This window comes from Vulpes lagopus, chromosome 21 (assembly GCF_018345385.1).
Source record: "Vulpes lagopus strain Blue_001 chromosome 21, ASM1834538v1, whole genome shotgun sequence".
Lineage (NCBI taxonomy): Eukaryota > Metazoa > Chordata > Mammalia > Carnivora > Canidae > Vulpes > Vulpes lagopus.
This window is the reverse complement of record NC_054844.1, coordinates 9,534,079-9,606,167: the sequence shown is the minus strand read 5'-3', so window position 1 is coordinate 9,606,167 and position 72,089 is coordinate 9,534,079. Positions and strand designations below refer to the sequence as shown.

General features: G+C 35.2%; 1 protein-coding gene across 3 annotated transcripts; it reads left to right on the top strand.

Moving 5' to 3' along the window:
- Window positions 1–12,770: 12,770 nt before the first annotated feature.
- LOC121480055 (ovostatin homolog 2-like) lies at window positions 12,771–64,947 on the top strand. Of its 3 annotated transcripts, none has more exons than XM_041736329.1 (36): window positions 12,771–12,912; window positions 13,231–13,414; window positions 13,931–14,087; window positions 14,860–14,912; window positions 15,349–15,369; window positions 17,116–17,284; window positions 17,747–17,831; window positions 21,820–21,937; window positions 23,821–23,932; window positions 25,235–25,344; window positions 25,673–25,831; window positions 26,700–26,927; window positions 27,727–27,781; window positions 28,212–28,357; window positions 28,745–28,894; window positions 35,160–35,330; window positions 36,129–36,276; window positions 38,785–38,890; window positions 39,308–39,536; window positions 39,901–40,030; window positions 42,328–42,446; window positions 43,125–43,176; window positions 43,940–44,023; window positions 45,037–45,213; window positions 46,344–46,425; window positions 47,236–47,392; window positions 49,575–49,649; window positions 50,493–50,658; window positions 51,468–51,679; window positions 52,711–52,920; window positions 53,366–53,490; window positions 54,915–55,005; window positions 55,376–55,444; window positions 56,426–56,528; window positions 57,211–57,286; window positions 64,433–64,947. In XM_041736329.1, exons 1-35 carry the CDS (start codon window positions 12,848–12,850, stop codon window positions 57,261–57,263), a joined length of 4,371 nt encoding a protein of 1,456 aa, XP_041592263.1. In that variant the 5' UTR covers window positions 12,771–12,847; the 3' UTR covers window positions 57,264–57,286; window positions 64,433–64,947. The 3 variants fall into 3 exon arrangements, with proteins under 3 accessions (XP_041592263.1, XP_041592261.1, XP_041592262.1); XM_041736327.1 differs by having other exon boundaries at window positions 42,283–42,446; XM_041736328.1 differs by lacking the exon at window positions 64,433–64,947 and adding an exon at window positions 63,858–64,036 and having other exon boundaries at window positions 42,283–42,446.
- The last annotated feature ends 7,142 nt before the right edge of the window (window positions 64,948–72,089 follow it).

Here is a 72,089-nt window from a genome sequence, read left to right as displayed (position 1 = left end):
TATTTAAATTGAAATGACATTAATTGTGATGTAGAAATTCCACCTCTGGAAAATTTTTCCTACAGATAACACTTGTCCAGGTATAAAAAAAATTATATCAGATTTTATTGTAGCACTGCTTCTAAGAGCAAAAGATTAGAATTAGGGACACCTGGGTGGCTCAGTGGTTGAGCATCTGCCTTTGGCTCAGGTTCTGATCATAAGTCCTGGGATTGAGTCCCACATTGGGCTCCCCACAGGGAGCCTGCTTCTCCTTCTGCTTATGTCTCTGACTCTCTGTGTCTCTCATGAATAAATAAATAAATAATTTTTTTAAAAGATTAGAATTAATCTAAGGGTCCTCATATATCAATAATGATTCATTCCATATAATGATATGGAAGGATTTCTAAAACCGTGAAAAAAGAAAGAAGCAAAATAATGCATATGATACATAAATATTATTGGTAGACAATTCTTCACAGGCCTCTGCGCACATTTTGGGAATAGAGACACTAATAATTTTTTCTTCTAGACTATTTTTTCAAGGACCTTATACAGTGAACAGCCTTAGATAATGCAGACCGTGTCTCCCTCCCAAGCAGAAGGCAGATTTGCTCTCCAATATAAGTAATGTCTCTTTTACTTTTAAAATAATTTATTTCATCTATTTTTAGTGTTTAAAAAAAATAACCTTTGCCTGAAGCAAAGATCAGATAGGTTTGTTTGCAGCCTACTGTAAAAGATCAAGTTTTCTCAAGGTTGGGGCTACTAATCTGTGACTCCCACCCACTATTCATGTAGCATTTGTCTGGTTCATTGCATGTTGCTCCTGTGGAACTGGGAGGGACCATGGAAACCAAAGTGAACGTGTGATTTATACTGGTTACTGTGAATAATAAAGTTGCTTTGTTTCTGCTCCAGGAGTCTAGTATCCTCTGCTGACTTTCATGAAATAAATGGCTAACTTGTTAGCTTGAAAATAGGATAAAACCTCATATTGTTTACAGTTTCTTGATACTTTTGGAAAATGAAAATGGGTTACTGACAGAAGCATGCACTTCTAGAAGAGAAAGGACAAGAGTTCTGTGGGTGGAGCTAGGGAATATTAGAAAACTTCCTAGGATCTGCTGATGAATGCTCTCACTCAAGTGCTAGGTGAGTAGAGAGGAGGAAGGTACTCCAACCTCCTACCTGTTAGTACATGCTTAAAGGTTGAGTGGGTAAAAGGTAGAATTAAAACAAATTGCCTGAATGGTAGCTTAATTGCTTACTCTTCTACAAGCAGGAGAAGGAAAGGATATATATTAGCCAGAGTTTTTGAAAGAAAAAGAAACAATGGGATGATAGATGATTCATAGATAGATAGACAGAGGAACTCCTGGGTGGCTCAGCGGTTGAGCTCAGGTCATGATCATGGAATCCAGGATCAAGTCCTACATCAGGGCCGCCCGCAAGGAGCCTCCTTCTCCTTCTGCCTATGTCTCTGCCTCCCTCTCTCATTCTGGGTCTCTCATGAATAAATAAACAAATCTTTAAAAAAGATAGATGATAGATGATTAGATAGATGATAGATGATAGATAGATGGATAGATAGATAGATAGATAGATAGATAGATAGAGTAGAGATTTATTATGGGAATTGATTAATTTGCTTATGGAGGCTAAGATATGCCACAATATGTTGGCTCCAACTGGAGAACTAGGAAAGCCAATAGTATAATTCATTCTGATCCAAAGGCCTAAGAACCCAGAGATCTGATGTCAGAGAACAGAATATGGATGCTCCAGCTCAAGAAGAGAGAGAATTTGCCCTTACTCTGCCTTTTTGTTCTGTTCTGGCCTTCAGTGGATTAGATGATGCCTATCCACTTTGGTCAAGGCAGATCTTCTTTACTCAGTCTACTGATTCAAATGCTAATGGCTTCCAGACACACCTAAAAATAATGTTTACTGCCTATACCCTAGTTCAGTCAAGTTGATACGTCAATGTAACTGTCAAGGATGTTACTATGAACATAAAGCCTCAAGTCCTGTGACCCAAGCCAAAATCCAATGTGGGTATAGCTGCTAAATCAGAGTCCTTAAAGTTTAAACAAATGATGTCAGCAATAAATATGTCCAGCTTTTGGTGGGTAGAAGTTCACTGCAACTTTATTTGGTTGATCCATTTGCATTCACCATCCTCTCAGAACTGAAAATAAGTGTGACTTCCTTACTGATGCAGTTTATTTCCTTCCATGCTCCCTGAGCCCTCCCATCCCTTTACCCTGACTCAGCTGCTCTAAAGCAAAAAGGGACTGAAGATGGTACAGAGATCTCTCTGACCCCAAGGAGGACCAAAGACCATATGCATCAGTCTGGGTATGCTAGAGAACTCTGGATAGGGGAAAGACTCAAACTTTTTTTGACTGCACACCTGAAACAAGGCAGATCTCCAGACCATCAGCCTATCCAATCCTATGATGGGGTACAGACATCCAAATTCAACAGACAAGGTTTGAGCCTAGGAAATTCAAACTCGACTATGCTTCAGCCATGTGACTGTCTTGTTGGAGTGACACGGTTCCAGATTGCAAGAATAATGATCACTTGGTTGAATACACTGCTTGCTGAATTCTCCTGGAGTGGTCCATGTGGGCCACAGTAGAGCACATTATAGGTCTCTGTAAATTTTATTTTTAAAATGCTCTTATTTCTCTTGTACCTGACATTTTTGAACAAAAGATCAGGGTGCAAGTAAGGGATGACTGGAAAAAAATGAAGTTATAGCTACTGAAATGAGACACACTGGCTTTTTGGATGTGGAAATAGAGTATCAATTCTAACACCTGGGGAGAAAATATCTTAGACCCCAGGAGGTATGGAGAAAAAGGAATATTGGTGATAGTTGTCTTTCAAAACCATACCTAGTTGCTTTCTCATGAAGGACTATGCCTTGGGTGCAGCTTTATCAAACTGTTTCAAGTGACTTAATTTTGTATCAGCATTAGGTCTACCATCTTCCACCAAACAGTTCCAATCACTTTTTTTTATTGCTCTTCCCATTAACATTTCCAGGAAGTCTATTAGAAATAGGGAGGGATAGCTACAGCTCTTGCATCTCCCATGCAAAACTTCTGCCACACCTTCAGTGTATTCCCCATTCCTGTTCATTGCCTTAGTGGGTTCCATATATGACACCCAGCTGTTGGCTTGGACAAAGGGAAAGTTGGACTGACTTTCCTCACGCAGTCTCTCAAAAAAGAAAGACTCGGGGCACCTCGGTGGCTTAATGGATGAGTTTCTGCCTTTGGCTCAGGTCATGAAACTGGGGTCCTGGGATTGAGTCCTGCATCAGGCTCCCCATGGAAAGCCTGCTTCTCCCTCTGCCTATATCTCTACCTCTCTCAGTGTGTCTCCCATAAATAAATAAGTAAAATCTAGAAAGAAGAAAGAAGAGGAAAGAGAGAAAGAAAAGAGAGAAAAAGAAAGAAAGAAAGAAAGAAAGAAAGAAAGAAAGAAAGAAAGAAAAGAAAAGAAAAGAAAGGAAAGAAAGGAAAGAAAGGAAAGAAAGAAAGAAAGGAAAGAAAGGAAAGAAAGGAAAGAAAGGAAAGAAAGGAAAGAAGGGAAAGGAAAGAAAGGAAAGAAAGGAAAGAAAGGAAAAAGAAAGAAAGAAAGAAAGAAAGAAAGAAAGAAAGAAAGAAAGAAAGAAAGAAAAGAATTAGCCTGAATTATTAGAACTGAACTGGGACTCTTAAGGGATATCAGCCAGCTGGGAGGCTATGCCAGTCTATACCTTAACACTGATGACTTATAGAAGTCCCACTTGAGATCTCCAAAAACTGTAAATAATATTGTGTTCTTAAGCACATCCTTGGAATTATACGCCTTGTGTGGAAATCGGCCATTAATTTGCCTTACTCCCCAATACACAGTGACTACTTTACGGGTAGTTAGGAGACTGAGGTGTGTGGGGTTGTAAGGCAAACTTTGCTATTTCCAGGTTAGTTAGAATTAGCCCAGATATTTTCTTCCCAGATGTTATAAGAATATTTCTGTTTTAATGACATGGTCATTAAATTTCCTCTATAGAAGAGGATATTTTGGATTTCATAGATCAATAAAACAAGTTAAAAAATTAGGAAATTTTTTTTTGATTTTTTTTAAGGTGGCTGTTTTTTTAAGATTCTGCTGTGTAAAGGATTACAAATTAAAAAGTACCATCATTGGGGCACCTGCGTGGTTCAGTCAGTTAAGCAACAGACTCCTGGTGGCAGCTCAGGTCCTGGCATCAGGGTCCGAGGCATAGAGGCAGGGTCCGTGGCAGCTCCCACTATCAGCGGGGATTCTGTCCTCCCCTGCTGCCCCCTCCCCAGCCTGCTCACATGCTCTTTCTCTAAAATAAATAAATATTTTGTTAATGTACAGTCATTTATTTTTACCATTACTCTATAAAAGAAAGGACATTTGATGCCAAGCATGTAGGAAAAATATAACTTCAGAACAAAGAACTTAATATGCTGTCAGGTTTCCTTATATCCCCAGGGATTAATGCAAACTTTGTCCTCAAAACCAGTATCTTATTCTCAGGTTTTCTTGCATTATTGATTGGCAGGCATTGTTCTTGTGTTTCTTTTCTTTAAAAAATATATATTTTTTTTAATTCATGAGAGACACAGAGAGAGAGGGAGAGAGAGACAGGCAGAGGGAGAAGCAGACTCCATGCAGGGAGCCTGATGTGGGACTCGATCCTCGGTCTCCAGGATCACGCCCTGGGCCAAAGGCAGACACTCAACTGCTGAGCCACCCAGGCATCCCTGTTCTGGGGTTTTCAACTGAGGAAAATGTGGCCCCCAGAGGATGTTTGGCGATGTCTGGAGACATTTTTGGTGGTCACAACATACTAACATCTAGTGAATAGAGATCAGGGATTCTGCTGAACATTTTACAAGGCACAGGACAATCCCCACAACAAAGAATTATCCAGTCCAAGATGTCATAGGGCCAAGACTGGAAAACCCTTAAAAAAAACAAACCCTTTTTATTTATTTTTTTTTTAAGGATTTTATTTATTTATCCTTGAGAGACACACAGAGAAAGGCAGAGACATAGGTAGAGGGAGAAGCAGTCTCCATGCAGGGAGCCCCATACAGATCTCAATCCCAGGACCCCAGGACCATGCCCTGGACTGAAGGCAGGGGCTAAACCACTGAGCCACCTAGGCATCCCTGGACAACACTTTTTAGAAAGGAATATCAGTGTCTTGTTTCCTGGGATTTTATGACTCCAGTTAGGGAATTCAACTTATATCTGAAGCCTGTGGGTCAGAATTAGTTGTCATTTAATCCAATGCATTTCTCATTACTCTCTTTTTCCTAAGCTAAATTTACTGGAGAAAGTGTCAAGAAACTATCAAGCACAGTGTCTAGTATATAATAAAGGTTGAATAAATGTTGCTTTCTTTATTTTTTTCTAAATAATTGCTGTAATAAACCTTTTTTCCTTGTGTAAATCCATTACTGAACTTATTAACATATATGAAACAGCTCACCAAACATTCCCTCAAGAAGGAAAAATGATAATCTCACATGCTGGAAAGATGACTGGTGGATTGATTGATGTAAAAGACTGAGTTTATCTGAAATGTTCTGAATATTATAATTAGCAAATTTGAATGACACCAGTCTTAGAACTTCCCTGAACCCAGTTTCCAATACAAGCAACTATTTCTGTCAGTGCCACATATAAGACACTTCAATTTGAACAAAATAAAAACAAAATGACCTCATGATTCGGCACCTCACGTTGCACTATATCCTATTCTCTCTTTCTGTATTCAAGTTATTCTGGTTACTCTGAAGCCTTGTACTTGATAGACATTCCCTTACTTTTAAGTTGTGGCACATTTTTTCCTTCATTTGAGTCCTATTACTTACCCCAACAACAGACATATTTTTCCATTACAAACATGTACCTGTCTTTTACCTGCAGTATCACACTTTTAAGGAGGTAGACTTCCCTGCTGCCCTGGCCACCTCTCTTACTTACTCCTTGTTCACCTTGCACTACTCTTATCAAGGGGCTTGTCATACTGTTTTATAACTACTTTCTAAAATGTATCTTCCAGGGGATCCCTGGGTGGCTCAGCGGTTTAGCGCCGCCTTCAGCCCAGGGCGTGATCCTGGGGACCCGGGGTCAAGTCCCAGGTCGGGCTCCCTGCATGGAGCCTGCTTCTCCCTCTGCCTGTGTCTCTGTTTCTGTCTCTGTCTCTCTCTCTCTCTCTCTCTCTGTCTCTATCATGAATAAATAAATAAAATCTTTTAAATAAAATGAAATAAAATTAAATTAAATTAAATAATAATAAAATATAAAAAAAATTTAAAAAAATAAATAATAATAAAATAAAATGTATCTTCCAGGGGTGCCTGGGAAGCTCAGTCAGTTAAGTGTCTGCCTTTGGCTCAGATTATGGTCCCAGGGTCCTGGGATAGAGCCCTGAGTTGGACTCCCTGCTCAGTGAGAAGTCTGCTTATTCCTCTCCCTATGCCACTCCCACCTGTGTCTCTGAAATAAGTAAAATCTTAAAAATAAATAAACAAAATATAATGTCTACCCGTTAGGTTGTAAAGCCTTTTAGAGTGGGAGTCACTCATACCTTGTTAACTGCTGAATTCCCAATACATTTTTCAAGGTTTAGCAGATAATAGATATCCAGCAATTATTTGTTAAATAAATGACAAATTCTTTTAAATGAACCCCATTTTTTATATTTTTTATATCCTTACCTAGATAATTAGCTGTAGGTCTTTTCAAGCAACACTTAGTTCATAGGCATTGACAAGAATCCAAAGACAAGAGGGAAATGACAAATTCCCATGTGCTACATGGAATTTGGCAATCATGCCCCAGGGGTATCCCTGAAAGATGATGATCAACTAACTATGAATGGATTGGTTGAAGAATGGCATTTGAGCCAAATTACTGAATTATGTCTTCTCTTGTCAATGAGTGTCAGAGTAACAATTCAGCTTACTGTGCTTGAGATTTACCATCTGAAAAACAATGTCAGAAAGAAATGTGGACTGGCCTAAGGCAAAATAGGCAGTGAGAAAATACGTTTGAAACTATAACTCAGACCATACCAATACAGATTACCATTACATATATCATCCCTGTATTATTGTCCTATGAGAAAGTAGTAGAAAGACTAATGCATAAAATTATATGAAATAATGTGGCAAGAATCATATATAAACATATTCTTTTAAACATCACCATAGTCATTGCTTCTCAGCCTTTTGGCTAAGATCACGTATAAATATCACCATAGTCATCACTATGAGCTAGGTATCCAGACCAGAAGGGTTACTCAAGGTAGTTTGCCCAGATAATCACAACATAGTAGATCAGATCCACTCAGCTTAGGTTATTTCTCTTTATAACTCTTCATTTTGGAAGCTAAGGAAAACATATACAAGAAAATAAGGACACAGTGTCCCATTTCATCTTCATCTTCAAAAAAGTGCCATCTAAATTGGTTTTATTAATCTAGTTGATTATAGAAGGAAAAAGAACTCTACCAATTCAGAGGAATTCAGAAACCTGGGTTAGCTAACCTTTATCTCCCTTTATTCTGGGGAAGAAAGAATCATACCTTATTTCTCATGCCTAATATCCAGGTTCCTAGAATTTCTTCTTAATCTAATGTCTTTCAAGTTCCATTTATTGAGGTACTATTCAGCCTACTCAAGTTAAAGTATAACAGTAGTTCTGGATAGGGAGTACATCTAACTGAAGCTTCTGATTTTTAGATAAAATAAAATTGAAAACCTGAAGATCTTTAAATGACATCTTTTTGGTGGGATCTTCCCTCATCTCATCCACACTTCACCTCAAACTTTTTCTCTATTAAAGAAAAGAATTGTAGTACTGAACATGTCTGAACCACTATATGGCTGGTAGCATTTGGTAATGACTCCATTTGACATTTCTCTGTTAATTTATTTGTCTGTTTGGGTGGAGTGATATTATTTAGGATTGGTAGTGGATGCTGAAGCAAATAGAAGGATAAACTGGCCACAGTTTACCTTGGAAAATTGTACCTTTGACCCTGTTGAATTTTGTTTGCAGAGTTGAAAAATATGGTTTTGTAAACCTTGTCACATCAGAAGTATTCAGGTGGCCATTCATCATCCATCTGGTTTTCCCCATTACTTTTATTTTAATCACTCATCCACAGGTGGGTATTGTGTGATTAGAAATTTCTTGGCAACCTTATCAACCAATCAGTGATGCAGAAAATAAACATCTGAGAACAAGAAGGGTAATTTTACTTGTCAAGCAGGTTGTTTTAGGCGAAAAGGTGACTTCCTTTTCAATGGATTGCAACATCAGGAACTGAATAGTTTTATTTTAAAACATAATTAAGTGCCTATAAATTACTGGTCTTGAGAAATACTCTTATTTGTAATGTTGACTTAAACATTTCATAAAGGTGAGCTAGAAGTTCAAGATTTTCTCAGGAACTCTGAAATAGATTTTAAATTTCTGACACTTAAAATGGACTATTATTAATTATGTAGCTAAACTCAAGAAAATGTTTTCTTGCTGTTTAAAGAATTTATAAAACATAAAATGTCAAAACATTTTAAGGTATTGCCTCAGATTAATCTCAATGGTGCTAGGGAAATAAACCAGTATTGCCCCATACCTGATGAGTATCACCTAACTGAAGTAGCAGAGAAGCTACATCTTCATCAGACTTTCTGGTAGCATTGGCTACCTTCTTACCTTTGTTTAATGATTTTCGTCTATAATTTTAGCAACCTATGATATTAAACATCATATATATGATGTAATGATTTCCAAATCTATATTCACTGATCCAACTTTTTAAAAAGCACCAAATTTATTATTTAACCTGTCTACTGGGTATTCCATCTTTGCTGCACTGCAGTTCCTCATATTTAGTATATACCAAACTTAAATCATCACTTCATCTATATATTTGTTTTGTCATCCCTATTTTGTCAATTTTGCTCAACTGGAGTATACAAAATGTTTCTTGAGGAGATACTCCTATTGTTCAGTCCCTTACCTTTGTAACTTAGAATAGTCTTTGAGCTGGCTTACATATACTTCTCTTGCCACTATTTTACTTCTTTCTATTTTCTATGGAGTACAGAGTCATTATCTCCATTACCCTTCAAAATAACATTCAGTCTTCTTAGCATAAGAAAAAGACTTCTCACAAGCCAACCACAACCTTTGTCAATCTCCTTATTGAATGTCATTCCATACCACACTGTTTTCTCCGATACTATTATTTTTTAAATACACATAATATTTGGTTATAATTTTCTTCAAAAAGCTATTATTTCAGAAACAACAAATGTTGGTGAAGTTTTGAAAAGGAACTCTGATACACTGTTGGTGGGAATGCAAGCTGGAGCAACCAAGTGGAAAACAGTATGGAGGCTCCTCAAAAAATTTAAAATGGAATTACTGTATGATCCAGAAATTCCACTACTGGGTGTTTACCCAAAGAAAACAAAAATTAATTCAAAAGATATATGTACCCCTATAATTCTTGCAGCCTTATTGACAATAGCCAAGATATGGAAGCAATCCAAGTGTTTAGCCATAGATGAATGGGTACAGAAACTGTGGTATACATATATACGATGGAATATTACTCAGCCATAAAGGAGAATGAAATCTTGCCATTTGCAACAACATGAATGGATCTAGAGGATATAATGCTAAGTAAAACCAGTCAGAGAAAGACAAATACCATATTATTTCACTCATATGTGGAATTTAAGAAACAAAACAAATGAACAAAGGAAAAAAAGACACAAACCAAAAGCCAGAATCTTAAATAAAACAGGTGCTTGCCAGAGAGGAGGTAGGTGAGGGAATGGGTTAAATAGGTGGAGAATTAAGAGTACACTTATCATGACGAGTACTAAGTAAAGGACAGAATTGTTGAATCATTATATTGTACACCTTAAACTAATATAACACTACCTAATAATTATACTTGATTTTTTAAAATTTTAAGCTGTCACATCAGTATCAGTTTCCTCAATTTCTACTATACCTGGAAAATTCATAATCATGTTAATATTTCCAACTCAAAGCCTTCTTGTTAAATTCTTTCCCAACTTTCCAATTTATTGTTTTAATGTGAGTCCACTGAGCATTGTTCATAGTTCCAATATAAGATAGTCTTTGTATCACGTGGCCTTGCAATTTGCATTTACACATCCTACAAAGTTGACAGAGAACTATTCTGGGAAAAGAAATAGCCTTACACATTTGTTTATCAACAGGATCCAGTTTATTTTCTTTTCAGGACCTGGTTTAATACTAAGTACTCCCCAACATACATTCCCACGGTGCCCTGTAGTTGTTTCTCTTCTGTGATACTTACCATGATTGTAAGGAATTATTAGTTATTGAGCCTCTGCCCTTCCTATAGAATAACTCTAAAACTTATATTCACCTCTTCATTCCTACCATCTACCACAATTCTGGCAGATAATAGGCACTTAATAAATATGTACCAAATGAATGAGTGAATAGAGGTATTCCTATAGCAGTAAATACCAATAACTTAAATAGTATTGAATCTGTCAAATGTTGATGTAATATCTTTTTTTCCATTGCATATGCCTTTGCTCAGCAAAAACCAACTGAGTACTTAGAACAGAGTATATTAATCCATGTCCTTTCATATTCTTGCACATGAACATACCCTTCCATCTCATTCAACTTATGATTGTTAAAAAGAAATTCTTCCAAGACTTGCTGTCTTAGAGGCCCCATGAAAATTAATGACTTTTTTTGATACTGTATTTTCTTATCTGTAAGATGAGAATAAGTAATATATTTAAAATTGTATTTTGGGAGGATTCAATGAGATACTGTCAATAACAGCACCTCGTACACTGCCTGCTAGATATCAAGTACTTAGGAAATGCCTTTTCTTGCCTATAGTTCCTCTCTTCCTTCATCTTCTCCTTCCCTTCTTCCATATCCTTCCCTCTTCTCTTTTGTCCCTTCCCTTTCTTTTCTTTCTTCCTTCGCTCCACCTTCCTTCCCTTCATCCCTTCCTTTATTCCCTTCTCTACTAGAAGATAAACTACCTTAGAGAATTGAGTCTTACTCATCTTTTGATTTATAGAACCTAGTACTATGGCCAATACATCACAAGTACTCAATAGGTAACATTGGAGTCATGCCTGAAGTCTCTGGGATAAAAGCCCATTAACCTGAAGACCATGTTAATCAGATAAAATTATATTTAAAGAAAAAGATATCGTAAAAGCATGCTAGTCCAGAAGATGAATTAAAACAACTGGGTAAAACATACAATTTTGTTAATAGTAAATTGCCTTGATTAAAGTTAAAATAAACAGAATTATTTAAACAGCCTAAAAGTTTTATATTTGGAAAAATGAACTATTGTAGAGAAATTTCAATTCTTTGGATTTATCAGCCTTGGGAATAAAGAATTAGTTGCTTTGATCTGTGATCAATCTGCCTTGTGGTACTGTTTGTCTTGAATACTGGTGTGTGAAAGCTGGTGAGCTTCAATTGTTTGAGAAGCTAGTGATTTAATGTATCTTATGAGTCTGGGGAGCGGAGTGGACAGAGTGGTTCTGATAATGAGCCTAACTGGCTATCAAAGCTTAGGGTATTGGTCAAAAAACAAAGATGAACAGTTTGAGGTTCCAGTGGAAAGAAATTAAATCTTAAAACTGTTAGGACAGGTTAACAATTGAGGATTAGTACTGAAACAGAGATTTCAAGAGAACTAACCCTTCCTATGCAGGATTAGAAAAAAGGCAGACAAAAATAAAAGTCCTACATAAAAATAAGGAAGTTGAGCAGTGTCTCACATGTACTGAGAGAGCAACATGATCAGTCAGAGCTTTCGTGAACACAATCTTGCATTAGGATACAAAGTGCAGTCAACAAGCAGCCTTGCTCTCACATTCCGGAGAATGTGTACAGTTGCTCATCTGTATAATTGTTATTGTTTTTCCTTTTGTATGTGTGATGCCCTGCCAGCCTATTTCTTTTAGGAATAAAGACTGAAACCAGTTCCCCCTTCGTGGCATAATATGATATTCTTTAAGGCAGATATACTAACTCTATCAAAACTTGAAATAGAAAATACTGTCTAAAAAAATGGGAAAATCAACACACCAGAGACATTGTCAAGAGGTCTTTAGTTTCTTTGGATTTATAAAAAAAATAACAACCATCCCAATTATCTGTAAAACAAGCCTATCTTGAGATATCTATTTGCATCTGTGTTTTGAAAACATCAGATATACTATACTACTTTCCTCAGCAGCCTGAAAAATTTACCATTTGGCAATTGCGTTGATAACAGCTCTTTGGAGAGGTATTTTTCTTCCAAGTGCAAATTCCTATCTATTAATGCTTTTGATACTGTGGTCAGCCCTGTGGGGGGAAGTGCTAAACCAAACTAATATACTCCTAAGTGTCACACAACAGCTTTCTTTGTTTTCTCTTTCTTCCTGTCCAACCTGTACTGCTGATTCCAAAACCAGAACAGCTTCTTACACTGAACTTCTTAAGAAGGAAGTCAGTCCCCCACCCTCCCACCCCTGTCCTGCATTGAAGTAATGGGAGAGGCCATTTAATGTGATTGATGGGTCCCATGTGACGTGTTCCAAAGAGTAACTGATCCTTCAGTGTACTTGACTATAAAAGCAAAGAAGTACAGGGAGAGGCAGAGTAGAAGGAAGAGAAGAAAGTGGATAGTTGGGACAGCTAACATCTATTAAGAAGGAAAGAGAGAGATTAAATATTAGCCTTGAAGTCTTTATTGTTCAGACAGTGGGCTAAAATGGTGCCCATCATTATTCTGAGCACCTTTTTGCTTCATTTTACTGTTTCTGTGGCCTCAGAACCGTAAGGAAATGTTACACCCTTTATCGTTACTATAGTAGTAGCAAAGTGACCTTATCAAATGCATTCTGTGTTCAGATTTGATTATATTTCACCATTTCAACTTCTGAGACTGAGTGCTGATTTGCCTTATAAATTTTAAACGAATGTATAAAGGAAATCAACATCTTTTTCTTAGGAGAACTCTCTCTGCATACTCAAGTTTATTGTAGTACTATGAAAAATGTTTCAGGAATATTTCGATTAGCTGTAATTGTTTCTTAAGCATGTTCTGCATTTCTGTTACACTTGTTTAAAGCGTTGATCATTTTCTTTCCATAGGCAGTATATCCTATGGGTCTCCTCGGTGATACAGAGTCATTCTACCGAAAAGGCTTGTCTCCACCTTTTAAACCTTAATGAATCTGTATCCTTGAGTGTTGTCTTAGAACATGATGGATATAATACCACTATTTTTGACCAGTCTGTGGAAGAGGATAACTTCTACACTTGTGCAGATTTCCAGGTGAGGCACTGGATTGGCCTTTTCAGAATTTATGTTGGGGTGATGAAATTATTACTTAAAAGTTATTTTGAGAGAGATAACAAATTTTGATTAGGAACGAATTGTGGAAGCTAGAGAGTAGAATTAGAGAAATCCTGAGAGGGACCCCTACAACAAAACTTGTGAAATATTGCCATTTTTCTTTCATAGGGAGTGATAATAAAACATAATTACTTTTTTTTTAGATGGAACCATTTAACAATATGAGGAAAGAGAATCCAGGTAAAGAGGAGCAAGACTGGGACTCAGGACACCAAGAAAAGGAAAATAGACATAAAAATAATAGACATAAAAATAAGTTTATTAGAAACTGCTCTCGTGCTAAATAAAGGAATTGTAATAAGTGGTCTCCAAATCTCCCATTAAGAAATAATGTGCTCTGTGGAGGCTCTCAGCCTGAGAAGCCAAATTAAGACATTGTCTACCAGCTTCTGTCTAAAAATTATTTTCCCTTTCTCTGCTCTTTAACATAAACAGGTTTCTCAGATGTCCTCTGAGCAATTGGCTTTTGTGACATTGTTGGCTAAAGGAAAGACGTTTAAAATCTCTGAGAGGAGATCTGTAGTAATCATTTCAGAGGAGACGGCAACGTTTATGCAGACAGATAAGCCCATCTACAAATCTGGAGAGAATGGTAAATCAATGTTCATGTTTCCTTTGTGTCACTAGCCTCAGGAACACGTTCTTCAGATTTAGAGCAATCCAAATATGTGAACATCAGTCTTAAGTTTATTCTTAATGTTATGGGATCATGGATTTCTAGAATTTCTACTGGTTGCCTAGGTCAGTTATGAAACAGTGCCTCCAAATTCATTAATTGAATGCTTTGCTTCTTAAACTTGTGCATGCCATGTTCAATGTTTAAAAAATACTAGTGACAGACTTCCATAATACAGTGACTATGGGCATGGGACATGGAACAAAATTTTTTGGTTTCAATTGCTGCTCCATAATTTACTAATTGGGCAAGTAAGATATTTAATCCTCTGTTTAGACTCATTATTTTCCTCTATAGAATAGACATACTAAAAATGTCTTACTTGAATAAATATTGTGAGAATAAAATAAGCTAGCCAATGTAAAATAGTAGCTAGCACACAGTAAAGACTCCATAAATATTAATTTATTATTATTATTTATACCAGTAGAAATAATCACAAATCTGTTAACCTAAGCTGAGTCCTTCTAATTTTCTTTATTATTGTGGTAAATAAAAGGTAGCAGAAGAAACACCAAACTAGGATTCTGAAGGATATGAACTTTGTTTTGGCTCTTTTGATAAATTACTGGTTTATAATATTCTGTAATAGCAAGACAATTAATTTCTGTATCTATTTATAAGAAATCATACCTGGGGAAAAAAATAACAAGAAAAAATATTTTCCCTTCTTCCTCTTTTCTTTTAGTTCAAATTCGCATTGTGACACTGGATACCAAGTTCAGACCTGTTGAGGATTTGGTATGTTCAATATTGTCTAATGGTACAATGAAATTTAAGCAAATTAAACAAATTCATTGCTACCAAAAGTGTCATCAGGAAGCTTTTCATGAGTACAGAAATCCATTCTAACATGGAATGCTATATAGATATGGCTTCAATGCTGACCCCCCAATTTAAAACTTTCCTTTATAGTGAGTTAATTTATACCCTTTAGGTCTTCTTGACATATAATGAAAAAACAAATGGGATGCATGGAACCTACTTTCTACTTCCCCGATGAGTTTCGGGATCTCTTTCACATTTGGGGTTTTCTTGTCATTCTTAGCTATAGGAATTTTGTCTTCTGAGAATGTTAAGTCAACACTAAGTCAGATAATCTTATTAATGCAATATCTGGGGGAAAAAAAAGAAAAGTTCTATTACAATATTAACCTGCATTTTTTTTTCTTTTCAGTATCCATTGATCACACTTCAGGTAAGTGATCTGCTTTATCACACTCATTTTTAAAATATTCAGTAAATAATGATGTGTGTCTAGCTTTCATTACATGTAGTTATAAATTAAGATAATTGAAACAAGGGGAAGAGAAATCTTTATCTATCTATACAATGTAAGGCATCGGAGGAAGACTCAAATAAAAGTTTGCCACTTTTAGTGTTAAGTCCTATGTGGCAGGTACAGTAATGGGTTTTCACAGAAAATAAAAGATTGGGCTCCTTGTAGAGTTTTATATTTAAAATTGCTCAGGTTTTTGAGGGGAGTTTTTTGGCTACTGGCCCTTCTCCATCTTAATTTAACCACATCTTGTTTTAAGGAAATATTAAACATAAACATCTAAAGATTTGAAATAAATTAGGTGATATTATTCCAAAATGGACACTTTGCTTTAAAAAATATAATGGGGTCTCCTACCAATCCAAATTTCTAGTGCAGTTCAAACCCATTTCAAATCTTAACATCTGTCAGTAAATCATTTGTAAGCAACTCCAACATATGTATTTTAATTTTTACATGCAACATGTACCATTATTAACTAAGTCTAAGTGTTAATACACTGAGATCATCATTAATGAACATGTATGTAAATGCCTACTTCAAATGGTCTTTTTTTTTTTATTTTTTTTTACTTTGTTATATGGGTGGCAAATAGCTCATCCTTTTAGCAGGATAAATATCAAGTCAGCCATTTTTATGCTTTCTGCATTATTAATAATCTGTAAATAGTATTATCTTCAGTTAGCATCGTGTTCCACGGAAAGCAATAGAAAACTTAATTGACATTGGCTTCAATGAGTAAAAGGCTTATTTTCACAAACCCCTGCGTCTGAGTGTAGGTGCTTAAGTGTGGGGACAGTAACAACATTATATTACCAAGGATCCAGGCTTCTTCTACTTAACCTCTCTGCCATCCTCTGTCGTTTTATTCTCAATGCCAGCTGCATCTGATTCCTTTAGAAATAAGTACCCAGTGACTTCTACTTACATTCAATTGGTTACATGGGCAATCCTTCCTGAAAGGAAGCCTGGAAAATTAGTGTTATGGGCTTTATCATAGAGGGTAAAAAGACAATTAAAATTAAGTAAGTAGGAAATAACATTTTTGTTTCTTTGTAGAAATCTTTTAATCAGGAGTTCTTTAATCACAACTGGATGATATCAATAAACTTACGGAACCAGGCTCACAGAAGGTGCAATATGCTAAAAGCAAATAAAAAAGAAAAGGTGGCATTATCAATCCTTTCTTACTGTAGAACTTCCACTGCCCATCTCTTTCATGCAGTGCAAAAATTCATGACTAATTTACTTACAGACCAAATGAACATCAATAACACTCTATAAGTATCTGTTAGGATAAATTCCTCCCTGTGCATGTGTGTGGATCCACTCTACTTTGGAAAGCATACTCTGGAGCAGGCACACTGAGTTTTAAATTTTTTAACTATGCAGCTCTGGTTCAGAAAGACAAAAATCCAAAGCATTCGTTACAGGTTATAGTTCTTATCTGGTTGTGGGGGTTAACAGAGCTATACTATATTAATTGAATATTAATATTAATTGAATTTGGATACCTGAGAAAGTTATATTATTTTTACAGTTTGTGATATTAGTTTAATAAAGTATAGCTTTCTTTGCTTATAATAACTACAGAAATACCCAAGGTAAAGAAGGAAAGCATAATACTCTTTATGACCTTTGCTTTTATTTCTTCTTTATTTCCAGGATCCTCAAAACAATAGGATTTTTCAGTGGCAAAATGTGACCTCTTTTAAAAATATTACCCAACTCTCATTCCAACTGATTTCAGAACCAATGTTTGGAGATTACTCTATTTTTGTGAAAAGGAAATCAGGAAAGACGTTGACACACCAATTTACTGTTGATAGATATGGTAACCAACTATTTATGTTTGTTCCGTGTAGATGTGGAGCTCAAATGACTGAACAAAACAGTTTTTATGTTAGATTTAGGCAAAAATCTATGAGACCTGATTTGGTTTTCTGTCATTTCCCTTTCTTGGGGTGTTTTGTTTTATAATCTCTCCTTTCTTGTTACTCACTCCTTGCCGAGTATTGTGATTCTAACCTCTGACTCTTCTACCTGGGAAAATCTCCTCTTCTAGAATCAGGCAATTGTCTACACAACGTAAAAGATTACAATAATTACATTTTATTTAATGTAAAGTTCTGACAATAGGAAAAACACTATCATTTACTGTGCAGTTGAAACGTGGTCTGTACAGATGCATACATTGGACAATGTTGTGCACGGAGGGATACTTAGTTACATGACTGGCATAAGTTTTTCTCACTAGTGATTGTAAGGGCTGAAGTCTATTTCTTTGTGTTTCCAGTGTTGCCCAAGTTTGAAGTTAAGGTCAACGCACCACAGACAGTGACGATTTCAGATGATGAATTCCAAGTGAATGTATGTGCTAAGTAAGTATTCAGTATTGACTCCATAGGTCAATACAAAACTCAGAAAGAATGAGAAATGAAATTAACCATGTAACTTTAATTACTTATATTCTTACATTAACATTATTAGAGAAGTAATGAATTCTCATTGAAAAATATTTGAAAAAGATAAAAAGGTAAGAAATTACATATAATTAATTCTACCAATGGCCATTTAAATTATAATGTATTCTTTTCTAATCTTTTATGAGTATTTTGCACAGTTGCAATCATACTTTTCTACCCACTGTAATTAAGAAAACATGTCTTAATATTAACCAATGTTTCATGAATTCCAATTCCTTGCTGCATAAACATACCTCTGTGTGACTGGACCAAAATAACTTTTCATTTTTTGTATAACACGTAGGCTATTAGATTTTGTTTTCCTAGTAAGAAATACTATTATAGTATATATCTTTATGTACAAGTGTATAAGAAGTAGCTTCTGAATTAAAAATTACTTACTTAAGAAAGATGTCCAGAATTGGAATTATCAAGACAAAAGGTGATTGCCATATTACTCACTAAATATGTTATGTCAGCCTACAATTCCAACAGCTGATCAGCTGATACAGAAGTATCTGCCTCAATGAATCATCACCATCATTGGCGTTTTCATCAAAAAAAAGAAAAGAAAAGAAAGAAAGAAAGAAAGAGAAAGAAAGAAAGAAAGAAAGAAAGAAAGAAAGAAAGAAAGAAAGAAAGAAAGGATAAGCCCTTGAAAATGTCATGGGGGGATAAAGATATTTTGTCAATTTAATTAGGATTAATGTGAATCCTTTTAATGTGAATTTTTTTCCCTTATGATTTGAGAAATTTTCATTTTTCTTTTTGAGAAATTATTTCTAAAGTCTTTTATATTTTTAAAAATGTGAAGCGTTTTCTCAAATTTCTAATAATAATTAATATAGTTAATATTTAATGAATGCCAATTACTATGTTTAGCACAGCATTTATATTCTTATCATAACACTATTATTATGAGAGCTATTATTATCTCTATTTTAGGAAGAAAGATAATAAGACACAGAGAATTGAAATAATTTATCAATACTAATGGAGCTTTTGAATGGCAGACCTAGCATTAGATTTAAACCAATACTATTTGGCTTCAGATGTACTCTGCTAATGGGACCTCTGTTATAATTTATATAAACAATTAGCAAATTAATATTTGATATTATTTTTTAAACTTTTAAATTAATTGATGACATGGAAATTACTTTTGAGCATTTTCAAAGTATTTTAAAATTTTTTAAAATATTTTCAAAGTATTTTTTGAGAATATTCATAGTATTTTAAAGACATTGAGTAAAAGGCTGACAGTTTTTACAATGTCCTTTGGGCTCAAGGAAATTGTAACAGTATTTTTTTGTTTCAGGAAAGAGTAGCTGACATGTGCCAGAATTTCACAAATGTAATATATGAGAGATGGGGATTGTTTTTAAAAATAGGGAGATAATCAATATAAGCTTCAAAAAATCCAGAATCCTAAACTAGTTACACTAGTAAAACCCTACATGGAACCAGAATTGTCAATGGGGTTAATACCTATAGTTCATCTGCCCGGTGGTATGCTAAAAATGTTCAACATACGTATCAGGAGAGCCAAAATATTTATCAAGTATCACCTTCATATGAGACTTGCTAAGCTGGTATTGATACAGAATTGGGACTTCTTGACACTTCTTTAACATTATATTCCACTTAGATTTAAGATTAAATGGCATGTCAATATCCTACAACAGGACCAGGCAGTTGAGACAGAAGCTCTGCTGGCTATAAGGTTATTTCTGGGCAGGCTACAGGAGCATGATGAATGAAATCAGTATGTCTAGAAGTTAACAAGAGTGAATGAGTTGCCTACTTGAGGCTGTATATGCTGTGTCTGTGCATTGTTTTTTAATATTCCCTGGAACTTGACTTGGGACAGCTGAACAACAGCAAATGTATTATTTGCATAACATATCTCTATGTGACCAGACCAAAATAACTTTTCATTTTTTATATAACACGTAGGCTATTTGATTTTGTTTTCCTAGTAAGAAATAGATGGATTAAGAACCTCAGACATGAATCAAGCTTTTAGAATGGAAGAAAACTTACTGCAAAGGCACTTTAATAAACTGCATTAGTATCCACCAAACACTTTTCAAATCACAAAGGGAGAATGTTTATTCTTTCTGTTCTGTATGAAAATAAGCTACGTATTTCATGGGCATGTGTTAACCCATATATAATACAACAATATGGGTTTTATTTTGTAAGCAAAAGTTGGTAAGAACTAAGATATAAGCAGGTATAACATTTGTAGCCTGAGCTTAGTCTTGCTTCTATTTTGTTTTGTTTTTTTTTTTTTTGTTTTTTTTTTAAGATTTCACTTATTTATTCATGAGAGACACATTAGAGAGAGGAAGAGACATAGGCAGAGAGAGAAGCAGGCTCCCGTATGGAGCCCAATGCAGGACTCGATCCCGGGACCTGGGATCAAGCTCTGAGCCAAAGGCAGATGTTCAACCGCTGAGCCACCCAGGCATCCCAATCTTGCTTCAGGTTTACATGTAATTGATGTTTAGAGTGTAAACCTGTAATTGATATTTAGAGCTTACAGAGGATTTTAGTGATTTGGGTAGAGTCTCTGAAGCACTGAGAACTTTTAAATAGAGAAAAACCAGTTAGTGGAAAGGGAAGAGCATGGACTGTAGGAAATGAAAGACCTCAGTTTGAATTTTAATTCCATATCTTACAACGTGGAGAAGTGAGTTGCTTGATCTCAATTCACTAATCTGTACAATGAGATAATACATACATCTCAGGATCACTTAAAAAACAATATGTAAACATCGGGTATATACTAGTGTTCAACAATTAGGAAAAATATTATCATTGATAAATGTAATTATATTCAATTTTAGTATTTACTAATCTCACATTTGTAAACTTTTTTTTCCTAAATCTTAGTGGAAACAATCCTCAAGTAACAAGAAAACCCCAAATCAACTGTATTTGCCTTTGACTGAAACTTTAAAAACACTTGTGTTATAGTTTTTTGTTTTAGAAGAAAATTAGTTATTTACTTAAACCCACCCTAGGACATACTTTTCATCAAAGTTTATCTAGTTTATGCCAGTCTCCATACTTTTTCATTTATTGAACGTATAACGAGAATTGTCATTTAAGGCATTGATCTAGAAGTATTTTAAGAAAAAAAAACACATGTTACTTATATGCATATATATTTTCTGCTAAAGAAAAAGTGCTGCGAAAATTTTTTAATAATATTTCTATCAAACCAAAATATCATTTTAAAAACTCAATTTAGGGCAGCCCGGGTGGCTCAGCGGTTTAACGCTGCCTTCAGCCCAGGGCCTGATCCTCAAGACCAGGGATCGAGTCCTGCCTCAGGCTCCCTGCATGGAGCCTGCTTCTCCCTCTGCCTGTGTCTCTGCCTCTCTCTCTCTCTCTCTCTCTCTCTCTGTCTCAAATAAATAAATAAATAAATAAATAAATAAATAAATAAATATCTTTAAAAATAAAAAAACAATAAATAAAAACTCAATTTAATCATTAAATCCTATTCACTGAGATTTTAGATTCTACATTTCCTTAAATTTGATTTTTTTTTCTCTTTCTTCCCTTTTTTGTTTTTAAAGTAAGCTGTATGCCCATCATGGGGTTTGAACTCAGTACCCTGAAATCAGGAGTCACATGCTTTACCAACTGAGCCAGTCAGGTGCCCCCAAAGTTTGATTTTTTTTTAAAGCAGCTGAATCCTCATAACAGATCACATGCCTAATTTAACCCAAATTCTGTGGGGAAAAATAGCACCAGTAGATGGGGGTGCCTAATTGAATTTGGTCATTGGGGTAGTCATAGACAACAGATTTTATATACAATTTCTGAAGAACCCCATAAAATATTCCCGTGTTATTGTTCATCTATAATTATGTACACTTTCTCCTACCAGGTACACGTATGGCCAGCCTGTGCAAGGGAAAGCCAAAATCCGGGTGTGCAGAGAATTTTTTTCCTCAAGGAATTGTGAGAACAACAGCAATGAAATATGTGAACAATTTATTGCAGAGGTACAGATCATGATCTTTACTCGAAAAAAAATTCTTGTTCATTTCATGATTATTCTTTGATTCTGTAGAGAAAGAAAAAGTCTCCCTCTAACTTTCAAGGTCTTTCACTAAACCAAATTAAATTTACAAGAAGCAGGTTAACAGGAAAAAAAATAGTTTTATTAGGTGTACTTGGAGGCCCCATAATGAGACAGATCTAACAAAATGACTAAGGCAGGTAGTTTTTATACTTTTTTAGACAAAGAGACAAATTTGTGAGGAATTGACAGGATAAAGAAAACAGATGTTTAGGAACTTTAATTAGTAGGGAATTCTGCTCAGAATTTGGGCTGAGGTAGTAGATTAGAAAAGAAGTAACAAGGGTTCATTTCCACAGCTTGCTGGGCTTTAAAGTCCCTCTCTCCAGGGGTTAGGATGTCTTTTTACTTTTTAGTGAAGCAAGAATGCCTTTCATATGGGAGATTTGTCTCTTGCTTTCACAGGGAATGAGGAGGGTCTGAGTGTTCTGGCACTGGCTGTTTCTTAAATAACTTTTATTTAAAATAGTCAATATGTCAAAGTGACATGTTTGGGGAGGCCTGCCCTTGGGCTCTACAATTCCATTTATAGAAAGGATTCAACAACACCATTTTCATTTTGTGGCTAATGGAGGTTTCAGCTAGAGAAGGTGAAAAATGAAGAACAATTTCTACCAATAGTTTCTTATTCTCTAGGCTATGTAAATTGTTACCCACCCATGGATTCATAGAATTGCTAAATTTGAAAAATCTTATTGGCTTTCTTGTTTTATATACTGTCTACTGACGTCTCTGATCTTCTGCTTGGAATCATTAGTTATCTGCTAAATAAATGAATCCCTGATCATATTCACCACAATATGCATTACTTATGAATTTGAGCATATTTTCATATTTTTGTTATCAGTTTGAATTTGTCCTCTTAAGAACTCTTAATTATCCATTTTTCCTGCTCACGTGAAATTGAAACTCACTTTTATTATAAATATTACCTTCTATCCTTTAAGCAATTTTTTTCCTTTAACCGTAGCTTAATACCATAGATTTTCATACAGAGCACTTTCTTCCTTGGTATTAATGTTGAAATTCCTCTTTCTTCGACTCAGGGATTACTGAAAAATGTTTTCTGTTAGTTTCAAGGAAATTAAAATTCTTCTGATTACATTTCTTTTTAATTTGTATTATAAATAGGTGTAGTAAAATCTGTTTTTGTTGTTAATATTATAGTTGATAGTTCAAAGGAGCACAATGGCTAGCTACCACTTTCTATCTGTGTGACCTTGGGCAGCTTATATAACCTTCTATATCTCAATTTATTCATCCATAAATGGAGTTAATAATAATGTCTAGCTCATAAGGCAGCTTTGAGAATCAAATGAATTAATATATCCCTCTAACGTTTTAAATTTAGAATTAATAGACACTATTTTAAAATAAAATTAAATCTATATTTCTCTAATTCTTGATGTCACCAATGAAAGATTATCTATAGATTTTTCCTAATTTTAAACGAACAGTTTACCTTAAAAAGCGTTTTGGTGTTGTTATACACTTGAAGACTCGAGATGATTTTAAACTCTAATTCTCAAAATATCATTCAGTTCCATACTCATCCTTTAATTTGTTCCCATCTACATTGTTTTCAGTAGAGTATCCCTGAAATCTGTAAAGTATACATTACCCCCTTGCTTTAATTACTGATGAACTCCAACCCCTTCTTTTGTAATTCCTGGTCATGTCAACAAGTTTGTGAGATGAAGCCATGGGGTGAGGGTACGGGGGCTAGAAATCTGCACTAAAACTCTACATCCTTTTAAGATTCTTGAATCCCTAATTTTTTCATTATACCTTCTCTTCATTTTTCAGTTGGGAAACGGTTGTGTTACTCAAATTGTTAATACAAAAGTCTTCCAACTCTACCGTTCAGGATTTTTCATGTCATTTCATACCACTGTAACGGTTACGGAATTTGGGACAGGTAATGATCGCATTTTATGGGCAACCTGGAGATACATGCAGCTTACTCAGGAGTTTATTGAGTTAGCAATATTCACCAAATAGGTATCAATAATTGTTCAACATAGTTAAGTGGAGCATATTTATCAATAGGCCAACTTGAAGTTTGCTTTTGAAAAAGATTTTCTTCATAATATTTAAAATAAACTTATTATGTAAATGCTATACATTTATATCTGCTTCTGTGCCTGCATCAATAAGACTGAGGAGCTTTCTTCTGAAGTAGTAGAGCTAAGCAAATGAATTATGGATCACTTTTTAACTTTGTATCAATCAGTTGATAACCAATTGCCAGGGTCTAATCTTTGATTTAGTATAGGAGTTCACAATTTATATCTAGAATGTCAAATCCAGCTCCATGCTTACTAATGTGAAGTTGATTGGAACAGGACCACATTTGTTTACTTTGCTTAAAAGCTGCAATTACAAAGTTGAATAGCTGTGAACCTCGCAAGCTTAGACTAATAACTATGAGATCCTCTTCACAGAGGAAGTTTGTCAACCTCTAATTTGATACAAATGAAGATGTTTGCAAGTGTAAAATATTACTGAGACATTTACAAGATTGCACAGTCAGTGCTCAATAAATAATTGTTAAAAGATTAAAAAAGAAAAAGAGGAAAGTAAAATTTAATTTGGGATGGAGAAAACCAATTATTAATTATTCCTTGTTACATAAAAATGATTAGGATAATATTATTTATAAAGTGCTTTATATAAATGTACTTGATCAATAATGTGATGACATTCATTCTGGATGTTTGTCACATTCATGTTATAACTTAGCTAGATATGTTTACCTCTGCTTATCACATGTTTTGCTGATACCACAGTGCATTTCTATTTACTTTGCTGTAAGATACTTTTCTTATCTGGTGAAAGTCTAAAAGTAGAGTTAACTGGTAGGCTAAAGGAAGATTTAAAGGAAGTGAAAGCCTTATTTTTGAGATGTCTGTGACATAAAAGGAGTTATAAGCCAGAACTGAGTCGAATGGTCAGAGAAAGGAAATTAAAAGCATTTTCTCCTTCTTCTGATTCAAATACTTTCATATTAATTACATTATTCAGTTTGATGTATATTGTAACCAGATAGATATAGAGTAGTATTCTGCAACATGCTCCAAAGCATTCAGAACCTCCTCTCAATGTAGAACAAGAATGTAGAATTACAAACTTCTGTGTACAGAAGTTTGCATATGTCCTCCAAGCTATTTTTCTTTTGAGAGTCTTGATCCTCCCTCACACTAATTTTCATTTCGTACAGGTGTGCAGATCAGTGAAAAAGCTTCTACTTTTATCACCCAATTGCTCGGGAGTGTGAGCTTTGAGAACATGGATCCTTTCTATAGAAGAGGAATTTCTTATCTTGGAACTGTAAGTCTGTACATGGTTTCGTTTCATTTTCTTGGATCACGGATTGCCCTTTGAACATTTCTGGACACGATTTTCCTACTTTCCTAACACCCTTGCAGCCTTCCTGCATCTGATAGACAAAAAAAAGTCCCTGGGGAAAAGAAAGCAATAAATACAATTATAGATGTCTCCACTTTATGTTATCTATTTAATAGAACATCTTTTTGCCTATAGGAATATCATAAAATTACAAATAAATGATCATATTTATGAATAGAAAAATTCCTTCTCTCTAGAAATGTGACATTTTGAGTTTTAAAAATTAATGCCTTTTTTTTTTTTTGGACAGCTTAAATTTTCCGGTCCTAATAACATACCGATGGTGAACAAGTTATTGCAATTGGAGCTCAATAACAGATTTATAGGCAACTACACCACAGATGAGAATGGGGAAGCTCTATTCTCCATTGACACTTCCGATATATTCGATCCAGAGTTCAACCTGAAAGTAAGACATCAAAGAGCAGACGAGATCCCAGAAAGTATTAGTGTTACGAATGTTGAACATTGCGAATCTCTTAAAAGATCATTTGTATTAAGAATGTATTTTAGGGGTGCCTGTGTGGTCCAGTTGGTTAAACAACTGACTCTTGGTTTTGGCTGAGATCATGATCTCAGGGTCATGAGATCGAGCCCCCCAAGGGCCCCGTGCTCAGCTCAGAATCTGCCTAAGACTCTCTCTCCCTCTCTCATTGCCCCTCCCCTCTCTCTAAAAATAAATAAATCTTTTTTAAAAATAATATATTTTAATGAAGTTTTAAACTTTAGAGTATTTTGTTTGCTTATTCATTAAATAACACAGGAGAATACTTATTCAAGAGGATGAGATAATAGCCTGGTACAATTGTTACAAAGTCTCTACCAACCAATATTTTCCTCTGAGAAACTAGAGATAGTTCATGAAAGTAATTTGGCCCTTGGTTCCCCTTTGATCATCTGATGCATAGATAAGGGACATGCTATGATTTCTATTTGTCTGCTTCTTAAACAGAATTTTGGAGTTGAACAATTTGTCTGTGTACAAATACAGCTGTAAGACACAGGGCATAAGGCTATTCTCTGACTTCAATTACAAAATAAAAATAAATTAGGGTAGGCCTAATAACATATATATACAATTATGGTCATGTTTTATATACAAAAAAGAAGGAAGTGAGGTTATTTTTTTACTTCCAAAAACTTGATCTTAGAAACCTCAGCCACATGCTAAGTTTCCTCCCTACTTTGAGGAGATAAGAAGCCTTCCATTCTGGAATAATTTCTGTCCTTAAAAGTCTTTATAGCTCTAAGATCCTGTGCTTTCCTTTTCTTACCAGGCCGCATATATTACTCCTCCAAGCTGCTATCCTCCCAGCTGGCTAGCACCTGAGTATATGGATGCTCATTTCTCAGTTTCACGCTTTTACTCCCGAACCAGTAGCTTCCTGAAGATTGTTCCTGAGCCAAAGCAACTTAGATGCAATCAGCAGAAAATTGTTACTGTGCATTACTCCCTAAATGGGGAAGCATATAGGGATGATTCAAATATCAATTTCTTCTACTTGGTAAGTCTCAGTTGCTGGATCCTTGGGTCTTGTCTAATTGTCTGCTTAGCATAGTGCAGCTTAGAACAGGTAGGTCAATCATGCCATGGTAGCTGAGTGCAAGCTGACCTTCTCACTTTGTTGTGAATACTGTTGGATCTTTTAAGAACAAACACAGAAACAAATAAATGAACACATAAACGAATAAGCACATTAAAAGATCCAAGGTGATTTCAGTTTCCCTACGGTTGAAAAACTTACTCTTCAGAGTCCATTTTAAGCACTCCATTAAAATTCATGTCAAGTATTTATGACCCTTCATGAGAGTACATTAGGCAGGTGCCAGAGAGTAAGGTGGAAGGCTCGTTTTGATAAGCAAAAGAAATTGGCCCTTTTGGTTCTGTCCCCATATTTATCCATCCTGTCCTTATCAGACATATTGAAAGGTGAAAAGCTAGACTTTGCTGCCCTGTGGATGCCTCCATCTTACAAATAAGAGAACAGTGATGAAGTGAAATGACTGGGCTTACTCAAAGCTAGAGAGACTAAATAATTCAGAGCTTTGTACAGCCCCTTGCACAGCGCACTGCATATTATTCACCAAGTTTCTAGCACATAATAGGCTTACAATTAATCATCGTTTCTGTGTTCTTTTCCAAGTTGTGCAGAGTTGACTTTTAGAACTTGTTCATAGAAGCTACCTTATCTTTGAAAGAGAATTATCATTAGACCATTCGTTATCCATTTTTTCGTTATCCATTTTTAATGTCTATTAAATGGTATATGATGTTAAATATTGTGTTTTCTTTATTCTGCACAGGTGATGGTAAAAGGAGCTCTCTTCCTCGGTGGACAAAAGGACATCAGAAACAAAGGCATACAAAATGCATTCATTTTTTCCTATGTACTCTGCCTTCATTTTTCTTTCCTTTTAAGGAAATGTTATAGGGATAGAGTCAAGAGGTTAGGAAGAGCAACTTAACGTTAATGATCAGTGGCTAGAAAGCAGTAGCATGGCCCAGGGTATCCTTCCAAATATTTCAAAAAAAGATTTCAACTTGTTTCTGTTATTGCCAGATTATCAAGCACATTATAGAAAAGTGATGTCCAAAACCCAAATATCATTAATGCCTAAATTATGCAGTCTTTTTTATTTGTGTACATCATTCTCATTATATAATTGATTTAGCTTTAAAATAAAGCCCAATTTGCTCTTCCTATGCCATTCTCTTTGAGCTCAGTGTAGCCAATGAGCCAGGAAACTTTGGGCACTGTATCTGTTAGTGACATTTCTTATTTACACAGCCTGGAAAGGAAGCTTCTCATTCCCAATCAACATCACTGCTGATCTGGCTCCCGTGGCTGTCGTGCTTGTCTACACCCTTCACCCCAGTGGGGAAATCGTGGCTGACAGTGTGAGATTCCAGGTTGACAAGTGCTTTAAAAACAAGGTGATGTTTCTTCTATTTCTTGCCTGTCTCGAGAGAGAGCAGCGGGCAGTTTTCTCCCTGTTGTCTTCTTATGTGACTACCGTCAGCTTTACGTGGTGATCTCACACTAAATATTGGTGTAATTTAATTATTAGAAATGAAAGAACCCCCAAGCAGAATGAATAACCTTGGCAGCAATGCCAATACTGAGATGGTAGGAGGATGGTGAAGGAGATGACCTCACAGAGAGTGAAGGGTGAGAACGAACAGGGAAAACATAAGTACAGGGATCTAAAAACACTTATTTGGAAAAGATTGAGTTTATTCAAATTATTTTTCATGTATCAAATTTATTTATTCAAGTTATCTTTTAAATTACCTGACTCTCTTTTCCTTCCTCCACTCTAGGTTAGCATAAAGTTCTCAAAGGACCAGGGGCTACCAGGCTCCAATACGAGTTTCTATCTGCAAGCAGCCCCTGACTCATTCTGTGCACTCCGGGCTGTGGATAAAAGTGTTCTTCTACTGAAATCAGAGCAACAGCTGTCAGCTGAAAGTGTAAGCTCTCTGACTTCCTCATTTTCATCCGGACCTCTTACCCTTCAGCTGATGTTTTTATTTAAGATGAAACATGTTAAGAATATCAAATACTTTCTCCCTTTGTTCCCTCATGGACTATATATTTTATTTTTCTTGAAATCTAGAGTTAAACCTCTGTGTTGAAGGATATGCTTGGAAACAGTCTAAAGTTGTTATCTATTAACAGATCTTATATTTTCTTTTTTTTAAAACCATTCATTTTTTAAAATAAATACATATTTTAAAGATTTATTTATTCATGAGAGACAGAGAGAGAGAGAGGCAGAGACACAGGCAGAGAGAGAAACAGGCTCCATACAGGGAGCCCGACGCGGGACTCGATCCCGGTCTCTAGGATCAGGTCCTGGGCTGAAGGCAGTGCTATACCACTGAGCCACCCGGGCTGCCCCAGATCTTATATTTTCATATGCATTTCCAGACCAGTGGTTCTAGAGTTTCACATCAAAATTGTTTCCATTAGTAACAGTTGAATATTTTTCCTTATTTTTTTTTAGCACAAGGACATATAAATATTGAGATGTATGATCCTATTTACAACTAATTTAATAATTTAACATTTTTTCTTCTTATTAAAATTATACCTGTTGCTTTAAACTATTTGAGCTGCTATAACAAAACACCCCAAACTAGGTAGCTTATAAAGAACAAAAAGATTTCTCACAGTTCTGGAGTCTGAAATTCTGAGATGAGGGAGCTAGCATGGTCAGGTGAGTTCCCTCCTCTGTTTTGTAGACTCCTTGTATCCTCACATGGTGAAAGGGACAAAGGACATCTCTCAGGCATCTTTCACAAGGGCATTAATCTCATTCTCTACTGGCTTCACATTAATGACCAATTCACCTCCCAAAGGCTTCACCTCCTAATTCCATCACATTGAGCATTAGGATTTCAACATGTATATTTTGAGAAGATGCACACATTCAGACCACAGCACCTGTGTAGTTAGAAAATGTGCAAAAAAAACCAAAGGCATAAAGAAGGAAATCTTTAAAATCATTTATAATCTTAACACTTAGACATATATTTTTTATTTCACAAAATTTCACAAAATGGACTTTTATTGTACAGAAGTAAACATTTCTGATGCAATTGTTTAAATCTCTTTTCTGAAGGCATATGCATTTTACAAATGAGATCTCACTTAAAAATGCAATTTTGCATTCTGCTTTCAACATACTAAGTAGACCTAGTTTTAAATATAAAGTATAAAAATTAATTAATAACTACACTAACAATTATTAAACATGACATAAACTGTACATTTTTCCCCAATCTAAAAGTTAAGTACATTTACATTTCTTACTGGAGCTAAGAAGCTTCTAACTGATTTCAGAGTCAGAAAAGTATCAACAGATAAAGGATAAACTTACCTATAAATGTGGAAAATGTATATATACTTTTTTCTAAGAGTTTAATGGAACAAGAATAAATAGTTTCTGCTCATTCTTACTACAACTGAAGGTAGCAAGGTCTTAGAAAGACCATCTTGAGGAAAAACCATGAAGGGTCCATCATTAGAAAATTCCAGAAGAACTTCACCAGACCAGAAGATTCAAGTGAACCAGAATATAACACAGAGCCAAAACTAGTTGCCCTTGTTTACTATCTATAGCAATATTAACACTGTAAGTCATGTTATATAAATGAGTTCCAATTCATATTGTTTGTAGTACGTTTAAAATTATGTTTCGTAAGTTTTTTAGTTTTAAACAATTTTAAGTATTTTATTTATTTTATTTTAAGTGGGGAGCACTTGGTGCTAAGCACATGGAGCTAAGGTGTGGGGCAGAGGGAGAGAGGGGGAGAATCTCAAGCAGACCACTTGAGTGTGGAATAGCATTTATTTAATTTTTCTCCTTTTAAAATTTAATTTCCATCCAATTGATACATTATCCTTGCTTTACTGATTTGTGGTACTACCTTTTTCATATACTGTATTTCCGTTGGTAATTATGTTTATTTCTGGAATTTATATTCAATTTCATTGGTCTATCTATTATTGTGCCAGGACCACACTGTTTTAATTATGGAAGCTTTGTAGTGTGCATTAATTTTAGGTAGGAATCAATTCCTCATTTTCATCCCTCAGCTTTTTGGTTTTAGAATTTCCTGAGCTATTTTTCCAAGTTTGATTTTTTTTTTCCCATGGCAATTTTATTTTTGACTCATCTAACTCAAAAAAAATAGTTTACTGATATTTTTATTGTGATTGCATGGTATTCATAAATCAAATTAACTACATCTTGATAGTGAGACGTCATATCAAAAACAAGGAATGTCTTTTCATCTGTTTAAGTCTACTTTTGGTCTTTCATGAACTTTAATTTTAAATCATTTTTATATAGTTTCCTATTAAGCTTATTTATGAGCATGTTAACTCTTTTGTTGCTATTATAAATGAGATTTTCTCTTCTCTTATACATTCTAACTTGTTATTGTTTGGGTATATGGGAGGTATTCTTTGCATAGTAATTTTATATTTTGATGACTTACTGAATTCCTTTATTGATTTAGTTAGTTTATCAATGGTTCTCTAGGCTTTCTAGGTATATGATCTATATCAGCAAATAGAGATAATGTTCTTTCTTCTTTTTCCCCAATGCATCTATATTTTTTAAATTTTGTACCTAATTGCAGCACAATGTTAAATTGCAGGAGGAATAGCATTTTTGCCTTATTCTGGACCTTAACAGAAATAACTGGTAGACTATCCTATGCCTGTTGCTTTTGTGCATGGTAGTTTCTTCATAACCTCCTCTATTTCTTTTATAGAAATTAGTCTGCTTAGGCACTGTTTCTCTACTGGTGTCAGTTGTAGCAATTTTTATTTTCCTAAAAAAAGTAAGCCTTTAATATAGCCTTTCAAATTTATTTGTACTGAAAAGTGCAAAGAAATCTCATGATGTTTAAAAATTATGTGCTCTATACCCTATGATCCAGCAATTGCACTACTGAGTATTTACCCCCAAAAATACAGATGTGGTGAAACGAAGGGGCACCTGCACCCCCAATGTTTATAGCAGTACTGTCCACAATAGCCAATGTGGAGGGAGCTGATATGTTCTTCAACAGATGAATGGATAAAAAAGAAGTGAGATAGATAGATAGATGATAGATAAATAGATGATAGATAGATAAATGATTGAAAGATATAGATAGATAGATAGATAGATAGATATAGATAGATACTCATTTTTCTTAAGTTTCCTTTAACCTAGAACACAGTCTTTCTTTGTCACTTGTGAAAATGCTATTTTTGAAGAACATAAGCCAAATAGGTTTTTTTGTTTGTTTTTTGTTTTTTGTTTTTTTTAAGAGAGTGTATGAACAAGAGGTAGGAGGCAGAGGGAGAAAGAGAATCTTAAGCATATGTATATAATGGAATATTACTCAGCCAACAGAAAGGTATACTTTTTGGGCAGCCCGGGTGGTTTAGTGGTTTAGCACTGCCTTCAGCCCAGAGCCTGATCCTGGGATCAGTCCCAGACCTGGGATTGAGTCCCACGTCGGGCTCCCTGCATGGAGCCTGCTTCTCCCTCTGTGTCTCTGCCTCTCTCTCTCTCTCTCTCTCTGTATGTGTCTCATGAATAAATAAATAAAATCTTAAAAAAAAAGTAAGGTATACTTTTAATGTATACCTTAGATTCTAATCTATAGCAATTGCATCATCATTTTTTAGAAATTCTATAATATTTGTATTTAGCATTTCACTGAAAACTCACTTATTTATTTATTTGCCTGGGCTTTTTTTCCTTTATATTTGAAGTCTAATGGTTTTATTAAAACATCTATCAGAAAAAATAAAGATAAAAAATAAATAAAACATCTCTCAGAATCTATTGTTTGGGGGAATTTTTACCAGATATTCAGTAGACCTATGCATTGTGTAAATTCATCTTTCATTTCCAGATTTTGTCTTGAATTATAATTTTAAACATTAGTTTTTCTATTTTCCTCTTTCTAGAAAAACTCTGTAACTCTACTGGATTTTCTTTGCTGGCTTTCCAATTCAACTACTCTGCCTATGCCTCATTTTAATTTCTTTTTCTCTCATTTTCATTCTATCTTATATGCTGCTTTTTAAAATTCTCTTTCAATCTATTTTTTCTTGAACTTCTTATAGAGTTTATTTCTGATATTATTTTGACTATTTCCAACTTTCATAAATTACCATTTTATTTCTTCCTAGGTTTTGTTCACTTTCATTTTTTCTTTATTGAATTTCTAATTCATGGTGCTTTTTTAATACCCCAAATGAATGTTTGAGAATATTTGATTTATACAAAGTGTTTTGGGATGGCTTTTCTGTGTACTTATTTATTCAGTTAGTTAGTTTCTTTAGCAGAAAAGTTACATTGGCTAAAATGTTTCAATTTTCTATTGTTTAGCATTTTCTATTTTATCTTATTCAATTTTCTATGGAATTACTTTTCTCCAGTTCTTGATATTTTTCTGGACAGTATTCTTGAGTAAAGAGTGCCTTTTCCTGTTATTTTAATGAAATGCATTTTCTTTTTAAAAAAACGTTATGGTAGGAAATAGTGGTGGAGAAATTGGCATATTTTTTTCTCTTTCCAAGGGACATCACACCTGCTCTAATTATCTATTTCCCTTCAGCTATGCTTTTGGGAGCTGCCACTTCCAGGCAGATTCATTTCAATCCCCTTTCCTGTATCCTATATTGAGTCTAAAAACTAGGACTCATATTTTGATACAGAATGTTATGTTTTCTTTATCTGGAGTAGATTTGTTGTATTTCCTCTCATTTCTCCATCTAGTCTCTTCTTTCTCCTTATACTCAGTTAAGTCTTCCCTCTCCAACTTTCCATACCCTCAGATTTTCAGAAGTATGGAGCTCTGTTGGAATTTGGTGTTAATTTCTTTACTGACAAGGAATTTGAAGGTCATGGTATTATCTATATCCTAGTAATGTTAAAGATACATCTATGCGTTATTATTTCTCTTTGACCTTATATTTGTTTTGGAAGGATATTTGAGAAGATTTAGAATCAGCTACCAGATGACTCGGGGTCCTAGCATTATAAATGCAATGGATCATCTGTAAACTAGGCCTTGGATTAATCCACAGATCTTCGGTCATCTCTTTCTTACAAGCTATCCTAAGTCCTAACCAAAGCTGAAAAATGTTATGAACATGAAATTGACCACCTCAAAAAAAAAATTGAAATTTTCCTCTTCTGAAAGGATAAGTTGACTCAAAAGTGTTAGATTAAATATCATGGATCTGCTTTTTTTTTTCCTTCAAAATTTTTATTTAAATTCTAGTTAGTTAACATAGAGTACAATAGTGGTTTCAGGAGTAGAATTCAGTGAGTGATCCATCATTTACATACAACAGCCAGTGCTCAACATGACAAGTGCCATCCTTAATATCCCATCACCCTTCTAACCCATCACCCTCAATTTGTTCTCTATCTTTAAGAGTTTGTTATGATTTTTCTCTCTCTTTATCCCCTCCCATATGATTATCTGTTTTCTTTCTTAAATTCCACATATGAGTGAAATCATATGGTATTTATCTTTCTCTGAGTGACTTATTTTGCCTAGCATAATACCCTCTAGATCCATCCATGCCATTGTGATTGGCAAGATTTTATCCTTTTGGATGGCTGAGTAATATTCCATTGTGTATATATACCACATCTTTTTTTATCTATCTATCAGTCAGTGGACATCTGAGGTCTTTCCATAGTTTGTCTATTGTTGATAATGCTGCTATAAACATTGGGGTTCGTGTACTCCTTTGAATCTGTATTTTTGTATCCTTTGGGTTTTTATCTAGTAGTGCAACTGCTGGATCATAGAGTAGTTTTATTTTCAATTTTGAGGAATCTCCGTACTGTTTTCTGGAGTGGCTGCATCAGTTTGCATTCACAACAGTGCAAGAGGGTTCCCCTTTCTCCACATCCTCACCAATGTCTGTTGTTTCCTGTGTTGTTAATTTTAGCCATTCTGACAGGTGTGAGGTGGTATCTCATCCTGGTTTGGCTAGTATTTTTCTGATTATGAGTGCTGTTGAACATCTCTCTATGTCTCTGTTAACCATCTGGATGCTTCTTTAGAAAATTGGCTATTCATGTCTTCTATGTGATGGTTACTTCCTTAAAGAAAAGAACAAATCATTACAGCACAAACCTTGCCAATTTTGTAAAAATAAAAGGAATGCTTAAAATCATTGCGAACCATGTGATTTTTCTCATAGGTGTACAGCCTGCTTCCAAATATAGAACTATATGGTTATTTCCATCATGGTCTCAACCTTGATGATGGCAAGCTTGAACCTTGCATTCCTCAAAAGGATATGTTTTACAATGGTTTGTATTACATACCTGTAAGCAACTATGGGGATGGAGACATCTATGATATTCTCAGGGTAAGATCATTTAATATTTTTAAAATTGTTTCATCTCAATTTTGATTTTAGTATTCATTGTGCATATCTATGTTTTATTCATTGTATATTTTTCTTCCTATTTGTAGAGATTGGTGTCCATAATTTGTTTAAAGATCATTCAGAAATTGTCTTATTAAAAGGAGATATTAATTTTTGTTGATTTTTCTCTCTTTTGTTAAAAATAAGTGACAATGAAGTTATGAAATCTCATGTTTAAATAATGAAACAGTCAATTTATTGCAATAAATATTATGCAGAAATCATCAAATGAAGATGCTAAAATATAGTGCGGGCTCCATCTATATCTAGGCTATCAATTAGATATGCTGAGGCCTCCACAAAGGGATCTTTATAATTGAAGTTAGACGTATAGGAGAAAAAGGGCATATAATTAGACAGATGTTAGTTTTGTCCCAGCTCTCCACAAGACTGACTATGCATTATGTGTGTATGTGTGTTTGTGTTTGATGTTAATTAGGGTGATGATAGTGCTTATCTCATAAGTATTTCTCCCATCAAATTAAATGGGGAACAATTTAAAATACTTAGCAAAATCCTAGAACAAAAATGCTAGACAAATCCTAGTGCTTATCATTTTTGTTCCAAACTAAAAACTTTCCATACATCAAATAAAGGTGACTTGAAAATCCCAGACCTTGCTAGTGGAGGACACCTGTATTTATCATCTACTTATAATTATAATATAGTTAATAGCCCTTTTTTAGATCTTACATGAAAGAAATTCACCACTTTCTTTTGTTGTTTGTTTCTTGGAAGGGTATGGGTCTGAAAGTCTTTACCAATCTTCATTACCGGAAACCAGAAGTATGTTCAATGGAGGGAAGGTTGCCATTCTCTAGGCCATCATATTCAGCCCCAGAAGAATATGCACCGATATACAGTTATGCCCCATCCAGAATTGCATGTGGGTAATCTAGAATTTTGTATCTGGGAGATGGCTAAAAGAATTCATAGAATTGGGTGTATTTGGGATAAAGCTATAAAAATTGGGGTTTACATGTGAATTATGCCATGTCTTTGGCTACAATTAGAAATCCATCCGCAAGTGAATAAAGCAGGATAAGGCTGACCGGAAATGGTTTTGTTTTGCTTTCTTTTTTTTTTTTAAGAAAAAATTTGCTTCAACTATGAAAGTTTATTTTTATTGGTAGAACACAATATCAGAAGAGCATAGAAAGTAGGCAACGTGTAGTGATATAGGAAGGCAGTCATTACAAGTGATTATGAGACAGAAGAATGAGGTGTCCTTAAAGGGCCCTTATTCCTTTATGTATAAACCATAATACATAGAGTTCAGGGCAAAGATATTTTAACTCCCAGAGAGCCAAAAAGCTGGCATCAGAGAAGCATGTTCAAATACCAGTCCACTTTCTATTGGAAAGGCTGTAAGCACAAAAAGTCAGCCATAGTCTTAGATAAATGAGGTAGCCAAGAAGATTTTCAAAACAGAAATTTAGACAGGGAAGCAAAATGCAACAAGATCATCAAAGTGGAACTAAAATCGAAGCTGAATTCCAGGTCTGAAAAAACTTGAATAACACCCTTAAGTCCTTCTACATAACATTGAATTAGTATAGTAATTGAAGTCGGGATGATCATAAAGATGAGTACTAAAACTATTCAAGAAAAGTGAAAGGCCTGACAACTTTAAACAAGGGTGGACTCAGTGAGGAGTCAAGAAGCCCTATGAAGTCCAGAGTCTGAAACTACTCTGGAGTCCTAATCAAGAGGTTGGGCTTTCCATTTTTCTGCTACTCAATGACACCATATTCAGTAAACTTTATCAGAAACATTTCAATTTTTTAGTATGTTTCAATAAAATATTTTGAAACCCAGAATCATTCATTTTAATCTCTTTTTTCTTCAGTTATGCATTTGTTAAGTCACTCAAGAAGCATTTATTGAGGCCAGGAACTGAGTCACACATTGTAAATGCAGTGGCTTATTTTCTACTCTCCTGGAACTTTTAGTCTAACAGGGAAGCATTATAGTGAAACAGGTAATTCCAAAAGCCTTGGGAGAGTGCATTATATGGAAAGAATATGAGTAGAAGACATTAATTTCAAATCTCCAAGGGCCTATTATATGCCCCTAAAGGAAGTAGCATTTATACCAAGAAGTGAAAGATGAGTAAGACACCACCCACCGAAAGAGATAGAAGGGCATTCCAAGCAGGGAGAAAGTACTCTGAAAGACAAGCTAAGAAGGTAGATAGCTATGTAGACCTTGTAGGACATTCCAAGAGTTTGGAATGCATCTTAATCAATAATGCACTATTGACAAGTTTTCAGCAAACAATCTAATATGTGTTTTTAAAAGATATCTCTGGCTGCTCTATGGAAAAGGGGATTGGGATTTGGGCTGTTTGTATGAAATATTCTAAATGCTAGTAATCAAATTGAGAGATGGCGGTACTTGGACTACCATAAAAAGACACTGGAAATAGAAAAACGTGGATAGATTTGAGAGCTGTTTTCAAGCAGTTTTCATCAGATTGGTTAGGATGGGAAACTTAGGATGGGGCATGGGATCAAGGACAATTCTTCAGTTTCTGATTTGGGCAAGTGGATCTTGGTACCTCTCAAGGAGACAGGAAATACTGGGGGAGGATATAATCCATTTACTTTTGGAACAGTTTCATTTGAAATGCCTAAAAAGCATTTTAGAAGAAATGTGTGCATAAGGGTACGACATGCATAAGTCTGTGACTCAGAAGAAAGATCCATGCAGGAGACACAGAGATGGTGGGGCAGTCATCAGCTCACACATTGTAATGGCACCATGTGTGAGGATATGGAGACAATGTATAACGCAAAGAAGAGGAAGACCTAAAACAGAACTCATAGTAACAAGTCGAAGAGGGACTAATTACATCCTCAAATGAGAATGGCAAAATGAGAGTGGCAAAGGAAAAAGAACTAGAAGGATGTGCTATCACAGAGGTTAACAACAGTGACAGTTTGAAAGGAACACAGTGATGAAGAATGTCAAATACGGACTAGAGGCAAGGCAAATGAAAGAAAGTGTCCTTTAGAACTAGTAATATTAATGTCCCTAGAAACTTTAGGGAAAGTAATGTTAGCATAATGGAACTAACACTATATTGTCAAATGAGAAACTCTATTCAATAAATAAATATAACTTTCTCTAAATTTGGCTGTGGAAAAACAATGTAGACCAATTGTTGTTTTTGTCTGTTTGTTGCTGTTTTTAGTAGTGGCAGAGATTTGAACATCAAAATGCTGATGCCTTGGTTGAAATGTACATTTATTGGCAATGCCAATAATGCCAGGAGCAAAGCCCTATTTTGCTTCACACTGACCATGTGTGGATAAAGACATAGCTAAAATATGTGTGCCATTGAAACCCATACCTTCATTCTCTCCAAAGAAAGCATTCTCTTTTCTTTCAGCTCATGAAAGCTTGAGGGAGAATTTTGACTATGTAGGACAGGCTATAATAGAAACAGTACGGACAAACTTTCCAGAGACATGGATATGGGACCTTGTCAGTGTCGAGTGAGTTTTTGAGTTTTCTCTCCTGTGTCTTTATTTCTATTTTCTTTTTGTGGTTATTTCTTCAAATTTATTTCTGGATATATAAATCAATACCACATTTGTAAAATATGTAATATATTCATTTGTATGTACTGACCCCATATTTCAATTTTTTCCCCAACATTCCTCATTTATTAATCTCATGCATATAGATGTAAGCTGCCTCAATTTTTAAAAAATAATTCAGTGTTTAAAGAAATGTGACATTTTTAAGGATAAATTTCATAGAAATCCAGCTCTCGAGATTGTTTTTTAATGCCCTGTCTAAACATCTTAACTTACTTTTAACCTTTGGTTAATATACCTTTGCTTGCTCTGGACTAAATTTAGTTTCCTTGTTTAGATAAAGAATGCATTTTATCAATGATCTCTCCTTAGTTCCTCAGGCTCAGCAAATCTGTCCTTCGTTATTCCTGATACTATAACACAGTGGCAGGCAAATGGCTTCTGTGTGAATGGTGATGCTGGATTTGGCATTTCATCAACAGCTACCCTGGAAATCTCCCAACCTTTCTTTGTTGAAATGACCTTGCCTTTTTCAGTTGTTCGAAATGAACAATCTGATTTGATTGTCAATGTCTTCAGCTACCTGAACACATGTGTAGAGGTAAGTTGCTGCCTTTGACATGGAGACAAAAATCTAACATGGCCAAGAGATCCCTCAATGTTTTCCTTGACTATTGCCATCTTCTTTCTATTCAAGTGCAAAATGGTACTACAAAGTGATGAGACCTGTTTCCATATTCCCTGGACAAAAACTGTTGCTTTAATTCACAGCAAAGATTTAAATACTACTTGACAATGTCCTTTCATAATGATGAGTGTTCTACCCTATTTTTCTTCTTGTGAGAAGTCATTTCGTATCTTTAATTTTTGCTAACTTAAAATAGTTAACTTTCTCAAGAAGGGAAGAAGAGTAGTAACAGTACAGTATTTAGAGTGTCACCCTCATTGCATGACTGTTTTTTTAGATTTCTGTTCAGTTGGAAGCATCCCAGGATTTTGAGGCAAATATCAGCACCCCTATAAACAATGGCAGCGAGGTTATCCAAGCTGGAGAGAAGAAAACATATGTCTGGACTCTATTACCTAAAATATTGGGTAAGCAGCTATGTATATGCCAATGTCTCATGGAAAGCCAGTGTCTTTTTTTTTTTACTTTTAATTCCAATATAGTTAACATATATTAGTTTCAGGTGCACGATATAGTGATTCAATAATTCTATATGCTATTTAAGGGTCATCATGATAAGTATACTCTTAATCCTTGGGATGGGTAAAATAGGTGAAGGGGGAAACCAGCCTATTTTTATTCCCTTCATTTATTTCCCTTACACCTTCTGCACGAACAGAATTTTCTCCCTCCCCTTTTTTAAAATTCTCAATTAAAAATTCTATTTAAAAAAAATTCTATTTTTATCATCTAATTCCAGTTGCTTATGCTTATGTAGAGCAAAACTACCATTCAATTGCATAAAAGCATAATGTGATTGAAATACAATATAAATGCCAATTTTCATGATTTATCAAATCCATACATCATATACTAAAAGAAGATTATATTTTCATTAATGTGGCCTAGTTCCTTCACTTCTAACTTACTCCTTCGCCTATATCATAAACATGTAACCTACCAAAATTTCTCCTCAATCACAATGATTGCCAGGATTTGCAAATTTACTAATTATATCATGAGACATCAAAAATACTGAACACTTGGATGGAGATCAAACACTGAGAAGAGTATTGTCTTCAAGCTTATACTGTCTGCAATATAGAAAAATAAATTTGAAAATATCTTGTTGAAAATATAAGGGAAAGGAAAGGTAAAAAGAATCTAGTAAACAGAAAACACTAGATGTGGTAGAGGCATGATATGCATTATCACTTATGTAAAATACTGTCATTAAATTTCCTTTATTTCATGTCCCATATTCATTGTATTATTTGGGACAGCAATGGGTTTACTTATGAGATCATTTTAGTTCACCTGTGAGGTTGGTCTGATTAAAACTAGTTTTCCTAAAAAAAAAAAAACAAAAAACTAGTTTTCCTGTTAGATTTTGTTTCTCAATTGTTCTGACTATAGTAGGTCTTCAAAAATCTAAACCTGGCAATTAAGATAGAATACTACATGGCATTTTTTATGGCAACTTTTATGACACTAAGTGGGGGACATAGTTCTAAGAATGGAGAATCAAAGGTTTTCTTAAAAAGAAACAAATGAGACAAAACACAACAATAAGCAAAAACAAGAATAGTAAATATATACTTATGTATATATTTATTATAGTATATATATTATATATACAATTTACTATATATAACTAGTTATATATTTACTATATTATATGTATATTACTATATATAGTATACTATATAATATATATACTATACTATATAGTAATATATATATATATATATATATATATATATATATATTGGTGTTTAGGCATACAGTAATACTAAACCAAAAGAATGATCCTTTTCAGTCTTCTAATTTTGACAAGGAAACTGAAGATCAGTTTTAATTTCATGATCTGTGATTCACAGGAAGTTAAAAAAAAAACTACTCCTTGCTAACACTAATTTAAATCTAACGCCCTTTCCACCATGTCATATTTTACTATTTTTGTTTGTTCAAATTTGGGGAAAGTTAGGAGTCCTGGTTATTTGATGTTATGTCTGCATATTGGTCTATGTAACCTTCATAAACAATCAATTATCAGGGAATTGGCTCTGTTGGCTTTGCAAATTATTATTTTTCCTTAAAATTTCTTACTTTTTAATTAAGTAAATGAATCACTTATTTTTTGGTTGGTTGGTGTTTAAAATTTTTTTGTTTGAGTATAGTTGGCCCACAATGTTACATAAGTGTCAGGTGTACAACTTAGTGATTCATCATCACTATAGGTTATGCTGTGCTACCACAAGTATAGTTACCATCTGTCACCATACAAGGCTATGATGATATTATTATATATTCCCCCTATTGTGCCTTTTAGTCCCATGACAATTCATTCCATAACTGGAAGCCTGGATCTCCACTCCCCTTCACCCATTTTGCTCATCCTCCCCCACCCCCATCTCTCTGGCTACCATCAGTTTGTTCTCTGTATTTATAGGTCTGATTCTGCTCCTTATTTGTTTATTTATTTGTTTCTTGTGTTTTTAAGGTAATGAATCATTTATTCAATGTAAGGAATCTTGAAACAGGTAAAACAGAACATACCAAATTATCTTCAAGCAGGAGAAAAAGCAAGTTATTTTGGTCAAGCATAAATATGATGATAGTATTCAGTTCATTGGATTCAAGATGTGGTTCATTAGACTCTAATCATTTCCCTTTACAGATGGACCAGTCATCAATTTAACTTATATTCTGGAATGTTTCCCAGGTAAAGTGAATATCACTGTAGTTGCTGAGTCCAGACAAAGTAGTGCCTGCCCAAAAGAAGCAACTGAGCAGCAGAATCTAAACTGGAAAGATACTGTGGTCAAAAGTCTGTTGGTAGAGGTATGTGCATACAAAAGTATCAAGCCCTTCCAGATAAGAAATAAGTTAAATATGTAAAGACATTCTTCTTGAATAAACTTGATTGACTACAGTTACTTTTGACACAATACATAACATTTTATATGAAATAAAACAGCAATAAAATTCATCCTTTCCTTAATTAATATCTGACCCCAGGATAGTAAAACTTAACACTCAAAAAAGGTTTGATGATATTTTCCTTCTCCTGACTCATGTTTCCTGTTGCTCTTCCCTTCCCTTTTTAAACCAACTCTCAAATCCAAGACAGATCTATTTGTCCTACACTCCCATGTAGTTCTCATCACCCTCAAAAAGAATTAACACTGGTCAGTGCGTAATTCTCATGTTGCCTCTTGGCCTGTCCCTACCCTGCAAAACATGTTCATTTGTCTATTGGAGATGCTAGACAGGATCAGGGGAGTGGAGATTGTCCCACAATGACATCAAAGTTATCTCTGTCTGAATTGTGGGAACACAAGGACTAAAGTGGGTACTATACAGTGATCTTCAAATTTAAACAAAAGGGAGCAACAAATGGATCATCTCCCAGGGACAAATAATGTGCCAACCGTGCCTATATGAGCTGAGGCTTGATAACGTTTCCTACATAGAAGGTGACCCAGACTCATTTTGTGCTTTTTGTTTACTCTTTGACAGCCTGAAGGTATTGAAAAAGAAATGACCCAAAGTTTCCTTATCTGTACAAAAGGTAAGAGGATCCTTTAAGTGGTCAGATTGGTCCCAAAGAAAATTTATCAACAGAGTCAACTTATTTCCTCTCCTTCCATGTTGGTTCCCTTGCCATATTGAGTCATTTCAGTGATTACATTTTAAGGATCTAATGGAGGATTGCTTCATTTCACACCTTATTTTCATTGTATAATTTTGGCTAACAAAAAGTATGAGAGGTTTTTTGGTTTTTTGATTTTTTTAGTTCACCTATGACATTGGTCTGCCACAGCCTATTTTTCCCATCTTATATATTTTTGGTTCCTCTTGTCATGTGATCGTGGCACAGTATTGGACAGAGGAAGATCATGATTATGCCCTTTGTACTCTTGGGATAAAGCAACTGAGAGCTACATCACTGTCCCTCCATCACCTGCTTTGTGGCCATCTTGTTGATGATGATCTGATTTTAGTGGGACTCTCCAAGCTTTACCTTTTGTGTGTGTTATTTTATATGTCACAGTCAGTAGTTTTTTGCATTTTTTTGATACATAGAAGTTTAGGCATTAAACTAATGGAAGATAAGGGCCATTATCCAATACATAACATATATATACCATTTTCTGTATGTACCATGATTTTAAACTAGATCAGAGATGTCAGTTTTATCTTTTCTAAAAAGCAACTTGCAAAATAAAAGTAAATAATAGAATCTACTTCCTAATATATTGGTCCCACAGATCAGCTGCTACAGTTTATAAAAGAAAATTATCACATTATCTTTATCGATATTTTCTTTCTAGGAACCAAAGCCTCCAAACAGGTAGTTTTGGACTTGCCAAACAATGTAGTAGAAGGATCAGCCAGGGCCTTTGTCACTGTCGTTGGTAAGTTCGTTAAATTTTGTCTTTCGTGATGCTTTGAAAATTTTGATTGAGATAATCTGAAAAAAATAATAATCCTTAAAATAACATGATGGAGAAATTTTTCTAAAGTATTAGCTGGAGGGAAGTACTGTTGAAGGTTCATCCTCTATGCTTGTTTCCATGTGGGATCTAAAGGAATTACAGTACCATTTTCAAGTCTATGTCCCGGGAAACACTTGTTTTGCTGGATGATGACTGGCATTTAGAAAACAAAGCCTTCTGTTATATAGCTCATTCTTCTGAAATATTAAATTCCCTTTTGAAGAATCAGAATAAATTCTGCTTGTTAAAGATGGTGGGAATTTCCTCAGTAACAGTAAAATATCATTTTATAAGAGGTAAACTTTTTTCTAGCATTAATACTTCTTTAGGAGTGATGGATTACAGTTTATAATCCACAGGGTCAGTTTCTTGAAGAACAAACAAGCAAACAAGCACACATTCTAACTTCCTCTTCTCTCTGGTAATGAGATTTTCAGAAATATTTTTCATACCAGAAACTCCATTAACTTCACCTTTCATGCCTAACTTCTCTTTAGAATTACCTCATGAAAACTTTCCTTGTTTCCACCTTTTAAGTACAATTTAAAGTACAATAAATACTTAATATTAATAATAATATTAATAATATTTATAATATTATATAAATATATAAATATATAATATATAATATTTAAAATAAATATTTAGCACTCAAAAAAGGTAATATTTAATATTTAATATTATTATTATTAATTAAATTATTATTAATTAAATATTAATATTATTAATAAAATAAATTTAATATTTAATATTTAAAATAAAAAATATATAAAATATATAAATATAAATAATAATAATAATATTAATAATAAATAATACTTAAATAAATTTAAGTACAATTTAACTTCCTCTATGTGTCTTTTATCCACAGTTATTAATGCTGAGATGCCAACTTAAAAGCAGTAGTAACCTTCTGCTTTTCTTATTTTTAGGGGATATCTTAGGACTTGCCATGCAAAATCTGGAGAATCTTCTCCAAATGCCCTATGGATGTGGAGAGCAGAATATTGCCCTACTAGCATCAGATACCTATGTCCTTGACTATCTGAAATCTACTAAACAGTTGACAAAGGAAGTTAAATCTAAGGCTTTCTTTTTCTTGTCTAATGGTGAGTCCATTTAAGTTATTTCTGTCCATAATAAATAAAATTAATTGTTACTAATACTACAATGTCATAAAGCTCTTACTGTGATATATTATCATGGGTGGGGGACAGTGGATCTGAACTCTGAACTGGGATGCTCTGAGTCCAAACTAGTCTTTTTTTTTTTTTAATTCAGTATCTGTGTGGTCATATAGCTTCTCAATTCAGAACAATAACATCTCAAATTATGAGTCTAGTATTTTTAATCTGAATATTTTGCCAAGTTACCTTGTTCATTGCTGTTTTTCCTAATAGTAGCTATAAATAGTTCATTTATCAGCTTCTGTTTGTTTGTTCAGTTGTGTTACATTGCAATGGAGTGATTGGATTTGTATATATGAAAAGGATGTATAAATCTTGTAAAATATGATATCAAGGGATGTCTGGGTGGCTCAGAGGTTGAGTGTCTGCCTTTGGCTCAGGTCATGATCCTGGGGTCCTGGTATGAAATCCCACACTGGGCTTTCCTCAGAGAGCCCGCTTCTCCCTCTACCTATGTCTCTACCTCTCTCTCTGTGTTTCTCATAAAAAAATAAATCTTAAAATCTGAAAAAAAAATGCTATCAAGAAAAGACCCAAGGGTATAATTTCTTCAGGTTTTCTTTTCAGAAAGATAACACAAAAGAAAATTAACCTTAAGGAAACGGTATTAAACAATTAGTTAAGGGATCCCTGGGTGGCGCAGCGGTTTAGTGCCTGCCTTTGGCCCAGGGCGCGATCCTGGAGACCCGGGATTGAATTCCACGTCGGGCTCCCGGTGCATGGAGCCTGCTTCTCCCTCTGCCTATGTCTCTGCCTCTCTCTCTCTCTCTCTCTGATGTGACTATCATAAATAAATAAAAATTTAAAAAAAACAATTAGTTAAGTGCCTATAATTACATATATATATATAGTCACATGTAATAAATATCTTGTCATAAAACCCCAGAAAGTAAAATTTATTTTTTCTGAGTAGAGACTCTGAGTTTCAGAAATTAAAATTGATCAATCTAATAATTTATGTCTAAAACCCAAACACAGGGCTTGTACTATGCCATTCTTTTTCTTCTAATTTTCTTAGATTAAAAAAATAATTTCCTGATCTTTTACTTTAGGTTATCAAAAACAGTTGTCTTTCAAAAACTTTGATGGTTCATATAGTGTTTTTTGGCAGAAGAATCAGAAAGGAAGCATATGGTAAAGTATTTTCTTGAAAAAAAATTTTATCTTGAATTATATAGGAGTGATCTGAGAGGGCTTGTGAGAGTCTAAGGGAGTTGAGTTTGGTAGGATTTGGAAGCAAAATGGGTTTCAAAGTGAATTTACAAAGATGAATCAGAGAAGCTAAAGTGTTTGATTATTCTAATTCTAATGCAACCATACACCTGGAGTGCCATGGCAATTTGTCAAGGAGTCTGATCATTCACTGACAATCCCCTGTACTTCCATAATCTAACCTTGTGGAAAGTGACACAGGCTGATCTGCACTTCTCAGAGACCTATGTAGAGTTAGGAGAAAGGAAAGCAAAACTAGAAAGCTCAAGGGGCACCTCGGTGGCTTAGTCAGTTAAGCATCCAACTCTAGATTTTGGCTCAGGTCATGATCTCAGGGTCTTGAGATCAAGCCCCATGTTGAGGTCTCCTTCACCCCCGCCTCTCCCCACCCTTCTCTGACTCTCTCCCTCTAAAACAAACAAACAAACAAACTAGAAGCATCTGATTATACCCCCCTCATCTCCATGTATAGATAATCTAATGAACCATAAAGCAAGAACTTTGTCTGTAAACATGCTGAAAATGACCTACACTTCTTCTTTACATATTAATATTCATAACATTTTACTGACCCAAAGGAAAAAATGCACTATCAGTAAAGATCCTTTGCAGTTAATATTAGCCAAATTAGATGCATCTGTTATCCAAAGGGAACAATGGTAAGTGAATCTGTGGAGTAGATGACATTTCTTTTTTACCTAACTTTTGTCTAACTAGTGATTTGCATTACAGGCTCAGTGCCCTTACTTTTAAGACATTAGAGAGAATGAAGGAATATGTTTACATTGATGAACACGTGCAAAGAGAGACTTTAATCTGGCTTTCAAGCAAACAGAACATAAATGGCTGCTTTGAAAGTGATGGCAAGGTTTTCAACAATGCCTGGGAGGTAAGAGATGAACACAATCAGGCTCTCCTTGCCCCTTTGCATTGCCTATCTTTCCTACCTCTGATCTAATTAATCTGGAACAGGGATATTTTCTGGTGAATATTACCCTTCTGAATCTGCCAGGCATAGGCCTGTAGTTTATTGGTCAACAGCATCATTCTACTACATACTTGTTTACCCCATCTAGGCTTAACTCCTCATGAATCTGCTGTTTGCTTCACTGTCTTTTGTTCTTCCATAGAACTAGTTTCCTTCAGTGTATAAACTGAAAACAGGAGAGAAGGAAGAAAAATCTGGGAAGATAGCATTCATAAATTTGGAGCCAGACAATATGTAAAGGATCCTAACCAGGATCCTTGATTAGGGAATTTATTCCTATTATGGATAGCAAGAAAATTCAGGAAACATATCTAGGAATTTACAGCATTTCAGTGAAACACTCTCCCAATACCTTCTCAAGTCAAAGCATAAAGACCTCGCTTGCCATAGGTCAAAATTCAAATGATATGAACTATGTCCTTAATGGTACCTACGCTTTCCCTTTCCCTATCCATATTTAGGTAAATTGCTAGAAATTTTCCCTTCTGATTTCCTTTCTTTGCAGATAGGTGTACACTTCCATTCCATTCCCTGTGTCTTTTATTCTCCTAATCTTTGTATTTTCCTTTGGAAACAACTCCTCTAATCATGATACTTTAACATGACCTATTCACCTGAAATATTCTGGGCTTTCCTGCTGTATCCTTCTTAATCACCATTCCTGTTCTTGGATTTGGGAATGTAAAGCTAATCCACTTCAAGATATGGACAAATGGCCACTCTGTGTGGTATTCAATTTTAATGCAAATGGTTTTCAGATTGCTATACTTTTTGTAGTGTAGAAAAATGTCTTTAAATCATTCCAAATCTATTCTTCACAACAGTAGCTCCCTGGTAGAGAAGAGCCCTTGTTCTCATGTAGAAAATGAGATTTTTTCATGTTCTCTTCTAAAACATCTCTACATTTTTCTCCTTAGTGAATTCATTACTGACTACTGCTTCAGTTTGTCTGATCTTACCCAATCCCTCTTCCATAATTAAGTGTGTGTTTGTGTGTGCGTATCAAATTGGAAACGAGTAAGAAGCAACGAAAAAATAAAAACCTATACTGTAGAAGAATGGTAATAGAACTTATTATAATTTAAATGGATTCCTGCATTTTATTTTAGTGTTTGCTTCTACAGTTATTTGTACCTTGAAAACTGAGCTCCTCAGATATTCATTTTCTGTAGAAGAAAGAGGTCATATTTTTGCTTAGAGAAAAAAAGAGGTTTATGCTAGATCAGTGGATCTCCAGTGCCAGCTGAATACTGTTTTGTTTGTATTAGTATCTTTAGAGCTCCATACAGCTCCCTCTGTCTTATTCTTGACTTTTTGAATCAGAATCTATGGTGCGAATGCTGGTTTACTTAATGCTTAAGTTCCCCACTGCATTTCTATTCACTGTCAGTTTACAAATTGCATAACTTATACATGCTTTTCTGATTTTATCCTCCAAGATTCTATGAGGGGACACCTGTATGGCTCAGTCAGTTAAGCGTCTGCTTCAGCTCAGGTCATGATTCCAGACTCCTGGGATTGAGTCCCATGCTGGGCTCCATGTTCAGAGAGGTCTCTCTCTCTCCTTCTGCCCCTCCTCCCTGCTTATGCTGTCTCTCTCACTTCCTCTCTCTCTCCTCTCAAATAAATAAATAAAATCATTTTTAAAAAAAAGAAATCTATGAGACCTAACTATTGTTACTTCTCAGGATACTTTTCCAGAAAGGTTCAGGCACCTTCCCAGAAACTTTCTCTCCAAGCAGCAGAAATTCTTTGCTTGCGTTTCCAAATTAACAACAAATAGAGTAAAATAGAGCCATATGAATTGCTTGGAATTCATGCTCAAGATTAGGGCATAAATAGATGTGTATTATGTTTTTAATGTACTTGAGATTAATGGTATTTTTTATTTCATTACTGTAATAAATCTTGATGGATTCTTATTCAGCATAGTTATTAACCATTTAATTTTAAAATTACATTTAAGATGATTTTATGAATAAGAGTATTTGTTCTACTGTTTTTTTCATACTTAGTTTCACTCCAGAAGAATAGCTTTTTTTATGACCTACTGTCCTCTGATTAATTATTCCTTTGTGTTTAGGGTGGAGAAGAAGAGAACATTTTATTCACTGCATATGTTGTTGGAGCCTTCCTTGAAGCTGGACTCAATTTCACTGTATGGCTTCCCATCATCCTTGAATTCCAGTCACTTAAATGCACATTAAATTAATTATGGATTCAGAGTGATCTGAAATTCTCAGACTGAATGAAACATCAAGAGAGCATTTAATTCATTACCACCCCTTAAATGAATACTGCTCAAAGATTTTTTGATTCGTAGAAACTGGTGATGAGCACTCTTGAGTTCTTCTATAGGGAGAATACACAACTGCACACATACACAAGCTTTTCATACCATTTTGGGTATTGAAATAACTTCTGAAGTTTGGCCATGAATTTCGGGTGAAGAACCCCTATTCTATGTATAGGCATAACTTAATATTCTATTTGTCTAACCAATTGAGTGTGTAAACATTTTCAACTTAAGCATGATTCATATTGGCTACACTCCATCTCAAATTCAGATTATCTGACTCAAAAATCTATTTCTGAACTAAGATAGCAGGAATTTTCTGAGTCATTAGAATATGTCAAAAATCATCTTTAGAAATATAAACCTCTATTTTAGATATTAGAGTAAAATATCTTAGGTCTAAAAATAAATTCATATGCTTTGCCACATAGAAGAAGTACATATTATCAATTAAAATATTACTGAAGAGATATAAAACTACTATTTTCATATTATGTATATTTTATTTCCCAAATACTAATGTTGCCATTAAAAATGAATTTTAACAATTTTATAAAGTATAATACATGTGTACATATGAACAGGTTTTTAGGTAAAATATACCTCAAGGATATACTATATAAAGAATGATTATTTTAAATATTCAGCAAGCTTATGAAGTATTCTGATATATTTTTAAAATATATTATCCCTCACCTTAACTAGTTTCCTGCTCTACGAAATGGACTCTTTTGCCTAGAGGAGGCACTGGAAGATGGTGTCACCAATGGCTATATCCATGCAATTCTAGCTTATGCTTTTGCATTAGCTGAAAGAGAGAAGCAAGTGGAATCCTTACTCCAGATCCTCGATCAATCTGCTACCAAAACAAGTAAATATTATTATTCACTTTTACTAATGGGGATGACCTTGAGAATAAAGCAATGAAACTTACTTAGCAACCATATAGGAACCCTGTCTTCACTGATAAGTTTCTATTTCTCTTCTGGGGTTTCTCAATGGCCCCTTTATCTCTGAAGAACATTACATATTTTCTACTTCCTTCTTTCTCCTTTCAACTAGTTTCTTTTCAAATGAGTGAAATAAAGGAAATCAAGCATTGTGATCATGCCATAGACCAAAAGTACTGTTTGTGGGATTTAATCACATACCACTTTTAACCTTAGGAAGTTGCTATTGGAGGCTTATTAGTGTGCTAGGGCCTCCATAACAAAATACCACAGACCAGGTTCCTTAAACAACAGAAATAAATTCTCTCACAGTTCTGGAGGCCAGATGTCCAAGATCAAGGTGTCAACAGGTGTGGTTTCTTCTAAAGTTTTTCTCTTTGGCTTAGAAGATTTGGACATCTTCTCCTTCTGTCTATACACGGCCTTTCCTCTGTGTGCCTGCCTATTTGGTGTCCCTTTTGTGTGTTCAAATTCCTCTTCTTATTGGAACACCAGTCATACTGGATTAGGGCCCACCCAAATAGTTTCATTTTAACTGAATCACCCCTTTTAAAGGCCTTATCTCCAAATACAGTCACAATCTGAGGTACTGGAGATTAGGACTTGAAATGTGAATTTGAAGGGGACTCATCTCAGCCCATAGCAGAGGTCAGGAATGGAATTTGCACTGTTCTTATGAGTAATTAATGGTGTTTATAGGGACTGTGTGAAAATTCTTCCTTTTCCTCAGATAATGTGATATATTGGGAAAGGGCAAAGAAACCCAAGACAGACACATCCCCATCCTTTATTCCTCATGCACCTTCTGCTGAGACCGAAAAGACTTGTTACGTGCTATTGGCTGTTCTTTCCAAGAAAACTCCTGACCTCACCTATGCGAGTAAGATTGTGCAATGGCTTGCCCAACAGATGAATTCGCATGGGGGCTTCTCTTCCACTCAGGTGATTGATTGTTCTTGATAATAATAACAATATGTGTAACACAAAAGATACTACTTTTCAATAATCTAGATAGCAAAGGTAATCATAGAAAATGCTTTTTGAGATGAAGAATATTCGATACTATGTATTCTATTATTAGTCAACAACTATTTATTGGGCTGTTGTTGTGTAACAGACACTCTAGGAAGAACTCTCTATTGGTATAAATGAATAAACTAAAGCCTCTTTTCAAGGAATTTATTACTAATTTCTACTTTCACGTATACAGTAGAAGTAGAATACAGGTCTAGAAGAGATTGTTGTCATAAGCACTAGAGTCTTGATGATAAGTTAGATATCCAATGATACTATATATCAACCAGGAAAAAAATATTTCCCTCTGTTTCTGTGATATATACATTGGGAACAACAATGAAAGGAATGAGTAACAGAAGAAATGGGTACAAAAAGAATAGTGGTTTGTGTCTTAACGGAAAAAAATTAAAATTGAAAGAAATGCAGTCTCATTCCCTCAAAGGAAAGCTTTACTTCCCTCCTTACTTTCTTTACTGTAGTCTTACTTTCTGAATAAAACCATATTAGTGTATCTCACAGCATCCTTTTCTGATTCTGAATACTTTCTTCAAAGATCAATGGGCATAAGCATTATCCAAGGTAACCAAAATACTTAGCAAATGGACATAATGGAAATATCATATGATAATATAATATTATATTATGTCAATTTTTATAAAAGATTTGGCACTATTTTCAATGCAGAGATTACACTTTGTAAAATCCTTGGACTACTAAAATCTGAATTTGTTGAAGGAGACTAAATGACAACAATTGCATAGCAAATGTATTTTTCTTTTTATTTCTTTTTTTTTTTTTTTGCAAATGTATTTTTCTATTGTTTAGGATTTGGTTCTTGGTGTTCTGTTGACCTGTCATAGGAATATTTTTATGAATCGACTTAAAGTTAATGGCCAAATGATGACTAATATGGCATCATAACAAGCTGAGATCTTTGCTTCTACTGTTCTTTGCAGGACACTGCTGTCTGTCTTCTTGCTATGACCCACTATATGAAGTTCACCTTCTCTAATGATCAAAACACTGTCACCTTAAGCGGTGAAGAATCCAATGAGATGTTCCAGGTCAACGGTGACAATCGCTTACTGGTCCAGCGTTCTGAACTAAAAAAAGCACATGGACAATACACACTAGATGTGGAAGGACAAGGTTGTGCATTTATCCAGGTAATAGAAATCTACCTGAGACAAAGATAAATATTTTCCAGTTAAAGAGCTAGACTATCCTTTCAGTCACAGATGGAGTGTTATTTTCCATTGTGTATTTCCATTATTATCTCTGTTCTTTCTATCATTGATATTTTCTATTCAATAGTTGAAAATGCAAGTTATTTTACAAAAAGATACTCTTAAGCATAGCTAGATAACTGAGGTTTCTTGAAGAGCATCACTGTTAGAAAGCATTCTGATGTTTCCATTATGTCAAGATTATTTGTTTATGTAAAGACTCTTGGGTCTACTGAAACCTGGATAATTACATTTTGCCTTATTCCCTAATGATAAAAATGTAAAAAAAAAAAAAGTGCAGTAATAATGAAAATAGAGAAAAGTCCTTCAGTTCTTACTACAGGATATATGAATGGATTTTCTTCTGATTTGGCATTCTTTCTAGGTTACCCTGAGGAATAATGTACTATTACCTAAAAAAGCATCTGGATTTTCCCTTTCCTTGGAAATAATCAAGAAAAACTCTTCAGATACATTTCAGAGATATTTTGACCTGATAGTAACCCTCAAGTAAGTGTTCCATTTTGTTATCAACTCCTGGGTTAGAGAGATCCTGAGTAATAGATTAAAAAATAATTGTTTTTTAAAAAAAGTAATTGTTTCAAATACTAGCAAAATGGAATATTAATAATGGTGACCACAATGAGTTCATATGTTGGTGGTGACATTTCTATAGCATAGTCTCTTTCTAGCTCTGTGTGTACAAGCACAGTGCAGTGCTTATGCAAGTGAGAATTGTACTGTAGGCAAGTATGAATTTGAAAGCTTCTGCATCACTGATATTCCAGAAATGCCTCCGTTGTTTCATGTTTATGGAAGTACCGTTGGATTTAGACAATGGAGGTGCCAAAGACAGGCACAGGTGGGCCAGCATGAGAAAACTTATGGATGCTTATTCTCTAACTGTATAGAGCAATATTTTAGATTTTTATTTTTTGGAGTAGATAAAATAATTTTCCTGAGTTAAAATATAATTTATAGGCTCCCGGTGCATGGAGCCTGCTTCTCCCTCTGCCTTTGTCTCTGCCTCTCTCTCTCTCTCTGTGTGTGTGACTATCATAAATAAATAAATAAATAAATAAATAATTAAAAAATAAAATAAAATATAATTTATAGGTGCCAGAGAGTTTTAGTCCTCATTAATACATGGGGAAACATTGAATACAATTCATTTGGGGGATTTTTCTTAGGATTTCCAAATGAAATCTCTTAAACATCAGAGCTAAGATAAGAACTGCATACACCATGGAACTCTCAATTTTGTGTCCCAACAATGCTATCCAGAGTTAGGGACATAATCTACATGACTTGGGGACATGGCTACTCTAAATTTCTACCAACACCTTGCTTTCTAAACAAAGATATCCTTTAAGTATTATGCAAATCTAAGGCTAACATAAGTATATGTGATATAAACTTATCAGCTTTGTTTATAAGCTATGACTTTGAGGCCCCAAGGAAGCTTAAAAGAGATTGGGGAGATTCCAGGTCCAGATAATTCACTCTTTATCCCAATTTATATGTCCCTTGTCTTTCTAATTTTCTAATTGTTCCTATTCTCAGATGTTTGAGAATCACTTTCTTTCTTTTTTTTTTTTTAAATTTTTTTTTTTTATTTATTTATGATAGTCACACAGAGAGAGAAACAGAGGCAGAGACACAGGCGGAGGGAGAAGCAGGCTCCATGCACCGGGAGCCCGACGTGGGATTCCATCCTGGGTCTCCAGGATCGCGCCCTGGGCCAAAGGCAGGCGCCAAACCGCTGCGCCACCCAGGGATCCCGGAGAATCACTTTCTTTAGGTGTTCCCTCTTCAGTTTTTTACCTTTGCTCCAGATATATAGCCAGTTGGTATCTATGTATCCACCATCCTTGCCATGAGATAGGTCACTTTTTTAGGCTATTGTCTAAACTTGTGTTGTTTTTAAATTTCAGGTATACTGGAATTCACAATAACTCCAATATGGTCCTTGTTGATGTAAAAATGCTGTCAGGATTTACTCCAGTCATGGCATCCATTGAGAAGGTAAATAATAGAAGACTACACTTTCAGTCCAGAAAAAGAAATTGTGTATAGATACAATAATTTGTCAGCCAAACAAAGTCATGTAATTCATCCTTTACATAAATATACTCAAAGTTCATTTTTATTTTTGCTATAACACTGGAGAAACAAGTATTCTTAATTTGAAGCAATTGGCAGTCATTTTTCCCATAGGTCATAATTTAGTTCTTTATTTAGTCCCTACTTGTGTTTATAAAAAATATCATGGCACAGACAACATCCATAATATAGATACCTGAAAACTGGTTAAGTAAAAAGCATGAAAATATTCAATACTAGAGGTATTCTTTAATATTTTAATCTCCATCACTCCCTGCCAATTTCTATAAAGCTTGAAAACAATGGCCAAGTGATGAAGACTGAAGTCAAGAATGACCATGTTCTTTTCTACTTGGAAACTGTAAGTTGAGTAATAATTTTTTTCCCCATGGCTTTCTTTTCTTTTCTGAATGTCCTTGGATGCTTGTATTTTATTCATATGTAAATGAATATATCCAGTTGACCCTTGATCAACACAGGTTTGAACTGCATGGGTCCACTCACACAAGACTTCTTTTTTATAAATGCAGTACAAAACTGTAAATATATTCTCTCTTCCTTATGATTTTTTAATGACATCTTCTTTAGCTTGCTTTGTTGTAAGAATACAGTATATAATACATATAACCTACAAAATATGTCTTGTTTATGTTATTGGTAAGGTCAATAGTAAGCTATTAGTAGTTCAGTTTTTGGAGAGTCAAAACTTATATCAGATTTTCAACTGTGCAGGGGGTTGATGCCCCTACAGAGGGTCAGCTGTATATATGACAGAGTTAGTCAAAAAATATGGGACATTAAAGATGATCAGTGCTCTTCAATCCCACTGATAATCTATCTTCTCCCCACTAACTCTAACATTATTTTATATATGCTTTTGCTACTTGACTAGGTGACTCTCAAGTCAGAACTATCATTTCCCTGTTTTTCATTCCTCACAGCATCTAACATGGTATGGTTACAGAGCAGATGTATAATTCTTTTATAGTTTGGCTTGAACTCCAACAAAGGCTAGCAAGAGTTTTAGAGTCATCCCTTCTATGTGTACATCATGACCATTCACACCTGCATTACCCTAATGCTTTCAATTAGATTTCTTGGACCTCAATATAAGAAATGGAACTTAAAATTTCATATAATTTAATATCATTTAACTCATTATTTTGTCATTATGTAAGATCCTGATACCCTAGATCTATTTAATTAAGTAAATCATGAACTCCCAGAGATAATTTGTTCTGTGATTTTCTTTTTGTTGCTGATGTATTTATACCTAATGTATTTATAATTTGTGTCTTTGTGTGATGCAGACCTGACATATTTATAATTTGCATCTTTACAGGTTTTTGGGACAGCAAACCACTTTACTTTCACTGTTGAGCAAACCAACCTTGTGTCCAACATTCAGCCAGCCCCAGTTATGGTCTATGATTATTATGAAAAAGGTAGGCAAGCAATGCCTATGTCCTAAAGCTACTGACTTCCTGAGCCTCTACATTTTCCAAAATCATCCTCCGTCATCAAAGACTAAATGATGACTGCTTTTACTTTATATATTGATTTTTTTCTCCCTACTATATATTTTGTCTGGGCCATTTTCCAGTTACCAGAGTTTTTCAGTGCCTAGAATCCTTGTGATGTGAGAGGGCTCCCCTTTAACTTGAGATACATGCTGAGCTTTAAGATCTCTTTGTTGTTATTTTTGTCGTTGTCAATGCCAAGAATTACATTTCATGCTACCTTAATGGACGTTGATTTGAGAAGGGGGGGGAGTATTTTGAAATGTTATAGGAAAGTCTTGATAGATTAATTTCCAAAACAATTATTCAGATGTATAAAGACCATAAAAATTTTCCCTGGAAAGTCAATGCTATTAGTTTCTCATTGAATGCCATACAAAGTCTGTCAAGTATTTGAATTCCTGCTCTATCATTTACTAATTGAATGTACTTCATTAAATACCTTAAGCTTAAATAGGATATTTTTGGATATAGAAATTGGGGAAGTGATTGATTGTCTTGTAAAGATTTTGGAAAGATTAGGCCTGATGTACCTATATTGTCTGACATAATCTGGTTATAGAAAGTTGGAGATTTAAGATGGGTGAACTTACTCTTTATTTTCCAGATGAATATGCCCTTGTTTCTTACAACATCAATAGTGTTTCAGCTTCCCAGTAAGACAAAACAAAGCCCAGGAAGAGGTAAGAAAATTACAAATATTGAAAACATTGAAACCATTGAAAATACATCTGGTACTAAAAGGAAAACCTAAAAAAAATACAATGGATGAAGCAAAGAGAAGTCTGTGATACATCACAGAGTTTGAATAGTTTATGTGTTCTAGATGCGTATTATGATAGTCATTAAGATTTTATTTTCTTCAAAATAGCTTTAAAGAATTTACAACTATATGGGACACCTGGGTGGCTCAGTTGGTTAAGTGTCTGGCTTTGGCTCAGGTCATGATCTCAGTTTCCTGGGATCAAGGCCCATATCACACTTTCTGCTCATCGGGGAGTCTGCTTCTCCTTATGTGCCCTCCCTCTCTCCATCTTTCTCTCTCTCAAATAAATAAATAAAATTAAAAAAAAAAAAAGAATTTACAAACAAAAAAAGAATTTACAACTATATATGTGACTTTTACTGATGTCTCATTTTTAAAAATCACTCATCTTTGTTTTATAAAATTGATAGGTCATTAAATACATATGTACCTATATTTATACATATTCACATATATATCATATATGTATGTGTGTGTTTGTGTATGTGTGTATGTATGTATGTTTTCTTAGCTATATATATATGTATACACACACACACACACACACACACACACACACACATAGTTATTCATCGTTTAAACTCTGTTTTTATATCCCAGGTGGAAAGCTATTTACTATGAACTAACTCATTCTTCTTTTTTTTTTATTTTTTTTAAATTTTTTTTTTAATTTATTTATGATAGTCACACAGAGAGAGAGAGAGAGAGAGAGAGGCAGAGACACAGGCAGAGGGAGAAGCAGGCTCCATGCACCGGGAGCCTGACGTGGGATTCGATCCCGGGTCTCCAGGATCGCGCCCTGGGCCAAAGGCAGGCGCCAAACCGCTGCGCCACTCAGGGATCCCCTAACTCATTCTTCTGTATCAAACCTGGAAGAAAACCATGAACGACCTCCTGTACTGAATATACTGCAATCTGCCATGACTTCTTATCAGATTTTATTTCATTATTATTCCATAAAATGCTCTCATTTCTCATCTAAGTCTGTGATTTTCTTTTCTTTCCGTATATTATACAGAATTTTCATCCTAGAAAACTCAAGATTTTCTTTGAATACAACTCTCATAATTTGCTTTATTGTCATCAATTCTAAATTTAAGCTTTTAGACATTGTGATGTACATAATATGGAATCCTCCAACATACAGAGAAAAAGAGAGAAAGCCAGGGTCAGTGGACATGAGGGAAAGAGACTAAGTTGCAGAGGACTTCATTTGAGCTCAAGGAAATAAACACATGCAACACAAAACACACAGACTCTTCTCCATGAAAGATCATCAAAGAATGGGGGGAAAATACTAAGGAAGTCATAAATGAATTGATGGATTTATTGAGTTTCCACACATGATTGAAAGTGTAATCCAAGGGCATTTTATCTTTTTTTTAAGATATTTATTTATTTATTTATTTATTTATTTATTTATTTATGAGAGACACAGAGACATAGGCAGAGGGAGCAGCAGGCTCCCTATAAGGAGCCCAATGTGGGACTCGATCCTAAATCCTGGGATCATGGTCTGAGCTGAAGGCAGACGCTCAACCACTGAACCACCCACGCGTCCCAAGGGAATTTTATCTTTTTAAAAAGCATTTTTATTGTACTAATTTTGTCACTTATTACTGAAAAGCAACATTCGATTTTGCTCAACCTAACACTACTGATAAAGCAATAAATTAATATTGAGAAAACAGAGGCAGGAAGAAATTGGAGAAAATAAGGATAGAAATGAAAACAATTTCTCTACTGACTTTAATACAGGCTTCTAACCCTGCTGAGAATACTGCTACAGGCAAGAAAAAGATACAGATTAGTTCTCCAGCTGTAGGGTTAAAAAAATTGGAAACAGTGTTCTGTCATCAGTGCCCCACAAATTAAAAATACAGTGTCTTAATAGATGATGATTAGACTTACTTATTTTTGTAGTCTCTCTGCCCAGTGTCTACTGCTTATAGTGCCCACGTTATAACTTGGCCCTTAATAAATGTTTATTAATCGATTTATCATAGATAAACTGCTGGTGTCAATCTATATCTGGTGCTGCAAAAGTTTATTTCATTGTGTTAAGAATTTTTTTATGCCTTCTAAGTCTTCTTATTTTATCAAAACTTGGCACATCAGATGTGTATATATGACATCAGTATTCATAGTTTTTAAAAACACCCTAGGCTCTATACATACTCAAGAGTTTCACTCAAGGAAAATATGACTCTTCTAGTACATTTTATGCTAAAGGTTCAAGTAAAATGAAGGGAATTTACTTTGTGGTAAATAATGTCTTTTTGTGGGAAACTTCTTTTTTGCCTAAGTAAATAATTCTAAATCCCCATTTTACTTAGCATATATTCAATAGTTAGTCTGCTGGTATAATAAAATTGTTTTTCAAATTCTAAGCAGCCAAAGAGGTTATGGGGAGGCCTGCTACCAGCTATGCCTCAAGGCACAGATAAAGTTTAGAATTTAATGTTTATACTTGCAAAATTTCTTGGTAAGTATGAAAGATGACAGGGAACTGGGATCTAAATATATTCTAAAGAATAAGACTATTAATGAACAATATAGCTCTGTTACTTGCCCCTTGCATTGAAACCTCTTTCTAGTTTATATTGGACAGACAACCAAAATCATTTCCTTGGTCTACATTTGAATATAAAATGGGACATACCAGATGTTCTAGTTTAGAGTGTTGAATGGGAAATGCCAAGTTTCAATGTGACTGTGTGTGTTTCTGTGTACACGTGTGTATTTAAGAAGGGATCTTTAGTAAACTAGACCGCCATGGACTATTTCATGGAGGATGATGTATAGCTCTGATCTAGATGAGGCTCGTGTTATCCAAGTATCACATGACACTTGCCCCTCTTGCCCCTCTATACCAAAGTACTTGGACAACAGGAATAATTCATTCCATCTATCATGTTTTTATGTAGTCATTACACCCTTTTTGCATTTTGAAATAAGTTATGTATACATTTAACAAGTACATGAAATACCAAGCCCTAACATCCTCTTTACTGTCTCCTAGAAATCTCATCCTTTTCGTTCTCCTCCTCTTTCTATCAGCTTTTTCCCTTTTATCTCCCTTTTATCTACTTTTCAGCCTCCGTGAATCCCACTGTCTATTGTATATTAGTCAAATGTCCCACAGACACCTCAATGATATCCATCATTTACCCCTAAACCAGGTTCTTTTACTGAGATACCCTATCTCAGTGTGTGACAATATCATCACTAAAGAATTATCTAAGTATCTCACCTCGTCCCTCACATTCTACTCATTCATTGTTGATAATGACCCAGTGTTCACCTACCAAATGAATAACTCATTGATCCACTTCCTTTTATCCACACTGCCATGCTGTTTTAGTTCAGACCATCAGTCTTGAGTGCCTATGTGCACCAAAAACCTCTTCTGGACAGTCAGGCTATATTGGTAAATGAAAATAGTAAGAAATGGCTATCCTTGTGGAGCTTACATTTCAATGGGAGAGATATACAATACATGTAATATAATCAAACAATAAATGTAAGCATAAAATCAGCAACATAGATAAGCAAAATTTAAGAAATTGGAAGGTGATAAGTGTTGTTGGAAAATAAAAACTGTAGAGATGGGTAAGAGGATCCAGAATGTCCAGGGAGATGGGACAAGGAGAAGGATTGAAATACTAGGTAGATTTACGTTCAACCTCATTGAAGCAGTGACATTTGAGCAAAGATTTGAAGGAGGTGAGGAAGTTAACTGCATAGATGTCTGAGACAGTGAGAAAAACTAGAAAAACAGGAACTTGTGTTTAGCTCTGGCCTCGGGCAGGGTACTTTTGGATGAATTATAACTATTAAGCCAATCACATTATCACAGTTCCCACTGAAAGGGAGTGGTGTCTGTGGGGTCTAGGTTCCCTACAATATAGACTCTGAGGTGAAGATTTGTGGGTAGGGAGTTTGACTAAAGAGGGCTTTAAAGAATAACACCAGTGGAGGATAAAAGAATCTGGATTATACAGAGAGAAGAGTTGAGCTGTGATGAATCCCAATAAAAATCCCAGACCATTGAGCTCTTTGGTGCTAGAATGGGTCTTTAGAATTCTCCCATCTTAAGGTAAGGGAGCTAGGTCTTTATAGCATCAAAGCACCCATTATGGAATATTACTCAGCCATTAGAAACGACAAATACCCACCATTTGCTTCAACGTGGATGGAACTGGAGGGTATTATGCTGAGTGAAGTAAGTCAATCGGAGAAGGACAAACAGTGTATGTTCTCATTCATTTGGGGAATATAAATAATAGTGAAAGGGAATATAAGGGAAGGGAGAAGAAATGTGTGGGAAATATCAGAAAGGGAGACAGAACATCAAGACTCCTAACTCTGGGAAACGAACTAGGGGTGGTGGAAGGGGAGGAGGGCAGGGGTGGGGGTGAATGGGTGGCGGGCACTGAGCGGGGCACTTGACGGGATGAGCACTGGGTGTTATTCTGTATGTTGGTAAATTGAACACCAATAAAAAATTAATTTATTAAAAAAAAGCACCCATTATGGGATACCTTAAGGGGATGAAAAGTCTCTCTTATACTGAGGGAGATTTTCAGAGCTGAATTCATCTGAGAGCCAACAGCATTTCTAGCAGCTGGGATTATGAGTATTTCTGCCATAGAGAATATCTAAAGGACACACCACAGATCACTACTTTGGTCTAGCACTGAGATATAAGAACCAAATCAGACTAAGGACCTATACAAGGATGTCTCCTGGTATAGCATCTGGAATGACTTTGCTCCTTGGTAGAAAAGGAGAGAAAGGAGAGAGAGAGAGAGAGAGAGAGAGAGAGGTATTCAGGAGATTCAGGAGAAGAAAACTCTTTTTCTGCTGACCCTCTTCTTTAAGATTGAGATATTATTGGGAATGCATAATGTTTGCTACTGTAGAAGCCAAGCTGCCACTAAAGAGGCAAAAAAAAAAAAAAAAAAAAATACTGACCCACCAAGTGGCAGAGAAGAAAGAATGAAAGAAATGCCTTGAGGGCATGGTAAGCTGCTGAACCAGTGCTAATACCACCCTCCTCAGAATTTGTGCCAGAAGAGATAAATGTTTGATATTTTTAAGATCAGCATTCTGTTACATACAGCTCTTAAAGATTTTCTCATCTTTTTTTCCCAATTCTTTGCCTTTTTTTTTTCCTATCATATTTTTATATAGAACTTGTAATGTCCCCTTCTTAAAGTTCTTTCTAGATTACTAACCCCAGGGAAATCATTTTGAAGAGGGGCTAGTACACGTGCTGATTGACATGAACCCCCCCTATTGTTCACAGTAATGTTCTTCACAATGAGAATTTGGGGGGGGCTGTGCATGCATGCATATGTGTGATATCTTGATAGGGACTTTTCCAGGGTTTTCTAAGTGTCAGGCACTTTAAATATATTAATTTATTTAATCCCCACAACAAGCCTATAAAATATTGTTATTATTATTCTTGTTTATGGACAAAGAAAGAGAAGCACAGGGAATTTAAGTAACTTATTCAAGGTCTTTCCTCTGTTAAGAAGTAGGATCCAAACACTGGCTTTCAGACTCTAGAGACTTTGCACTATAACTGCTTTGCAAAAAAAGGAAGGAAAATTCTATACACAAATCACATACTAATATTGAAAAGACGAGTTGAATAAATGTGTTTTCCTATGGGCTACAATAAAAGTAGAGCTTTATTTGTGTAAAGAGGTTGCATTTATTGCAAACCATTCCCAGCATGGTGCATTCATTCCCAGTCACACTCTGCCTTAAAGACTAAGTATGCCTCCACTGGCAAAAAGATTCTGGAAATTTTTATAACTTGCTAGAGAAACTTTGATGCCAAAATCAAAACAAGTTTACAGACACCTTATTATTTTCTGTAACAGTACCTCAGAAGAGAACACTGTGAGCTTGCTACCCTTGACAGAGCCCCACCGCAGGCACATACTCTGTGGGTCTTCACACAAAGAGAGGTCTGAAAGAAGAACACAGATGAGCATTGCTTACCATCTATTGCATGAAATATCAGCCTACTGAGGTTACGGGTAAAATTCTCGTCATGAACAGGTTCTACAGAGGGCAGGACAAGTTCTCATTTGTTACGTGACTCGTGACTTGTACTAATTTCCTGGCAGATTTCTTTAAGTCCTTTAGCCTCTACCCTAACACTGAATGTTATGCAAAGTAATGATAGTTAAAGTTGGCAAAATGGTTAGGGAACTTCCCAGAAGTTTCATATTTTATTTTTTTAAGATTTTATTTATTTATTCATGAGAGACACAGAGAGAGAGAGAGAGGCAGAGACACAGGCAGAGGGAGAAGCAGGCTCCATGTAGGGAGCCCAACATGGGCCTCGATCCTGGGTCTCCAGGATCTCGCCCTGGGCTGAAGGCGGCGCTAAACCGCTGAGACACCCAGGCTGCCCCCTTTCTTTTTTTTAAGATTGAAGTTTCATATTGTAATGTTAAAAATTATAGATACCACCTGAGGACCTGTACTTTAAAGAAAATGAAGCAAGAAAGGAAGGACAGAAGAGAAGTTACACTTCAAAACTAACTAACTTTGGAACTGAGAATATATTTTCACTAAGATGGGAAATATAATTTCCTCTTTCTTATTTTGACTTTTCATGAGAATTTATTATCTACTTACTTTTTATTAGTATATATTGCCTATATACTTTTCAATAATTTTTCTATGTAGACAACAGTAACTGGATATAAAATGTCTTTGTGTATTAAATATATGACTATATTGAAATAAAAGCACACAGTATCAATAACTGCAATATATTCATAAATATACAGACTTGGACTTACATCTTCTTTATATTTCATTTGACTATTACTGGACTCATTCTCTTGATTTTATAAAGGAAGCCACTGCTCTTTTGAAAACATTTACCATAAAGGAAATTCCAAGATACATTTTAGACTAGAGCAATGACCTTGAAATAGATTTTGTTTGGAATTCTTTATTAGTAACTACAAGGAAGCCTTATTCCAACATTGCACATTTATTCTTCATGATGAAATAAATCTCTGCTTTACAGGATGAAAAAAATGTACACTGGAATGTATGTGAATAGAAAAAGGCAAATTTCCCATATGTTGGAAGTGTGACACCAATTTTGCCTGATGAAAAACCCAAGCTGAGAATCAGAAGCAACTGTTCAGCATTCCCTATTGAAATGGTATTCTTATTCATTGAATTTATCCCAGAAACATTCTGTGTGTGTCTGTATTTTTGTGTGCATACATATTTCTGTTATTGTTACTATTTCACATTTAAATTTCACATTTAAACAGCTAGATAACTATACCAAATTTAGAGAGTGTATTTGGGAGATACACACACGCACATGTGTATGTGCACACATATACACACAATGGCTACTCTGCAAAATTCACTTTGGAGGTCCCAGGAGGACACCTCAAAACAAGAAGCAATCATAGTCTCAGTCAGATGCAACTGAACTACAATCAGAGGCAAGTATAAGTAGATTAAGAGAATCATTCTCCGAGTATCATAATTCCATGGAAAAAGAAAATAAACCATAATTCCAAACATAAGTCCCAGATAGAAAATTATAAGGGTAGATACTACAAATTTTTGTTGCTAATTGGCAATCTAGAGAATTCTCATATGGGGAAGTCTCTTTAGTTAGCTTAAAGGTAGATATATATTTATTTATCAGAGGGGTAGCTATTCAAATATTTAATAATTATGATTGTCTCTGCCAAATCAGGTCAGATTACATGTACATGTGTAAATATAAATTCAATTCACCTTATTAAAAGGAAGTGTCCTGCAAATTTTTCCTTTCCTTCAACAAACTTAAATGTTTATAGTAATTACCGTGTATTTAAAAAATTCCTCATGTTGAATTTCCTCTAATTGATGTTAGATTTAAAGCATCCAAATTACAATATATTAATAAAGTCTTAGAAAACATTTGATTTCCAGATATGTCCCACAGCTGGTATGATTTATACTCTGCATTTTAATTAATAAAAATGTTCTAAATGTAAGTACCCTTTCAGAGTCACACTTTGGAGGAAGTGTTATGACAAGGGGCAAAGAAATGCTAAGGAATGGAAACACATGAAGAGCAGTAGATTTTTGTTGTTGCTTTTCATAAGGGATAACATAAATGATCACCAATCTGAAACTGCTTCCTATGTGTGATGGAGAGAAGTATTAGGTTAAAGACATAGTCTTAGTCAACTAACTGGAACCAATTTTCTTTAGATTTGGCCCAAATCCTCAAAGTAAAGAAATATACAACATGAGGCTGTCTTTTTAGAAAGAGGTGAGTGAAAATATAACAAGAAGAAAACACAAGTTAATGCCTCCTTAAGTTTACCATACCCTATGTCAGCCTTGTAAAAGAAAAGGGTAAACAATTCAGCCAGCAAAATTGAATTTATTCAAAAATAGCAGAGGAGTCACAATTTGACACAAACAAATTATGGTGAACCAGAGGCAAATCCAGAGAACAAATGAGGACAGCATCATTTTATAGAGGAAAGGGGGAAGTTGGGAGGAGTTGTTTTGAGCAAAAGTTTATTGAAGGAAAATGAGAGTTTGAAGCAGTGGTAGCTTCTTACTGGCTGCAGACAAGGGCACCTTGTTGTTACTGCTAAAAGAAAACTATCCTTCTTCCTGCTGGCCAAGCTGTGACAAGTGTACATGCATAAAAGCCCTCTTTTCTTGGCTTGCCAACTGCAATTTTTAAAAAATATTTATTTATTTATTTGGGGGTTGGGGACAAAGGGTGAGAGAGAATCCTAAGCAGGCTCCACATCCAGCACGGAGCCTGACATAGGGCTCCATCCCACAACCCTGAGATCATGACCTGAACTGAAACCAAGAGTCGGATGCCCAACTGACCGAGCTACTCAGACACCCCTACTAACTGCAATTTTGAGTTAGGTTTCCTTAACATATTTTCACATCTGAACACTAGATGTGATTGACTTTAGTCCTTTTTATTATCTGGAATGTGCAACAGTGGGAACCCAGCAAAAGACACTTTTGGTTGGAGAGGTGTATCTTTCCCTATTAAAAGAATAGTGTAATGTAATGTACACCATGATGACTGCTGCATAGTGCATTTGAAAGTTGTCAAGCAAATCCTAAGAGCTCTCATTATGAGAAAAAATATATTTTTTCTTCTTTTTCTTTTTTTATATTTATATGAGATAATGAATGTTAATAAAACAATGCGGTAATCATTTCATAATATATGTAAGTCAAATTATTATACTGTACATCTTAAACTTATACTGGGCTGTATGTCAATTATATCCTAATAAAACTAAAAAAAAAAAAGTGCTTCAAACACGTCATAAGGTGGGTTCAGTGAATAGGAAGAAGTTCTCTTTCCTGCTAGAATTAAACTCTTATGCTTTACTCCCTAAGAAATGCTTAGTTGGGAGCTGGGGCAAAATTCTATGCAAAACCTAAAGCTGACGAAAAGCTATAAGTAACTCAGAAGGTGCTTGCATTTGTTAAATATTTAAAATAGTGTTAACATTTATTAAGGGCTCATAATAGTCTCACTATTAGAAAATTAACCATGAATAAAACATACCAGCGGTGCCTCTGAGATTCTGACAGCCATGTGCAGATGTAACATAAAAGAAAACATTTACATGGGAACATGATACTCTGTAATAGAGATATATATTTGAGTTATTATAGAAGTCTAAAGTACCAACTACTTCCATTGGAGATTCGTGAAGTTTTAAAGTGAACCATGAAGGAGAAGAAACAGAGCTGCAGAAAGCAAGTCATGGAGAGACATTCTACAGGATGTAGCACATACACAAACACAGAGAGACAGAGTGTGTGGCTCACATAAGAAATTGCTCGTGTTTTCATAGAAATTAGCAAAGTACATCTGTAGGGAAGTGGATGGTGCTAAAGTGGGCAGGGTAGTTAAGAATCTTCTTAAAAAGAAGAGTTTGGTGCTGAAGAGTTTTGAATTTATCCTGTACCTAAGTATGGACCATTAAAGAGTTTTTAAACAGGACATAATATCATTAATTTGCATTTTAGGGGGGAAAAAAGTTGATTTATTGGTGGTATAAAATGATTTCCCACTGTCTTCAGTAAAGGGGCAATATTAGAGGCGGAGCCCAGCAGAAGAAATCCTCTGGGCTGCATGAGATCACAGCAGTCCTAAGATTGTCTTCTGAGAGTTTCTTGTTTAGTCAAAGGCCCAGAGTAACACAAAATAATGGGCAATAGTCTTGGAAAGGGAAAGGAGCAAATACATTGTAAAAATGGGGTAATGCGGGCAGCCCTGGTGGCCAGTGGTTTAGCGCCGCCTTCGGCCCAGGGCATGATCCTGGAGACTCAGGATTGAGTCCCACATCGGGCTCCCTGCATGGAGCCTGCTCCTCCCTCTGCCTGTGTCTCTGCCTCTTTCTCTCTGTGTCTCTCATAAATAAATAAATAAATAAATAAATAAATAAATAAATAAGAAGTATAGGTAACGCTAATGAAGGAATAACTGTAGGAAAGATGTGCCTTGTGGCCCCAGGTTAGGTGGTATCCTAGGGAGTGGCTGAGTAGGAGCTTTTAGAAGATAGGCCAGTACTTTAACAAAAGCAATGTGTGACCAGCTGCCTACCAAGATATGAAGACACTGACATTTATGCAATGGAAGGCTTTCAGCAGAGAAAAGAGAAGAGAGCTCATTTTTGAAAGGTTAGCACTGATAACTATGGAAGACTTAGCTGGATTAGAGCAACACTAATGGCAGAGTTAGAGACTGTTGCAAGAGACCAAAGAAGGGTATGTCTTGAACAAAGACAATGAGTAAATGGTGTTGGAGTAAGGGAGAAATCAATTGTATGTCTCAGATTGCAATAAGCTAATGCTTTCTGATTTAATTAATTTAGTAGGAAAGCTCTTAAGACACACACACACAAAAACACTACCCTTACGTTATATCCTTCTCAGGGATGTTTTGAGTTATGTCTCTGGATGTTTTGAGTTATGTTGAAGAAATTCTAAGTTGTAATTGGCAATACAGGGATGCCTGGGTGGCTCAGTGGTTGAGCATCTGCCTTCAGCTCAGGGCGTGATCGTGGGTCCTGGGATCAAGTCTTACATTGGCTCCCTGCAGGAAGCCTGCTTCCCCCTCTGCCTGTGTCTCTGCCTCTCTCTCTCACACACACACATGAATAAATAAATAAAATCTTTTAAAAATGGAAATGCATAGGTATTTATGCACATTTTTGTTTCTTATGTCTTAAAAGGAATCTGCAAAAATAAGGCAGGCCAGTCTTAATTATTGATTCTGTGTTCCTCGTAGCTTTATGACCCATTAGTCGGTGGAGCAGGCAACTCTTGATCTTAGGGTCATGAGTTGGAGCCTTACACTGAGAGCAGAGTTTACTTAAAATAAGTAAATAAGTAAATAGAATTCTTGCCCTTCTTCTTTTCTTTCTCTCAGGTCAGCAAATATAAATATATTTCCCAATTCCTCACAAGATTCCTAATTTACTGAACCTTTACTACATATAAAAGACTGTGTTAGCTAAGGTGAAATCAAAAGAAAAAATCTTTCTGCCCTCAAAATGATTTCATGAGAAGTCTTTGAAGAAGGGGTGCCTAGGTGGCTCAATCAGCTAAGCGTTTGACTCTTGATTTCTGCTCAGGTCATGATCTAAGCTGGTGAGATCTAGCTCCTTGTCATTGGCTCCTTGCTCAGCAGAGTCTGCTTGCAATTCTCTCTCTGGCTCCCTCTGCCCCTCACTCTGAATACCTGCACACTCACACGCTCTCTCTTGCTCTCTCTCGAATAAATTTACTTTTTAAAAAAGTATGTGGAAAAGAATATAAAGAGCCATAATCAAAGTGACATGAAGAAATCATAAATAAACAAAACACAATTCTGTGTCCTTGATATCTGGAAGAATAGGACTTGGCATACAGTAGGCTCTTAATATTATATAATGAATAAATTGTGTAATGAGTGAATATTATATAATGAGTGAGTTATGTGATAAGTAAATGAAAATATTATGGATGCTTCATATTTTAGTTATCAAGAGATGTATTATCTTAGGTCAGCTTCCCCAGACTCAGATTCTGAGATACAAAGAAATGAACCAGGGAGTTATTAAGAAAGTGCCACCGGGGAGAAACTATAAAAAAAAAAAAAAAGTGAGGGAAAGCACTTTTTTCCCTAAAAAAGGGAAGGAAAGAAACCAGTCAAGGGGGCATTTGATTTTAGACAATGTCTTAACTTCAGTCCGTCCCATGTCCAAGAAAGGAACCTAAGTTTTTATTCTATCACCAGACAGTTACTAGTGATGGGCAACCCCCAAAGCAGTGGCAAAACCCCAGGGACAGGCCTCTTAAAAAGTTCACAGAGGCAAGCTGTTAGAAGCGAAGCATAATGAAGCTGAGAGTGGGGCCTAGGGCTAGTAAAAGGGATCTGGGACGCGTGGGTGGGGAATTGGCTGTCAGCACTACAGGTGCATCTCAAAGGGAGGGTGAACTCGAAGGGACTCCTTAGAGAATAGAGATGATAAGAGTGAGGATAGCATAAAGAACAAGGTTAGTGAAGTCTTGTGAGTGGAGAATCAAGAGAACGTTGAGAATAGTAATAATCCAGCTCTGCTGAAACATACAACAAACAAGAAGTCACGGTGAAAAAAATTTGGAAGAGTCTCGGTGCCATGTTGTGAGGCACTTGGGTTACAGTTAGTCATAAAATCACCCTTTGTGTTTAGAGTAGAGGAATAAAATGATTGGGGAAGGAGTTCAAGACCTCTTCAAAAATTACTCATTACTTCTGCCAGAATAGGAAAAATGAGACGTCTTTTTACCCATTGAGAAAAGAGACCACCCCCACATGCCCCCCACACCCCACACCCAGAAATCCAGAGGAATTATTTTACAGAAATCGATCTGCAGTTAAGAGATTAAATAGTAAGAATATGGTGATGATAGTCTAAAACAATGTTTTATCAATGGGAGAGTACTACTCACAAGAGGGTGATAATAATGAAAATGATCAAAAGGAAATGGGGCACCTGGGTGGCTCGGTGGTGGAGCATCTGCCTTTCGCTCAGATCATGATCCCGGGGTTCTGGGATCCAGTCCCACATCAAGCTCCTGGTAGGGAGTCTGCTTCTCCCTCTGCCGATGTCTCTGCCTCTCTCTGTCTGTCTCCTGTGGATAAATATTAAAAAAAAAAAAAAAAAGAAAGAAAGAAATGAGTCATGACTTCCAAGAGAATGAAGCTGCTGTCAGGATGCCTGACATATTTCCATATTTCATTTCCTGTGTTTTAGAATCCAGCATGTTAGAGCTAACCATTGTACTTTGGTCTCCACATCAATCTTTCAGCTGAGCACCATTACATGGAAGCTTGCTAAGCCCCTAGAGGGGGGCTATGCAGAAACTAGATTTGTGAACCTGGCAACTTAAAAATCTGCTAAGTGCTACAAATATGTAGCCACCAGACCCCAGACAGGAGAGTAATCAATTCCCCCTGGGGAATCAGACATCCTTATGTTTTGAATCAGTAGGTTAGAATCTTAATAACTGGGAAGCTGCTTGCTGACATTTTTGAATAAATAAAAGAAAATCCAGCATGCAACAAAATACACTTTCTTTTTTCTGGAATCCACATGTTAATCAAATTCAGTAATAGAAGGACGCCTGGATGGCTCAGTGGTTGAGCATCTGTCTCTGGCTCAGGGCGTGATCCCGGAGTTACGGGATCGAGTTCCACGTTGGGCTCCCTGCATGGAGCCTGCTTCTCCCTCTGCCTATGTGTCTGCCTCTCTCTGTGTTTCTCAAGAATAAATAAATAAAATCTTAAAAAAAAAAAACAACCATGATTTGTTAAGTGGAAAACTGCTTTATACGAATGCATTTAAGTTTTTTTTCTTTTGACTGATGGTCTCACCCAAATGACTATGGATGTATCAAAAGGTATCTTAGTTGCAGACCCTGAATTCCAAGTTAATGTCTGTGCCTTGTCAGTTTAAATTGCACAATAGGGACACCTGGGTGGCTCAGTGGTTGAACATCTGCCTTTGGCTTAGGTTGTGATCCCGGGGTCCTGAGATCGAGTCCTACACCAGGCTTCCCAGAGGGAGTCTCTTTCTCCCTCTGCCTATGTCTCTGCCTCTCTCTGTGTGTCTCTCATGAATAAATAAATAAAATCTTTAAAAAAACGTGTACAACAAAATGAGGCATTTACAAAAAGACATGAGAAAAAAAGATGATGACAACTAAAAAGAAGTAATATAGAAATATATAAAGGCAAAGGTAATAAAGTGTGAAATGATATTGTTGATTTTATGAATTCTTACTATATGTCAGTAATTATTTGAATACATGCCTATGGCACATTGTTTTAGGTAATAGTAAAAACTGCTATTTTCTTATTTACATCACAAGATAACACAGTGTCTTGTACACTCATACATGTGGCCATTGAAATTTCAATTAATTAAAATTAAATAAAATTTAAAATACGATCTCTCAGTTGCACCAGCCACACTTCAAGTGCTCACCAGCCACATGTGGCTACTGAATTGGAAAGCACAGACACAGAACATGGAACAAGCTCATCATTCCAGAAACTTCTATCAGACGGTATCATGTAATTACTCTTTCTTGATTTAATCTTCATATATTACATGATTACAAGATAAATCATAGCTCAGAATTCC

What these genes read in the sequence shown, in the direction of transcription:
- LOC121480055 (XM_041736327.1), top strand. Translation starts at nt 12,848, where the DNA reads ATGGTGCCCATCATTATTCTGAGCACCTTTTTGCTTCATTTTACTGTT. An exon ending in ACAAGTGCTTTAAAAACAAG is followed by an intron (nt 28,358 to 28,744) that starts GTGATGTTTCTT and finishes CCTCCACTCTAG; the next exon opens with GTTAGCATAAAGTTCTCAAA. An exon ending in TTCTTTTCTACTTGGAAACT is followed by an intron (nt 55,445 to 56,425) that starts GTAAGTTGAGTA and finishes GCATCTTTACAG; the next exon opens with GTTTTTGGGACAGCAAACCA.